This window comes from Artibeus jamaicensis, unplaced genomic scaffold (genome assembly GCF_021234435.1).
Source record: "Artibeus jamaicensis isolate MK-2021 breed Jamaican fruit bat unplaced genomic scaffold, CSHL_Jam_final scaffold_3272, whole genome shotgun sequence".
In the NCBI taxonomy this organism is placed as follows: Eukaryota; Metazoa; Chordata; class Mammalia; order Chiroptera; family Phyllostomidae; genus Artibeus; species Artibeus jamaicensis.
This window is the reverse complement of record NW_026522039.1, coordinates 913,328-983,882: the sequence shown is the minus strand read 5'-3', so window position 1 is coordinate 983,882 and position 70,555 is coordinate 913,328. Positions and strand designations below refer to the sequence as shown.

Sequence of the window (70,555 nt, the reverse complement as noted above, 5' to 3'; positions counted from 1 at the left end):
GGTTTGGGGGAATCTGAAGGAGAACGGTTGGGGTGATGTACAGAGCTTACCTGCTGTCAATAATCACTAAACCAAGTAACAGGTAGGGAAAGCAGAAAACCCAACCTTGGACGCACAACCACTGCCCACTACTGCTTGTTTCATGGCCTCTAGGGATCACAGGAAATGACGGTGGCATCCTCCAGTTCTCTAGGTAATAGCGGCTGTTGTAATCATTTGACCCATTGATCTTCGCCACACTCCAGGGAGTAGGCGCTGATACTGTTGCCACTTTGCAAATGAGAAAACCAGGGTACAGAAGGTTATGCACTGTCCAAGGCTCCTCAGCTAGAGTATATTAATAATGCTGGGGATCCCTGAGTCATGTCCCCATCTTCACTGTAGAAGAAGTTCAAGGCACAGAAAGGGCAGGGCCCACCCCCACACTCAGCCAGAGCCCTCAGGGCAGGTCTGGGTGCTGAGGAGGGCCCACCCAGGGCTCTTGAGTCAAAGGCATACTAGGAGGGAGTAGACTTAGCAGCAATTTAACTATGGAAAGTGGGATTTTGGAAGGGGAAGCCCATGTGATATAATGAGGCAGGATGTGAACCAGGGTCACATAAGAAGAGAACTATATCTCAGAAGTACTCGGAGAGTCAAGGCTGAAAAACACGCTACCCTTAAGAATGTTGCAGGTTAAGAGTGCATGTGTATATCCAACGCAGATGTTGGAGAAAACTGTATAATATATGACTGGGTGATCTGTTACTAAAAAGTAGGCCATCTGGATGATGATATACTTCGATATGGGTAGGGAGGAAGATAATCATGCCCACCACAAGGTGGTGTCCTGTCCCCTGCAGACAGCACATTCATAGTTAGGGAACTGGGCTCTGCAAGTGGAGGTGATGGCAAGGAGAGGAGATCATACAAATCAAGAGTATAGTAGGATGAGGGCATTTTGTGGTCAAGATGGGGTTGGGTGGAGATAATGACGTGTAGATGATAGGACCTGGTGGTGATAGTTTGGGGCAGACAGAGGAGCCTGCCTGCTGGGTCAGCTCTAGGGTCTCCCTGAGGAGAGCACCCCCTTCCTTCCGTAGCACCACAAGAAGTACCAGCACATCCATCAGAAGTCCTTCTCCTGCCCAGAGCCAGCCTGCGGAAAGTCCTTCAACTTCAAGAAACACCTGAAGGAACATGTGAAGCTGCACAGTGGTCAGTGGAGGGAATGCCTCCTTGCTTCCCGCTGTGGGTCCCTTCACTTCCCCCGTGGGGCTGGTCAACTATCTGCAGTTCCCATCACATCCTCTCTAGGTGACTTTCATACACTTCCCAGTGTGTTGGGCATATGCCTGCCTGAGACTGTAGGTGCTGGGACACTCCAGTGAACAAAGCAGGCAGTCCTCACCTCGTAAGATGTCCACTCAAGTAGAGTGTGGAAGATGTGGGAAAGCAGGGAAGCAAGGAGAACATGGAGGAGGAGTTGCTCTTGCAGAAAGGGAGGTTCTTTGAGCAAAGACCTCAATGAAGAGAGAAATGGAGATTTGTCCACCTCTATGGGCAGCATGTGAGAAGGGAGAGAGGACAGCTAGGTGGTGGGGGTCCCAAGACTACCGTTAGGATGGCTTGTCTCCTGGCTAAATGAGATGGGCCTTATCTCAGGATCTGGAGCAGTGAAAGAACACAACTGACTTTGAAAGGAGAGCTGTGGCTGTCGTGTGGAGGAGAGCACTTCAAGGACATGCAGTGTACAGTGATGTTGGTCTGGAGGCTGTTGAGAGCATGACAGTAGAACCAGAAGGGCTACCATGGGAAGGACAAATTAGCCACCAGAGGGATGAGCATGGAGGAGTTGAGGGTGATTTGGATGACTCCAGTCTGAACAACTGGATAGAAGGTTATGTGGTTTCTTGAGACAGAGACGTGCACTTCAGGAAGGAGACATTTTGTTTGGGGCATGCTAATTAGGTATTCCAGAAGATGTGAATCTGGAGTTTAGGGGAAATGAGCAGGGGGAAAAAAGTGTTTGTCCTGAGCACATGGATGGTGTTTGGAGCTGTGGGTGGCATGCCTGAAGGGAAGGAGTGAATCTGGGTGAAGAGGTTTGGGATGGCAGGTGGGAAAGGCAGCTGCAGAGGTTCCAGAAGGCAGGTGAGGAAACTGGTATCTAAGGACCAAGTGGACTCAGTGCTGGAAAGGGGAAGGGAGTTATGCCTGTGCCACAGGGCTAAATAAGAGGCTGAGGACAGGCTAACAAACATGGTAGTGGAAAACCGTCACTGACCAGATGGTGCATGACGAGAGATGGCTGCCATAATGGAGTGGGTTCCAGGCAGGATGTAGCTAAGGAAGTGGAGACAGTGAGAATGGATACCTCTTTGGGTTTTGCTGGGAAAACAAGCAGAGAGTTGGGGCCTTAGTTAGGAGGGCTATGAGCTTGGGGCACAGAGGCGGGACTGATCCCCCAGAGAGGAGAGACTTGCTGACTCAGGTGGGCAACCTCTGGTTGGTGAGGGAGTGTCTTGGTCTCAGTTGGAGGGCAGCTGCAGAGGAGTGGGCAGTAGTCACATACGAGGTGGATTTGGGGGCAGGATATGAGCTTCTCTGGGGTAAGTCACTCTTGGTGACCTTAAAAAATGAGTTCAGTGCTAAATGGGGCTGTTGGAGAGGAAGTGGACTCCAGAGAGGAGAGCTTAAGCTGACTGGGGAAGTGCATAGGGACACATAGGCCCTTGAGTCTTCTGGTGGATAAAAGGAGAAGCTGGGGGAGAATTGTTTCTGCCCCTCCTGTGCAAGCCCGGAGCAGGCCAATGGTAGTGTTTATACTCCATTGGTTTTAACCTAACAGGTATAGCCGAGGAAGAAAGGGACTACTGAGTTGGTATGAATGAAGGAAGGCTACACAGCTGCCCTAGAAACACATTGGGCAAGAAGGGGCAGGAGGCAGTGGGAAAGCATTGGGCTCTGGACTTCAGCCTGGAGTCATGGGATTATCACAGTGGGATAAGATAATGTAGCCAGTTCTCTGGCTGGAACTCAAATGGTTGAAATTGTGATGGGGCATGTCTTTGGAGTGCTGGTTAAGCAGGGTTGAGGGCCAGGTCAGTGAAGGTCAGGAAACAGAGATGTGAGCACTGGCCAAGCAGGAAGCAAACTGACTGCAGAAGTGGCTGGCGAGAAGACCTAGAGCCAGTATTACATGGAGCACAGGAGAGTGATGGGGGCTGGTTCCGTGCGTGCGTGCGTGCGTGTGTGTGTGTGATCTGATGGCACTGTATACAGAGGTCTAAGGGCTACCTTCAGCAGCTTGAAGGTGGTAGGGAGGGCAGATTCTAGAAAAAAAAGGGAGGGGATTGCTGCCAACAGTCACAAGGCACTGTTGACGGCCAGGGTGGATGTGATGTGCAGGCTAAAAGGGACAGTACTCCTGTGGGGGCTGGTGCGTGGGCCAAAAAGGGGCCACAACCTGGGGATGGATGCTGGGGTGTCCCCATGCCCCCACAGACACTCGGGACTACATCTGTGAATTCTGCGCCCAGTCTTTCCGCACCAGCAGCAACCTGGTCATCCATCAGCGTATCCACACTGGAGAGAAACCCCTGCAGTGAGTGTGGTGGGTTGGGTGTTGGAGGAGGGGGCTGGCAGGAGGACACTTAGGCAACTGGGCTGAGGCCCCTAACTTCTCTCTGCTGGCCCTGGCTCAGGTGTGAAATCTGCGGGTTCACTTGCCGCCAGAAGGCCTCCCTGAACTGGCACCGGCGCAAACACGCAGAGACAGCAGCCACCCTGCGCTTCCCCTGTGAGGTCTGCGGCAAGCGCTTTGAGAAACCAGACAGCGTTGCAGCTCACTGCAGTAAAAGCCACCCGGCTGTGCTCCTGGCCACATCAGAGCAACTTGGCCAGGTGGAGCCCTGTCCTAGCATCTCTGTCCCTACACTCCTGGGGTCCAGGGATGAGTGCAGCCCCCCTCAGGTTCTGCAGGCTCTGACCCTGATTCCTAAGCAGTGACCACAGGGACTGAAGAGAAGAAAGGCCAGACACCTGGTCCCTGGGAACTAGGGAAGAAGGGCAGGACTGGATTCCAGCACAGCCAGACTGTGCTGGAATAGGACAGAATAAACCCAGTGTTTTTACATGGACATGTTTGGGCAGAGTGTTTTCACACCTGAGGCACAGGTATGAGCCCTGTTCTTCTCTGCAGGCTTATACCTCAAGGACCCAGCTGTCCCAATTTGCTTGGGCACTGCTGCCCTTTCCGGTGGAGCATCACACCCTCTCTTGCACTGGAGCAGGGCAGGCCCTGAGAGTAAGGGGAGCACTGGGTCATGCCAGAGGTATGGATGACCAGGTACACAGGTATGTGACCCTGGTGTACATTTTGTCCATTAACCTGGAGAAGCAAATGTGCAGGCCCAAAAATTCTCTCTCTCCAGCACAAAATCAGGGCTGTATGCAGCATTGCTGAGCTGCCTTGGAAACTTGGTTTGGGCCTGGTTCTCCAGTCACTCGAGTCTGCAGACAGTGGCTCCAGGTTTGATAATAGGGGGCTCTTGGCATCCAGAACTAAGACACTATTTCACCAGTCGTGACAGTAAACTGCTGGCTCAGGAAGTTTCCACCCTGCCCCGTTGCTTCTGTGGAGCTCTGAGCTTATTTCATGTGTCCTAACTTGGCGGTTTCAGGCTTTAGGGACCCAGGTACCCATAGCTAACGTTCCCCACCTGGCTGGAGAATATTGTCTTAACAGTCACTGGACACCATTAAGTCTGTCCCCTGGGACAGGTGAGTAGCCATGCTGAAGGCTCCTACCTACCTTCACAAGTTTGGGCCATTTCTCCAAGGCAGCAGGCTGGGTGCTTCTGATGTACAGACATCCTTCAGTGAAGCAAGCTTCTCCACCATTTCTGCCTGCAAATTTCCAGTCTCTCAGAAGCTCAGGGAGGAAACAATGAAAGGCTAACAGCCGAGTGGAACCATGAAGCAGAGATGGGCAGGTAGGATGAGACCATAGCCACATCTGTGATCATTACCAGTAGAGGCCGGACATAAAAAGTACCTGGGGAGGGACCTGGTCAGGTAGCTCAGTTGGTTAGAGCTTTGTCCCAATACACCAAGGTTAGGGATTCAGTATGTAGTCAGGGGCATACAAGAATCAACCAATGAATGCATAAGTGGAACAACAAATCAATGTTTTTGTCTCTCCCTTTCTAATACAAAGTTTTTTAAGTACCCAGGCAGGAGAGGTAAAGGGAACTTAGGCTGGAAAAAGATGGGACAAAGAAAACAACCCTAGTGGAAAGACTGCAAAAAAAAAACACTGGAAGCACAGGGACTGCAGGACACCCATCCCTAACCTCTCCCAAGCATGTGGGTCTGGGAGCTTGTCCTGACTACACCAATTTCCCCTCCCTACCCGGCCCCACCCCCCACCCTCCACCCCACCAGAGGAACAGGACTGAGTACAAGAAAAGGTCTGACAAGAAAGTAGGTGTAGGGTCATGGCAGGGGGCCAGGGACAGGGCTACTGCTGAGATGAGTAAAGGTGACAGTGCTGTCTGTGCAGAGCCCATGTGTGAGTTGGCTTTCCATCCCTGTGATAGATACAGTTTGTCACTTAGCACAGTCCAGGGAAGCCTCTCAGCGCAAGCCTCCTTCAGCTGGAAAGCAAAAAGTCCATTATGTTGGTGTTCTACCTGGGCAGCAAAGATGAGGGCCACAGCTATGGTATCTTGGTAGGTGACAGAAGCAACAACTGTGGCTGAAACATTCGCCACACTCAACACATTGTGCTTTTGGGTGGTCCAGGTGCCTCCTGCAATGCAGCACCAGCTTGGAGCCCATGCTGAAGGCTTTGCCACACTGGGGGTACTTGTGGGGTTTGTGGCCCATATGGTTACGCTGGTGCACAGTGAGGTTGAACATGTTTGTGAAGTGTTTGCTGCACAACTCACAGTGGTAGGGCTTCTCACCCATGTGCATGCACTGGTGCTTGGTGAGGTCCCAGTGGTCACTGAAGCTGCAGCCACACTTGAGGCATGGAAGGGGCCTTTCGACTGCATGCGCTGGTGCACCAGCAGGTCAGAGTGGTGGCCAAAGCCCTTGCAGCACATGGCACAGGTGTGTTGCACACCCTAGTGGCTGTGCCCATGTGGAGCTCTTGCTGAAGCAGTGTGCAGTCACTGAATATGTGGAGTTTCTTCCTGTTGTGCATGTGCTTCAGGTGCACCAATGTGGCACTCTCCAAGAAGCCCTTGTCACATGCGCAGCACCTGCAGGGCTTCTCACCCAAATGCCTTTGTAGGTGTCTCATTAGCATGAAGCTGTTGCAGAAGCTCTTTCATAACACAAGGGTGTGTCTGGACAGCATGACTTCTGGGGGGTGGGGTCACAAACTTCAGGCCTCATGGATGCCCTGTGTGGCTCTGCAGCCCTGTGTTGCTGCAGAGGGTGCCTCCCCACTCCTGCACTATGCTCAGTGGTAGGGAGCACCTGTGGGCACATCTCACAGGTACACTCACACCTGGTGGAAATGCAGCGAGCTCTAGTGGAAGACCTGCTCAGGCATATGCCCGAATCAAAGGTGCAACAGCAGAGCCAGAGCAGCCAGTGTGGAAGGGGGCAGCCAGAGGTACCACAGGGACAACAAAGGCAGGCTGCTGCTACGATGCACATGCTGGTGCACATCGAGGAAGCTGCTGTCGTGGAAGTTCTGGCTGCCTTCATTGTAGATGTAGAGTGGCCAGCATGGATGCATGGATACACCTGAAGTTCTGCAGCCCTGGCACAGTGCTGGCCACAGTGCAGGTAGCAGCATGGCACCAAACTATAGCAGAAGCTCCTGCCACACTCACTGCCTGTGTACAGCCTGCCCACCACTTCTGATGCAGCGAACCTGCAGAGGGCTGGGTGGGCAGGGAAGCTAGGCATTCAAGCTGCAGGGTCCACGTCGTCAGGCGGTGAGTTATTTTCAGTGTTCTTAAGGCCTGATTAACCAGCCTGTGGATTTCAGGGTTCCTTCTCTCCTGGGAAGGTGCTGTGGCTGGTTTGGAGGTGGGCTGCAGCCCGGTTCGCCCCATAGAGAGTAGGTCACTGTGAGCCCCACCAACAACTGCAGCAGCACTAACCTGGTGGGTAGAGTGAGCAGATTCCCGATTGCCTGTATTGTCCTCAGCAACATCATCCCCCAATTTCATTCTCTAAGACAAGGCAAAGCCATTGGGAGTCCTTGAAATGTGGGGAGAGGGAATCCTTGTGCCACCAGGAAGGGCTTAGAGGGTTGGGGGAGTGCCCAGCCTGAGCTCTAGCCTAGACCAGGGGTCTTGGCCTGGAGATGTTTTTGGAAACAATAGGGACAATGAGAAGGGCCCTGGGCCTGGACCACAGTACCTTTCTGAGACCCAGGTTTTCTGAGTCACCGATATGACTCCAACCAGGCCTAGGCTGGAAGTATAAACACACCCAACAGCAGCAGCCTGAGCTAAGCCTCAGAAGAGCTGGGGGCCAGGTAAGGTAGTATCTTCCTTTCTGACAGGCCCCTAAGTATTGCTCCATGGCTCTGCACAGTGACTGATCACACCAGTACACAACCTGAAGTTCCCTGGCCTAGCCTTGAGAAAGCAACTCCAGGAAAGGGGTGAAAGCAGAGCATGAAAAATACACAATATTATCAAAAGTTGATGGCATTACCCATGGGGTGCTTTTTGCACTTTTAGGGAAGGCTGGGGAAAAGGAAGGACCATCCTTTCTAATTCTCAGGGTTTCTCAGAATTTCCAGTTTGTGAACTTTCTGCAGACTTTCCTCACTGCCCCAGCTCCAGAGGTCTGAGAATCTGGGATAATAGAGAAGCTCCTTTATGGGGACAAAAATCTGCTCTGCTATCCTTTATCTCAAATGGTATCCCCAAACCCTAATAAGTTAGTCCAGGCAGCTACTTGGGAGCAGGGTCAGCCTTTGTGCACAGCAGCTTCTGTGCCCTCCAGGCTGTGTCCTCACCTGGCTGGCCTAACCAATGACTGCCTCCCTCAAGGCTCCCAAATCTGTACCCAGTTCAGTTCAGGGGGACACTGGAAATTAGATACAGTCCCTATCAGTTATAGGCCATGTCACCCAAAAGATTAGGGAGAGAAAACAAAATAGAACTCATTTTCTTATTAGCAGATGTAAACTCAAATACCCAGAGCTCTGGTTAAAACACCCTATACATAGAGTCTAACTCTTCCAGATGGAAATGAGGTCAATTGAAAAAGCTTCAAAAGCCACAAACCTGAAGGAGTGGGCTCTGGAGCTTCTGCTCCTCTCTGCACTGTGCCTGAAAGGTCTATGGAGTTCTCTTCTGGAGTCTGGAGCAGGACGTGCTGTGCCCTGCAGAGTGGAAGTAAGGGGGACAACGGTTTTAAACTGAGCAGAGGGAAGAGAAGCAGGGAGGGGAAGAAGTGGGCAATATTTCCTGGAGGAGGGAGTTTTTTAGTGGACTTTTTTAATAAAACAAGAATAGTATCACCAATCACTCAACCACCTTCAGCATATATCAACATTCTACTATGCTGTTTCATATATGACACTCGCTACCCTGACCCACTCTTTGTGAGATGTGGGAGGGCGGTCTGGAGTATTTTAAATCCCAGACATCTTATTCAAAGAGGATGAGTTTTAACTAAACTTTACAAACTGGGACAGGAGCCCCTCTGCAGACGCCAGAGTACACTGGGGAAGGAGTCACTCAGCTCTTCCAGAAGGAACTTCCAGCCCAGACATGTGGGCTGCTGATTCTAGCTCGTTGCCAAATCAGAAATGTTTGCCCTCACTGAATGAAACCTTTCCTCAGGAGTCAGTGCTTGATCCCAAATGCCAAATAGAGCAATATATATGCCCAAGAAAGGTAAGACAATCACACAAACACAAACATGCACACACAAATGGCCCATAAGCAAGAACACCACCCCCCCACACACACACACATTACTGAAGTGAAGTAAGAAAGACCCTCCTGGTCAAGAGTGCAGACCTTGGGGTTGAGTGTAAGGTACACCCTTCAAGTTTCTCTTCTGTACCTCACCCCCATGCTGGAGCTTGCTCTGGACGCAAAGGAAGGGTCTGTACTTAAGAGGAAATACAAAAAAAAAAAAAAAAAGTAAAATATTACTGTGCCAAAAAAAGAACAACTTCTAGCCACTGTTTTCCTGAGTTTTGATGTTATACCACCAAATTTCTTTGAATAAAAATAAGTACAAGATAAGGTTAGAAAAGGGGAAAGGGATAGTCATATGTAAATTGATGAAAAGTCCTAAATGTTCAAAACTTTAAAGTATCATAGTTCCTTTCAAGCATTTACTACTTAGCAATACTTACAGTAAACATATAACTAATAAAATAGAGGTACTAAGGAGTAAGATAAACTAATGGAGAAAGTTAACATTCAGAGATTGAAGGTAAACTCTGGATTTTAGATAACACTTTATTTTTGTTTCTTGATAGATGTGCAGGCGTCTCACAACATACTTAAGTGATCACACATTACCAATCCAGAGTGTAGGAATTAGGAGTCAGTTCATGTATTAACAATCTTCTGTGAAACAGCTTAGTCCTCCTTCTGAGACAATATGAAGATTTCTTCCCCAATTATCTGTTGTGCCTGGCCCACACTTCTGGGTGGGGTGAAAAGAAAAAAAGGTCACTTTGCAATTCCTCCATTAGACCCCAGACTTGGGGAGCTGGGGCTGAGGGCTGCCCCAGCTGTGTTGTCCATTGCTGCAACCAGGAGCCACCTGTGGCAACTGAGCACTTGAAAGGTCCAAACTAAGATATGCTGTAAGGCTCAAGCACACTCCTGATTTCAAAGACTTAGTACAGAAATAGAATGCAAAATATCTCAGTAAAATGTTTAATGTTAATTATTTGTTGAAATAATGTTTGTGACACACTAGGTTAAATGAAATATTACATTTCACACATTTTTAAGAAAAATGATGGTGATTGCTGGGGGGAGGAGGGTACAAGGGGACTAAATGGTAATGGAAAAATACAATAAATATTAAAAATAAATAAAATTTTAAAAATAGAAAAATGAAAGTTACAAATGTGGCTCACATTTTTTTTTATTGGATAATTCTTGCCGAAATGGCCTCTTCAAATTCTGGGACAATATATATAAAGGGAGGTTGGCCCAGCTACAGTCCCTGGGAGGTTTGGCCAGGAAGATGTCACTGACTGCCCTAACCCTTACAGCCTCAGTTACTAGAGAAGTGGGTCATTCCTCTAATTTCTGAAGACTCTGGGCCCTGGCTACCCCTCCAGAAGGTCCACCTGCAAAAGCAGACATCTGTAGTGCCATTTAGGAGACCAGGTTGTGACCCACGCAGTGTCCCTCACTGCTAATCTCCCAGCTGTTAATATAACATCACCAGTACACGAGGTCTGTTTGGAAAAATTCCAGCCATTGTTAATATAATGAGAACAGTTTGCGCAAAACTGAAGTAACCTGGCAGCCAAGGAGAGTGGTCTAGAATGCATGTGCGTAAACGATGATTTCATTGTACTAGTCAGTGGGGGCGTGGTAGACACTGTTGAGTAAGTATGTGTATTGTGTGGCTGTTGCATTCAAAATGAGTGATTAGAACAACAAATCTGCATAAAATTTTGCATTAAGCTTGAATATTACCCCAAGGAAACTATTTGGATGATTCAGAAGGCCACAGCTATAAGCAACTGGTGATTGGCAGCTCATGACAATGCATCCACTCATGCATCACATCTTGTGCAGTTTTTTGGCAAAACATCAAGTCACCCAGGTGACGCAGCCCAACCATAGCTCTGATTTGGTTGCCCTGAGAATTCTGGCTTTTCCCAAAACTAAAATCACCTTTGTAAGGAAAGAGATTTAAGATCATTAATGAGATTCAGGAAAATATGATGGGGCAGCTGATGACAATTAGGAGAACGGTATCAGGTCTCAAGGTGCCCACTCTGAAGGGGACTGAGGCATCATTGTCCTATGTATAATGTTCCTTGTATCATCTTTAATAAATGCCTTTATTTTTCATAGTACCTGGCTGGATACTTTCTGGACATACCTAAGTGACTCTGACAAGCAGAAAATTCTGAGACATTCTAAATTAAATTACAGCAAAGAGGCAGAACTGCTAGTTTATTCTGGAAAGAGGCATGGCTAACAGGGAACAGAGGGACACTTAGGTCGAACTTGCCTCCATATCCAAGGCCCTGTCTACTTTCCAGGCTTAACCAATCCCTGCTGCTCCTTTGTCCACCTGAGAGGACACTGCACTGAGCCAAGTGCGCCCCCTGGTTCTCCCCTTATTCACCACCCCCAACCCCTGGGCCACAGACATGTGTTCCCACAGGTGCTGACACCTACCCAAGACATCTCCGTAGTGAGACTTTAATTAGAGTGAGGCCAGAGGGAACCTGTTACCTCATGTAATCCTCAGCTCAGCCCTGCCAGCAAGGCTCCCCACAAGTTAATGACCAAATAGAGTTTTTGTTCTCCAAGCATTCCAGTCTCAGTCCTGTATTCCAGCGATTTTCAACCTTTTTCTTCTTACAGCCAACATAAACTAACCACTCAAGTTCTACAGCACACCAAAAAGTATATTCTTTGCTGAGCTGAGAAAAAAATTAGGTATGATTTTGGTTCATTCACACCAGATGGCTATTGTGTTGGCTGTTGTCTTTTTTTTATTTGACAATCTAAGGGAAAAGAGGTCAGTGTCCCTGATAAAATGTTTTAAAAACTCTTGCAGTGCACCGGTTGAAATCACTGACATATACAATAAAAATGGTAGTTCCAGTGCTTCTCCAAATGAGTCTACAGGTGCAATCGGATACAATTTCCCAAGTGCAGAAAAGTCATATCTAACAATCTGGAATAATAACAGGAAAAGAGACATAAACCTAGTGAAATCCTGAATTGTAGATTTTACCTTTTTTAAGCAATAAGGATTTTTATTAATTTTAAGTTGCAAACATAAGTGCCATATCAAAATGGATTTCAGGAAATGAAAGAGGGCTGACTTACAAATTACATCAATAATACATTAATTTTAAGGATGTGATACAGGGATTAAATGTCCTTTAAATTAATCTAAACAAAACTCTTAAGAGAAAATTATTGGAGCCCAGACCTGGGTAGTTTAGTTGGTTAGGAGCACTTGGTCCCCTATACCAAGGCTGCAGGTTCAGTTCCCAGTCAGGGCACATACAAGAACCAATCAATAATGCATAACCAAGTGGAACAACAAATAGACGTTTCTCTCTCTCTAAAAATCAAAAAATTTTCAAAAAGAAAATTATTGGTTGTTGTGCTTACTGTGTGCTGCAAACTTCAAGGTCTCCGACACTGATTCTATCAGAGATTGCTACTTATTTTTACATTTATGCAGGTAAGCAATTGTGAAGAGCTGTAGTAAACTAGATATAGGTAAACTAAATAAACTTGGCATAGCACAAGAACAGAATATTTGTTGAGAGTATATTTAAAGATCCACTTTCACCTTGGCTGGTGTGGCCCAGTGGACTGAGTGCCAGCCTGTGAACCAAAGGGTTGCCGATTTGATTACCAGTCAGGGCACATGCCTGAGCTGCAGGCCAGGCTCCCTGTAGTGGCCACGTGAGAGGCAACCACATATCAATGTTTCTCTCCATATCTTTTTCATTTGCTTCCCCTCTTTCCAGAAGTAAATAAATAAAATCTTTTAAAATTTAAAAAAATCCAGTTTCCTCAAAATACAAGCTTTTTCTTCATCCTCAATGATGAAGTTTCTTAGTTCTTAATAACTTTAAAAAAGAGTTACATTAGATAAAAATTAAGTTCCAAATCACATCTAGAACTCAGTGGTTCACAAAACAAGATATATAAAATGAGCTTAAAATTATGAAACAGGAGGTTTGGGCCAAGATGGAGACATAGGTAGAAACACTTCACTTTCCTGAAAAACCAAAAGGAGGATAACAACCAATTTAAAAATGAAAAACAAACAGAACTGCCATCAAACTGCACGGAAGTCTGATAATAAAGGAGTTAAAGAGGAAACATTCATCCAGACTGGTAGGAGGGGCAGAGCTGGTAAGCTGGGGTGGGGAGGACACGAAGCAAGGCAGCAGCTAGCAAACCAGGTGGTCCTACATGCAGATAAGCCACAAAGAACAACTGCTCATCAAGACAAGTTGTGCAACCCAGGGTTCCAGCAGCGGGATATAAAGCCTCAAAACCTCTCACTGTAAAAACCTGTGGGGCGTTGCAGTGGCAGGAGAAACTCCCAGTTTCACAGGAAAGTCTGTTGGAGAGGCCCACAGGGTCCTAGAACATACACAACCCCACCTAAAATGGCATAATTCGCTCGTGGGAAGTCAGGGAAGGGATGGAAAGTGGTGTGAGAGCTGAGCAAGCTAGCAAGCAGCATTGTTCCCTCTCTGACCCCTCTCCCACAGATAGTGCCACAACCACAGTGAAGTGGATTACCCCACCCTGGCGAATACCTAAGGTTCTGCCCCTTTCAACATAATAGGTGCACTGAGACAAAGAAATATAGCCCAAACAAAAGAACAGATCAAAACTCCAGTAAAAGAACTAAGCAACAAGGAGATAGACAACCTATCAAATGCAGAATTCAAAACACTGGTAATCAGGATGCTCATGGAAATGACTGACTTTGGTCACAGAATGAAGGAAGAAATGAAGGCTACACAAACTGAAATAATGGAAAATATACAGGAAACCAACAGTGAAGGGAAGGAAACCAGGAGGCAAATCAATGATTTGGAACAAAAGGAAGAAATAAACACCCAACTGGAACAGAATGAAGAAAAAAGAATGTAAAAAAATAAGGAGAGGCTTAGGAACCTCTGGGACAACTTTAAACGTTCCAACATCCAAAACATAGGGTGCCAGCAAGAGAAGAGGGCAAGCAAGAAACTAAAACTTATTTGAACAAATAATAAAGGAAAACTTCCCCAATCTGGTGAAGAAAATAGACTTCCAGGAAATCCAGGAAGCCCAGAGGATCCCAGAGAAATTGGAACCAATGAGGAGCACACTAGGCACATCAAAATTAAGTTATGAAAGATTAAAGATAAGGAGAGAGTATTAAAAGCAGCAAGAGTAAAGGAGAGAGTTGCCTATAAAGGAATTCCCATAAGCCTATCAGCTGATTTCTCAAAAGAAACCTTACAGGCAAGAAGGGGCTGGAAAGAAGTATTCAAAGTCATGAAAGGCAAGAATCCATATCCCAGATTACTCTATCCAGCAAAACTATCATTTAGAATAGAGGGGCAGATAAAGTGCTTCCCAGATAAGGTCAAGGTAAAGGAGTTCATCACCACCAACCCCTTATTATATGAAATGTTCAATGGATTTATCTAAGAAAAAGATAAAAAAATATGAACAGTAAAATTACAACAAATTCACAACTATCAACAACTAAACCTAAAAAACAAAACTAAGCAAGCAACTAGAACAGGAACATAATCACAGAAATGGAGATCACATGGAAGGTTATCAATGGGGAGAGGGAGGCAGAAGAATGGGGGAAAAGGTACAGGGAATGAGAAGCATAATAGGTAGACACAAAATAGGGGGAGGTTAAAAATATTATAAAAAATGGAGAAGCTAAATAACTTATATGTACAACCCATGGACATGCACTAAGGAGAGGGGGAATGCTGGAGGGAGGGACAGTGCAGGGTGGAGGAGGAGAAAGGAGAGAAAAAATGGAACAACAGTAATAGCATAATCAATAAATACACTTTAAAATTATGAAACAAAACCTTCAAAGGAAAATCAATATCAAAGTAAAATACAACGTAAGGAAATAAATATTTATAATTGAAACCAAAGGCTAAGAGCAGTAATATAAGTAATACTAGGGTTAGATAGGATAGATAGTAAGCCAAGGCAGGGAGGAGGAGGAGACATTTCTCACTCACTAACTCAGCAATCTGGTTCAGTAATAATGCCACGTGTTCCAACATCATAAGAAACCCCATGCTAGCACAGGAAGAGAGAAGCCCTTGAAATTCTATGTGTTTCCACCATCCAGGAAAAAAAGCTTTTGAAACTATGTATTCATCTCAAGGTCTAACAGGGTAGGGAGTCCACAGTGACCAAAAGAAAAGCCCATAAAACAACTGTGGTTAATGTCCTACCTCTGGTCACTCTATTTTCCCAACAGGTCCCAAGTGCTTACAGAAAGAGCCCATAGATCGCTTTGGGTAATGGCCCCAATTTTAATTATTGCCTCCTGTCATGTGTCTGTTTTACAACAGGATGAACAAATGTGGCCTGGAGCAAGATAAGGATTCAGGCTAACAGAAACTCACACATACCTGTGTTTGGTACTACCTGTGGGGGTCTCTTGGGTAGTTACTTCCCCCCAGGGAAAGCAGGCAACACCTTTACCCATCAACCAGTATGTAACTCCCTCACCCCCATCGCGCCAGCTATAGAAGTCTCAGAAGAAAGGATTTGATACTCTTGCCACTCTTGCTCTTGCCCTGCCCAGAACCTACACCTTTCACTCCACCGTGGCAAGGCCCATTCTATTCCATGAGAACATATCACTCATAAACCCTGCTTGCATGTTAATAGACTTGCTATCTATAATTCTTTACTGTGTCAGCAAGAAGAACTGAGTTTCTCCCATAACACTAGTATCACATGCAAACTTGTAGCATCTTTAGAAAATATTTTGATTTTGGTTATTTTCATAGATTGGAGCATTTACAATTTAAGTAAATACATTCGAACTTAACATATAATGCATTCTTTAAAAGATTTTAAATAACCTTAAATACTTTTCTTCATAAAGATTGAGAGAATATATTACTATGCCTAAGGGCATAGATTGAGTTCAAAGACTAGTGCCACCACTTACCAGCCGTATGACCTTGGGAAGTTATTTAATCTTTAGTTTCTCCATTTTCTCAACTGTAAAGTGGAGGTACAATATACCTTGGTTGATTGCCCTGAGAATCAAATGAGTAGATATAAAACACTGCTCCTGGCGCAGGTAATCACTGCATGGAGTGTTTGCTGTTATTATTAAATGAGATGAGCAACTTATAAAAATAATTTACTTCTGGAAAACCCAGAAGATTTAACAAGGGCAGAAATAATTCAGGATTTTAGTAATATAAGCCCTCTCTTTGATTAACATTTATTAGCAGATTTGATATTATATATTTCTGAGAGCAAATTTTTGAACAGGTTTTTTATTAAAAAATAGCTTTGTTGAGGAATAATACAGACCCTCACACACTCAAATGTATAATTTCAAAAGGTCTGAGTTATGTATATACAAGTAAAATCTTCACTACAATCAAGATAGAGAACACATCCATTGCCCATAAGTTTCTGTGTGCCACTTTGAAATCCCTCCCACCTTTCCCCTAAGCAACCACTGATCTACTTTCTGTCACCATACATTAATCAACTAATATGTTTAATTAGCATCTGATGGTGACATTTACCAAATATTTGAGAAATGGTAGGAAAAGTGAAAGAATATAATAAGGTAGTTCCTATTGGTTGAAAAAACCAAACTAATGGAAGTAGTTTGTTTTTAAAGATGAAGGAAATTTAAAATATTTGGGTGAAGAAATTAAAAAATAAAAATTTATGAGAATATTTTATTTCACTGATATTCAACTTGTGATACTACCTAATAATTAATGGCATTACTAACGTCTTTATATGGCTTTCATATTTTTACATTTCATTCATTAGCTTAGTTAATAGGGGTTGATTTGTTGTCTATTTGTGCCAGGGACTGGAAGTGATAGGGCAGGGGTGTCAAACTCATTTTCACCAGGGGCCAAATCAGCCTTGTGGGTTGCTTTTAAAGGGCTGAGTATAATTTTAGGGCTGTATAAATGTAACTACTCCTTAATAGTTAAGTGAGAGCTTGATGCTGCCAGGTAAGAACAAGGTGCCTGGCTGGATAAAACAAGGATGAGGGCTGGATTTGGCCTCTGCACTTGTGTTTGCCACCTGTGTGATAGGGGAATTCAATAGTCAAAGATTTTAGCTTTACTTATAGTTAATAGGCTTAAGTGACTAATGCACATGGAAAACTGTTGTTTCAGGAACTAGAATACGAGACCTCTGTGGCTCTGGGAGGTCCAGAAGCAAGTCAAACTTTGTGTCCCAGTGGGTCTGAAAGTCTGCAAGTGGTTGAGATGATATCTGAGCCATTGTGTTCCAGGGAAATAAGTCAGTGACACAGATAAAGAACTGTTGATCAGTAAGTAAAGAAATACTAGGAAAATTCACCACTGGACTGCAACTCTTACCTGATTTACTTTTTCCCAAACCCCTTACCCATGCCTTTCTTCTACTTATCAAAAGGTTGACTTGAGATGAGATTTGAGATGGCTTAGGGTGCATAACCTGCCATCTTCTCAGATCACTGGCTTCTGAATAAAGTGCCCATAATTATTCAACCCTTTTTCTACTTTATTGGTTCTGGTGATGTCAGGCGATATGAATGCCTACTTTTTCAGTTTAAGAAGAGGGTAAACTTGTGGTGGAGAGATCAGGTGCTGTCCAATACATTTATCATTAGACACATGTGGCTATTTACACCTCAACTAAAATTTTAGCTCTACAGTTGCACTAGCCACATTTTAAGGTCTTGACGGTGCATGTAAATTCCCATCATTGCTGAAAGTTCTATTGGACGAACAGATTCAGAAGACTCTTAAGGTACATTATCTACAGTGGAGACGAGGAGGGTCTAAGCTGAGGCTGTGGCAATGAGACAACAGGGAGGGATCTCTCTGAGGTACTTGATGTGATGCAGAGTGAAGATGGGGACTCATTTAGGATGTCTTTTAGGTTTCTCCCCATAGTAAACAGGTGGATGGTAGAATCATTAATCAACAAAGTAAATATAGAAGAAGCAGGGTTTGGACAGGGGATATAATCAGATTTGCACCCAGTGAGTAAAAGGCAAGCCTGGGACAGTGGTCTGAGAAGCTGCTGAATCTCCAAATATGATCTGTGGGGAGTCTAGGTGGAAACAGAGTTCCAAGAAAGGGACAGTATCCTTGAGTAGGGGTGGAGCCCTGTAGTTAAGCAAGGGCCAGAGAAAGTAGGCTGCAGAAGATTTGCCAGAGGCTGGTGCCATGGCCTGGGAAGCACTGGCATTTAGGACAGAGTTTTCAAAATGTTAATGAGTAGCAAGTGGGGTCCCACTGCCCACTGCCCACTGCCCACTGCCACCCTCTAGACAAAATTCTGGAGGCCAGTGTTTGGTGATAAAGGAAAAGGAGTCTTTACGCAAAAGCTACAGTTTTTGAATAACAGCTTTCCAAACGAGTTAGTCACTTAAACCAATCAAGGCTAAAATCTTTAACTGTTCAGTTACAGCTTTAATCACTTAAGCCCTTCAATTAGGTGAAATTTTTTTTTATTTTTATTTTATTGATTATGCCATTACAATTGTTCTATTCCCCCCTTCATTCCCCTCCACCCTGCACCTCCCCACCCCCACCATTCCCCCCCTTTAGTTTATGACCATGTGTCTCAAATTCTTTAGACTTTATATTTCCCATACTATTCTTGCCCTCCCCCTATTTTCTACCTACCATCTATGCTACTTATTTTCTGTACCTTCTCCCCCCTTCTCCTCCTCCCACTCCCTGTTGCTAACCCTCCATGAGATCTTCATTTCTATGTTTCCACTCCTGACCTAGCTGTCCTTTTAGTTTGCTTTTGTTTTAGATGTAGTTGTTAATAACTGTGAGTTTGCTGTCCTTTCACTGTTCATATTTTTTATCTTCTTTTTCTTAGATAACTTTCTTTAACATTTCATATAATAAGGTGATGATGGTGATGATGAACTCTTTGAATTTGATCTTATCTGAGAAGCACTTTATCTGTCCTTCCATTCTAAATGAAAGTTTTGCTGGATAGAGTAATCTTGGATGTAGGTCTTTGGATTTCATGACTTGGAATAACTCTTTCCAGCCCCTTCTTGCCTATAAGGTCTCTTTTGAGAAATCCACTGACAGTCTGATGGGAACTCCTTTGCAGGTGACTGTCCCCTTATCTCTTGCTGCTTCTAGGATTCTCTCCTTCATTTTAATCTTGGCTAATGTAATTATGATGTGCCTTGGTGTGTTCCTTCTTGGGTCCAACTTCTTTGGTACTCTCTGAGCTTCCTGGATTTCCTGGAAGTCTATTGCCTTTGCCAGATTGGGGAAATTCTCATTTATTATTTGTTCAAATTAGTTTTCCACTGGTGGCTGTTCCTTTCCCCCTTCTGGTACCCCTATAATTTGGATGTTGGAGTGTTTAAAGATGTCCTGGAGGTTCCTTAAGTCTTTCCTCATGTTTTTGAATTCTTGTTTCTTTATATTTTCCTGTTTGGTCATTTTTTCCTTCCTTCTGGTTCGCTCCCTTGATTTGAGCCCCAGTTTCCTTTTCATCACTATTAGTTTTCTGTGCAATTCCCTTCATTTCAATTAGTTTAGCCTTCATATGTTCCTCTAATTTGTGACTAAAATCAACCAGTTCTGTGAGCATCCTGATCACCAGTGTTTTGAACTGTGCATCTGAAAGTTTTCCTATTTCTTGTTCACTTAGAGTTATGGGCTCTGGGGCTTTGAGATCTTCTTGAGCCATTTTTGGTCTTTTCGTGCCCATTAAGTATGAGGAGCAGAGCCTTAGGGGAGGAGCAGAGCCTTAGGGGCGGGGCGGGGCCACCAGGGTGGGGTTGCTGGGTTGTGACGCTGTATGTGGGAGCAGGGTCAGAGTGGGGAAATGGCGTTCCCCTCTCCTGCTTCCCGCTGCTGGGTGAGGAGCGGAACCTTAGGTGTTCACCAGGGCAGGGCCGCTCAGGTCTCTCAGTTGTGATGCTATATGTGGGGGCGAGGTCAGAGTGGGGAAATAGTGGCCCCACTCTGCTACCTCCCGCCACTGGGGCCTGCTTGGTCCCATCTCACTGCCCACTCCCTTGCCGGTCTATCTGCGCAGGAATGCACCACCACAGTCAACCCACTGCCCTGCGCCCTCACTGGCTCTGCCGGTCGCTCCCTGGGTCGCTCACTGGGTCCGCCCTTTGCAACCCCACACCTGGGTTCCGTGTGCGCCTGAGTCCGTCTGACCGAGTTTTCCTGTGCAACCCTGCTCCGCCAGCTGCTGGCTTCGCCCCTCTTACCGGTCAGGTTGAAGAATTCGTGGTTATCAGACTTCCTAAAAGTTCAATTTTCTGTGTGCTGGCTGTGTTTTCTGTTGCTAATATTTTGTTGTCTCTAAACTTGGTTGTGTGAGAAAGCACGGCATCTCCACCTATGCCTCCATCTTGGTGGAAGTCTAGGTGAAACTTTTTAACCCCTGAGTTCTCCTACCATTTCCCCCAGTTGTTTTTTAATGACCTTATTTCTGTAGGATTAGTTTACAAGCTAAAATGACATAAGATACAAAAACTACACAATTTTGGAAGAATGGCCAGCTTTGGCCTCAGAGCTTGTCCCCTCTAAAACACCCAAAGAATAATAAACTTGCCACCCTCTGCCAGGCTGGCTGGATCCAAGGTTGTGCCCAGAGTTCCTTACCATCCAAAATACTGCCTGTTGGGAAATACAGGCAGCAGCAGCGTGATCATCCAGACATCCTCAAGAAAAGAGAGCCTGAGAGAACCAACCCCTCCAAGAGTCCAAGTCCTTCTTTTACTTCAAATCTTCTCACCCATAATTCCATGTGCTCTGGAGGCATGCAGCTTCTCAACCAATCCCATCCTAGACTGTTTATCATTGCCTCAGGTAACCTTCTCCTATGGCCCCTCCCTACTTTCCCCAGTGATCTGATCAAATCTCTCTGTATCAAAACTGTTGAGTGGGTCAAGAAATCAATAGACTAGATCTCTAGCAACATTCAAAATGTAGTACAGAAAATATTAATATGATTTGCATATAATCTGATTTAAGATATTTTCCTGAAACATTCATGCATATATTTATAAACATATATGTATACTGGGTTGCAAGGTAAAACATATTTCTGGGTTGTGGTCCAATTAGCCTGAATAGCACTGATTTCAAAAATGAGCAGCACAGACTATAAGCTACATGCGAATGTCCTTTTTCTCATTACCTTAAATCCTGGCACATAGTAGTCTCTCAGTGAAGACATACTGCATGAAGGAATGAATCAATACCCCAGAGAAGTAAGAGAAAACCCAGAAAAAGGGTGACTTAGGACCTAAACATGCAGGAGAAACAAGAAACCATCCAGGGTCAGATGTCAGTGATTTGGCAATGTTCAGAGCACAGATGAGCTTGTTTGTACAATTGCTGTGTATTGGCACGAGTGGAAGCCAGACTGCAGATGTAAATGGGAGGCAAGGAAGTAGAGCTGAGACAAATGACAATGGAGATTGAGAGAAATCTGTTTTGTACTGAAGATGTGAAAGTTCAACATGTGTTGGGAAGAGATTATAGGAAAGGCATGCCCTAGAACTGTGCTGTCAAATGATGGAATCACTAGCTACCTGTGGCTGTTTAGATTAGAATTACATTAAAAGACAGTTCCTTAACAATACCACCTCCATTTCAAGTGCTCAATGGCTACACACCGCCAGTGACAACCACATTGTACAGATCTGACACCAAACATTTCCATCATTCCAGAAAGGTCCACTGGGGAGTGAGGCCTAGAAAAGAGCTTTCATTCACCACCTCTATGCAGGCCTCAAACAAGCAGTGCACAGCGGCCAACCTCCTCTTACTCGAAATTTCCAAACCTAGACATGATGGCTGGGCACTTGGTCTCCATGAGGGAAGGTCAATCCTGGGAGAGGCCAGTGCACACATCAAGGACGCTACTACTTCAGGACATGATTATGGCAGTCGGGGCATTACAGGTCTTCAGCACGTTTCCAACAAATGTAGCAAAGACCTATGACAACTAAAAGTCACGATTGCACAAGGAAAAGAGCTGTAGGACAAGAAACAAATGTGATGAATGTTGGGACAGTGGGGGGGATTTGGGCCAGGGAACACAGGTGGGTAAAATGCAGTCACTACAGTTTTACAAAATTAAAGTGATTGCTAGAAAAGAAATAAAAAAACTATTTGATTTGTATATGTAACTCTCATGGTTTTTGTAGGCACCTGAATAATAAAAAGGAGAATGACAGAACACTGAAGCGTTTATTATGAACGTCTGTCCACTTGAGACAGTCCCGCTGACCCACAGCGGTGAGCAGCATCACTCTTGGAAGTTAAAAAATAAAGTTTATAATTTTGTGGGAAAATCTCTTTGCACTCACTTTCAAAGGAATATTTGGCTCTGATTGTTAAAACATTTTTTTTTTCACGTGGAGACTAAGAAGTGAGGGAAGACGGAGGGGTCCTTGGTAACGCAGCCTTCAACACCGAGGGCGAACCTTGGCCCCATCTCAAGAATTCAGGCCTTTGGCAGAAACACCACGTTCTCTCAGCCTCGCCTGGCGACACCTGCCAGTGGCGACTAGGTCGCAGTGCTCAGGTCCTTTACCTGACTCACAGGTCTTACAACAAACTCCTGGTGGCGGGCTTTTGAGCGCCGAGAGCGCGGAGTCCCACCGGGCAGATTTCTGGTTAGTGGTCGCGGGTAGCCGCGACCCCAGCGACACGACGTTCCGGGTAACAGGGACAGGGTTCCGGGCTGGGCCACTAGCGCTCGAAGGCGAGATTTAACCCTTGGAACCGTGTGTCAGACAATGTTATGTTAGGGCACCGCTGACTTTACTGAAGTGAGGACAAACACTTGTGGAGAACTATACTCAACCCCAACAGCAGAGCCCGCGAGTCGAAGGACGCGAGTGACGAAAGCCCACCAGCTCACTTCCGGGGCCGCTCCTGACTTCAGGGTCGAGGCCGGAAGTTTCTTCCTCCTCCCAGAGCTCGGGGCCGTAAAGCAAGATGGCAACACTCTCTCAGAAGGAGTCGTTCAGCCTTTGTCCTATGTATAGCACTTCTGTACCCACCAGGCTCTCTATATTTCCATCTCCCTTCCTGGATTCCTCAGAAAAGCTCACTCATATTACAACCTCACTCAGCTGTAGTGGAGTACGGCTTACAACGTAAGGTGGCGACCTGAGCCCTGCCGGACACCATTTTGTGGGGAAACTGAAGGCTGGGCGGGGCGAGCGTCAAGGAATCCAGGAGAAGCCGGCTGGAAGGAGGGCGTGGGCGGGGGTGGCGGAGGGCGTCGTAACTACGTGGTGTATTTCCGCTTCCTCTGGTTCCGTCGTTTGGGGTTGGACAGGGTTGTTGCGGAGGGCGGAGAAAGGTTGTTTGGAACTCCGTGCACGGTAAGGTAAACTGAGGCGAGCTGTGTGCGGGGATCTCTTCACCTGGCTGTACAGGAGAGCTGGAGACAGCATTTCTGGACTCGAGAAGGCGTGTAGGGTTGGAGATAAGAAGCTCGGAGATTTCTCAAGTTGGCGAGACTAGGAGGTGGGGCAGGGCTGGTGAATGGGAGGTGAATCGTGGGTGCTGCGAGTTGCCGACGGGTGTGCGGGAGAGTGAGCCCGGGCCCGCTGGAGGGCGGGCGGGAGCGGCTGGGACGCGGACTCGGACCTCGGGTCTTCGAGGACTGAGGAGTTAAGGTGGGCGCCAGTCGTACTACGGGGGTGTGGGAGAACGAGAGTGGGTCCTTAATGCCCGACGTTCTGAGGTTGAGTATAGCCTTGACCTTTGTTTCCCTTGCAGTTCCCCAGACACCTATCCGCGGCCTCTGCTCGGGCCCAGCACTGTGTCCACCTGCCACCTCTGCCCCGAGGCGCCTGCCTCCGGCCTCCCGAATGGTGCGCCTCCTCGCAGGCCTCGGCCCAGGATCCAGGCCTCCTCTGCCCCTGGCCTCGGAGCAGCAGCTCCCCGTGCCTGGGAGAAAACAACTTTTGCACAGACTAGGCTATAGCGCTAGGCACCCTGCTGACGACAGGAATCTCCACCTTTAACTCAGTTGCGAGTTCTTCCTGTGCCCCCTTTACAAACAGTCTTTGAGAAGAGAAACCTTTCTTGCCACCCAGAGCCCAGGAAACCCCAAGCTGGGGCCCTGGCCCCAGCATGTTAGTCCTCTCTTGTGCATAGGGCTGTGCCCTCTCCCCATTGGCATGGCTGAACTCAGGCAGATTCCAGGGGGCCGGGAGACCCCTCAGGGGGAGTTGCGGCCAGAGGTTGTGGAGGATGAAATCCCTCGGAGCCCAGTCGCGGAGGAGCCCCGAGGAGAGGGAAGCAACAGCAGTGAGTCCAAGTTTTCCCCCGGGGAGGAGGAAGAGCTGGATCCTCGAATACAGGTGAGACTGAAGGGGGAGAGAGAAGGGTGCCACCTTTCCTAGAGAGCTGGCAGATGGGTGCACTGGGGCAGGAAAGGAAAACAGTCTTGTCAACAAATCATGGCAGTGCAGTGTGACAAGTACTAAAAGATCAGTCTGTGTTGGGTATGCTAAGACATGCCAGTTCAAGTGCCTGCTGTAGTTACTGAAGCCTCACTGGAGAAAGGGAAGGGACAAATTGGTGGCAGATATAGGAGGCACGCTTCAGGTCAATGCAGAGGAGAACCATTGTTTCCAAATAAGCAGAGGGCCAGTCAGCTCATATGTGGTGTGACTGGAATGTGAGAGGAGGTAACTTTGAGGTTGGGAGAGGATCTCACCTTATCACTGCCTCCCAGGGGTATTCACATCTGTAGAGGGTGAGACCTTTCATGTGTTGTAGAGGTGGCATGAGGTTTAGGCCTGTGAAAAAATCCTGTGTGTGTCAGCTGTGTCAGTCCTCAGTGACACAGATGCCCAGCTTTAAGGATGCTGCTGCTGTCCAGTGCCTTGGAGCACTTGCAGGCTATTTGGTTGGTCAGGTCTTTGGGAAGGAAACCTGTAGTAATGGGTAAGGATGGAGAAGGGTGGGCACCAGGTGGAGGAGATGCTTGGCCAATGGAGGCTGGATTGGAGTGATTCCAGGCAGTGGCTGGGAAGGACTAGCCTGGGAAGCTGCTTGGGCAGGTGAAGGCCAGCATGTTTCTGTGTTTGGGCCTGACCCTGCCCTTAACTTCATAGCAGCTTCACAATTTCTGATGTGCTGGTAACTCACACCTGTAGGTGAGTAACACATTCGGAGGCTTGCAGTCCTAGGCTTCTCTGTCCAGAACCTTTAGTAGATTACTTTCGTGTATTTAGAAGAAATCAGAGCTGGTCCTACAATCCTTCCTGCCATCTTGGTGGGGTTCCTGGGATGCATGTGAAGCAGCGGAGAGTTGGTGACATTCCTGTTGTGTCCCACAGGCATTGCATTGAACTCAGCTCAATTTCTCCTGCTCGTTCCACAGATTATCCTCCACTGAGGAAACAAGTTGTAGTGAAAAAAGCCTTAGGCTGAGACTGAAGCAAACTCCTGCCCGATGATTTGTGATTTTCATGCAAGTTACATAACCTCTGTGAGCCTCAGTTTCTTTATCTGTAAAGTAAGGGGTGTTCTCACTGATTTGTACAACTCCTTCCCACCCTGCTCTGACACTCCTATGAATCTTATGGTTTCATAAATTCTTTAGTTTGTCTCTTGATGACAGTTTGCAGGTAGCTCTGGGAAAGAGACCCCTGTACACATTGGGGAGGAGGGCCATATGGTGTGCTGCATGCTCCTTGCGGTGTTCCTGGCACTGCTCCCAAGGAGAATCCAGCAGCTTCTTCCCTCAGTCCTTCCTGCTCCTGTAATGCTCAGTGTCCACACAGAGTCACTCCGATGCTTCAGTCTTCAATCACATAGCCACTAAATGCAAGTGGTTACTTAAGTAAAATCAATTAAAATGAAATAAAAATTAAAGATGCTGTTCCCCAGATGCTGTTGGCAAAGTAGAATTAGGCCATTCTGTCATGGGTAGTTCCATTGGATGAGCTTTGTGAGGTTTGGAGTACACTGGGCATACTGATATCCTCAAGCCTCCAGTGAGCCCACTGTGACTTGCTGAAGTGGGGTGTGTGTTGTGGAGTATGTAGGAAGGAAGGGTGTCCTTGCACAGGCCTCCCTCATTGGTGCCCTCAGCCCAACCAGTGTTCTGGCCTCAGTGAGAATTCAGCTCTTGTTGCCATGTGGGAGAGGCAGGCTGCTGTGAGGGCACCCTTCATGGAGTAGGTAGCTGGCATTCAGCCCTTCTGGAGTTGGGCTCTTCCGGATATAGATGACAGTGGGGCATGTGTCTTTTCAGGTCCTTTTTCTGCTGATAGTGCACAGGCTGTGTTCTCCTGATAATGTGTTTTAGTGCATTAAGTGGATTCTTGGTGCATTCAGTGGGTCTTTACCCACAGATCCATCAAAACCCACCAGGGAGCTCTAAGAGCACCCGTTTGAGCTGTGACGGGACGTGTGCATCCTCTTGGCCTGGGTGGGCGCGAAGTGATTCTAACATGCAGCCTGGGCAAGGCCACTGGGCCAGGAGCGTCTGAAGACAGAGATCCTGTTCAGATGTTTTCTGGAACTTCAGGTGAGGCTCTTTCTGATGTGGGGACTGGGGTTTCTTGGAAGGCAGGCAGCCCGCCCATGGCCCAGTTGTCTGATAGGATCTTCTGCAAGTCAAAGGTAGCCAGCTGGAGTCCACTGGCTCTATCTTCCCCAGGTCTTGACCTCAGCCTAGTTCTCTGAGGCCTCCAAGCTCGTCTTGTGCTCTGTGAGACAAGGAGGGTTCCAGAGGAGGAGGGTGGTGCCGGGAATCTCCTCCTCAGTAACTTTCTTAGCCTCTTTGTGATAAGTGCACTCGTTTCTATGGTGAGTGAGTACATTCACTCAGATGCTGCTTCCCAGACTATTAAGGGTGACTTTGCAGCCTCTGCCTCTTCATCTGAAATGTTGATTTGGCTCACAGACAGCTTTATTTCTCTTATTTCCAAGATATGGGCCCAGTGTCAACCCTGCCCCACCCTCTGACCATGGCTTAGTGTGTTAATGGCAGCAGAAGCATGTTGGCAGTTTGAGTGGCCTGGCATCCTGGAAATGCACCATGTGTCCTTCAGTAAGGTCACCCTTCCTGCTGGCTACAGGCTCATTGATGGGCAATATTTGCTGACTTAGACCTCATTTTCCTGGAGTTCTGTGTCAGCAGCTGTCAGGAGTCCCTAGCAGGGCAGACCATACAAAACAGGTTACCAGCTGCCCAAATGGTGCAGCCTGGCAGCCTCCACCTCTCTGTAGCCCTCTAGAAAGAGCTTTGTGACTGACTGAAGGGCAGGCCTCATTCAACATAGGACTTTTAATTTCTGGAGCTGCTGTGCCAGTGCTAATTCCCACCCTTCACCACTAGCTAAAGCCTTGTGCATCCTTTCTTTATCTCCATTGGGGATGGCTTCCATAGGGCCATCCTCTCTGATGATCTTGTCAGGGACTGGGAGCACATTGGGCCAGGGAACCGAGTGAGAGGTAGAGGTAGTCTGGACCTTGGTCTGCCTATGGGAACAGTGCAGAGTGGCCTGCACCCCACTCCTCTTATTCTGCCCCCAAATCAATGCTTGTTGTTCTCCTGAGGCTTGTCCTTTACTATCAGCCATGGCTTTCTGAGGTTATGATGTTCCTGTTTTCTCTGAGGTGTCCATCCAGGAACATCCTAGGAGGGTAGTCACAGTAGCAGGAAAGCTTGGTCAAAGGGTAAGTTCAGGGTCCAGCCCCAGCTCTGTCACTGATGGCTGGATGCTCACCTCATTGTTTCTTGTCTGTCAAGAGAATGAGCTGAGAAAGGGAAGATGCTGGTGGGACTGCTGGCAGGGTGGCACCTCTTGTCCTAGATTCCAAAACTGCTGTGAGCTGGGCCCACGGGGAGAGGAGACCTCTCACCCTAATAGGAATTGCCTCCTCTGAGGGCCTACTAGGGTGCTTCCATCAGCGCTGGGTTGGTGTCTTTATAGGGAAGGCAGTGAAACTGGGAGCTGTGTGGTGGCTGGGTGCTCCCTCTGTTCCAGACTGCCATGTTTTCTTGTGGATACTAGATTGTATGATTGAGCAGGTGGCCATGTGCACCGCTTTCTAGATCAGATTGCCCAGTATGGAAGCCAAGTGCCACTGGCCGGGCTGAGATGTGTGCCGAGGGTCAAAATGCCTGTGGATATTTCAAAGGCATAGCCTAAAAAAGAACGTAAAATGTGTTAATAATTTATTTTGGCAACATAATTGAAATTACAATTTCTTGGGCATATATGGTTAAATGAAAAGTGTTACAGTTTCATCTGTTTGGTTTCCTTTTTTTTCTTTTAATGTACACATGAGGCTGCCATTTTATTTTCGTTGGGCAGCTCTGTTCCATCCAGTGTGAAACAATCTTGGAGGCAGGCTGAGAGTGCTTTCATATCTTTGTTTTTGGTTCTGTTGTTTGTCTGTCTTTGTGTTCTTCCTTTACTATAATTAGGACATGTGACTTGATTTCCTAGATTCTTACTTATAGACTCAAATCTCAGGGTTTGAGGAGGGGTATAGAAATAAAAAGACTAAGGGGTATCATACACTGGGTTGCTGGAAGAGCCAAATGAGGCATATGGGAGCTGGTGGTGGCATTGTGACTCCTGGCCAGATGCAGGCCATGGCTGGGCATGGGCAGCAGGCAGACACAGATGAGTCGGGCTGGCTGCTGCAGGGCTCCTGCAGGGACTCAGCTGAGCACCAGACATCACCTGGGACACTGCTCCTCCTCAGAAATGTCCTTGGCTTTTTGGGCTCCAGGAAACTGGCTGAGAAAGGTCAGGGTGGAAACTTGGGGCCAACACTTGTACCTGCTCTTTGTTCTAGCTTGTCCTGGGTCCATTATGTCTGGTGATGTCTTCCTGAGGCTCTTCTTTTCTCCCCCAGGATCTACTGGATGGGAACCTGGGGTTATTGTCACCCTACTCTTGAGCAGGCCTCAAGGCCTCTTGAATCATGCATTCTTCCCTAATCTGATCTCAGTTGTCCATCAGGCCCTTATAATTCTGCATCCTGCATTTCCCTGGACCTGTCTTTTCTTCCTCCAGCTGGAGTACTGCTGACAGTTGCTACCATTGTCTCCCTGGGCTCTCCACTCATTTCTCATATGCTCAGATAAGCCAGGTCACACGGGGCTCTGAGAGGTGCCCCTCCCCTGTGCCCCAGCCTTGCTGGCTTCTCACCTGAGCACCTGCCTCCTGGCACCTGCCCGTCACTGGTATTTCCTGTACATCCATCAAGGTCCAGTCTGGGGGCAAGTACTCTGGGTATTCTGCCCTGGCGTTGTGCTGCCCAGGTAGGTGACTCTGCTGTCCCCACCACCTAACAGGCCCACTCCTCCATGGCTCCTCATGCCATGAGGGTTTCTTGCTTACTTGCTGGGTCACGAGCCGTCACCTTCTGAGCCCTGTATTCTCAAATCTTATGTGCTGAGGTGTGTAAGTGTACAGTAAATGCATGTTGAGTGAGTGGCTCAGGGAAGAGAGTGTGAGCACTGAGGAGACTTCTGGCTGGAGGTCAAGGAAGAGGTGGTGTGGTCTCAGGGAGAGCTAACAGGCTGCCGCCAGATTGCTGTGTGCATGAGTATTTCATTCTCCAAACCTTGATTTCCTCACCTTTAAAGTGGGGGTTTTACTGCATGACACAGGTAACTCGCGAGATGACTGGAGACTGTGTGTTAGTGTCGGACACAGAGGAGCAGTGCTCTTCTGCATTCTACCTTTCCTTACTTGGGTGGACTCTTCCTCTATGCATGCACCTATCCCCCGAACCTGGCCCACTGGAGTCTCTAACTCTGCCCTTGTCTGTGGCAGGAAGAGCTGGAGCACCTGAACCAGGCCAGCGAGGAGATCAACCAGGTGGAGCTGCAGCTGGATGTGAGTGTTCTGCCCCAGGTTTCTTCATGGGTCTCCCTCCCTTTTCAGCACAGTGGCAGGAAAAGGGGAGATATGGGAAATGAGGGATTGGGATCTGCACACAATGTGCCCTCTGCCCACACATTTGTCCCTTTGCCAGGAGGCCAGGACCACCTATCGGAGGATCCTTCAGGAGTCAGCGAGGAAGCTCAACACTCAGGGCTCCCACTTAGGGAGCTGCATTGAGAAGGCTCGACCCTATTATGAGGCTCGGCGGCTGGCTAAGGAGGTATAGACCCCTGACCCTTGCTTTGGAAGTGCTGTGTGCTGAGCCTGGGCAAGGATTCTTCTTCTGTACAGAGTGGGAGACAGATCACCTTTTCTCTTTGCTTTTCTCTTCCTTCTCTTCCCTTTGGTTCATATCTCTTTTTTTTCTTACCCTCCCCTTCTTTACCCTTCCTCCTCCCTTTTCTTTATACAAATAATGTGGATTCACCATTAGAAAACTGTAATAGTAAAACAAGAGAAAGAGAAGAAAACAAAAATTACCCCAGATTCTATTGTGTACATATTTTATGATCTTTGTGCCTGGAATTTGTTTTGGTCATGTATGGTGAGATGACAGAGACAATGGCAGTTCCTGAGAGCAGGGGTCCTGCGACATCATGCACAGCCACATGAAGAAGCACCTGGGTTGGTCAGGAGTCTGAAAGCATAAGGAGAAAGCTTGGCCCAGGCCCTTTTATGTGATTTTCATGGGAAGAAATGGGTAAGGCAGGGTAGGCCACTCTAGCCAAACTTAGGGTGGGATGGTTTGAGTCATGGGGTTGGGCTCTGAGTTGTGGGAGTGGGCCCTAGCTGTTTTGTACATGGCTCTGGGTGATTCAGAACAGGCAGTATTGGCTGGTATGTGAGAATCAGATACAGGAAGTGGTGGGTGTTGGGTTGGCTGGTTTGAATGTGAAAGGTGTGCTCACAGGGTAGTTTATCTCAGGAATTAGTTAGCACTGGGAGGGCCAGCACAGCCCCTGCCGAGTCAAAGCATTATAAAATACAGAAAGTACAAGACATGATTAATATAGTACAGATAACCCATTGAAATTATTGTATAAACTATGTCAAAGTGGTATTACACAATATATGCTACATTTTTTAGTTTATTATTATTTTAATCTTTACCTGAGGACATGCTTATTTATTTTCGAGAGAGAAGAGAGGGGGAGAGAAACATCTTTTGGTTGCCTGTCACATGTGCCCTGACTAAGGACTAAACCTGTGACCTAGCCATGTACTCTGACCAGGAATCAAACCCCTGTTCAGCATTTCAGTTTATGGAACAGTCCTCCAACCAGTTGATGCTGCCAGGGCTGTATGCTGCCTTTTAAAAAAATATATTTTCTTTAAAATTTTTTAAGTTTTAGACAAGAGGGGAAGGGAAAGAGAAAGAGAGGGAGAGAAGTATCAATGTGTGGTTGCCTCTCATGCTCCCCCTACTGGGGACCTGGCCTGCAATCCAGGCATGTGCCCTCACTGGGAATTGAAACAGCGACCCTTTGGTTCTCAGACTGTTGCTCAATCCACTGAGCCACACCAGCAAGGGTTGTATGCTGTTTTTGTTTTCTCTTTTACTTATTGACATAGTCCCATGTCAGTAAATACTCATTCATTGATGCCTTTTTAAGGGCTACTGAATATTTCCTTTCATAAGATGTACTATATTTATATAACCAGTTCCTTGGAACTGAACTTAGGTTTGTGTCCAGTATTTTGTGTGGTAAGCGAAGCTGGGATGACTGCCTCTGACTGCTAGTCTGATTATTTCTCTTACCTTACGTGCTTGACTAGAGTTGATGGTTTGAGGCATACTTTCTTTCTGTGAGACTTGGTCCACATTACTAATCCCATTGCAACTAACATGGGGTGAACATTTTTTTGTTCTCCGTCCAGCAGAAGGCCATCAGCCCCTGAGACTGCTGGGTCTCACTTGCTCATGCTCCACTGGCAGCATCATGATTTCCCATCTTCTCTCAGGCCATACCCTTAAACATACTCTTTGTAGAATGTTGCTTCCTTCGTTAACATTTATTCTCATCCTAGAGTGAAAAGTGAAGCCGACATTGCAGCGGGCCTTCCTCCTCTTGTCCTCACCCAGGATAGGTCTCCATGGTCCATGGGGAGGCCCTCCAGGGCTCCCTATTCTGACGACCCTCTCCCCCCAGGCCCAGCAGGAGACACAGAAGGCAGCCTTGCGGTACGAGCGGGCTGTGAGCATGCACAACGCTGCCCGGGAGATGGTATTTGTGGCTGAGCAGGGAGTCATGGCTGACAAGAACCGTCTGGACCCTACGTGGCAGGAGATGCTCAACCACGCCACCTGCAAGGTGAGCCAGGCTGTCGAAACAAGTCCCTTCCCCTATTTTCCTTGCTTCTTTTGCTGCCTCTTTATCTCACACCCACTCTACTCCTTTTTCTCTATTTTCCACTCTAGCCTTTCCTCAGCTTTAACTCTGATTCTGGCACATCTGTTCCTTGCTCTGTCCTGCTTGGCTTCCAGTGCTTTTCATGTACATGTCCTCTGGACTCAGACTCTCTGGCATCTTCTGAACATTTCCCTCCAGGTTTGGGACTAACCCAAACAGTCCAACCCTGCTGGATGCTCTGCAGTCAGCATGCACATTTTATTATGTTCTGCCATGATTCCTTCTGTCTTCAGAATATTCTCCCTTTCTTGCTTTTAAGCTCTGCCACTGTAACTTGATATTTGAAGTGTAATTTGTGTATCATTTCCAAGTCACTTGAGGGGCCTGGGGAGTAGGAGGATTCCTGGCATCAGCTTTAGTCTGCCACTTTCACTGTGTAAAGAGCAAGTGTCTCAGTCCATTCAAGCTAAGAAAACAAAATAATATATAGCAAATGTCTTAAACATTTGTTTTAAACAGGAAGTGTTTATTTCTCATAGCTGTGGAGGCTAGGAAGTACAACATCAAAACACAGGCAAATTTGATGCCTGGTGAGTGTCCCCTTTCTGGTTTCTAGACAGCTGGCCATTTTTTCATTGTATCCTCACATGTTGGAAGGGGTGAGGGAGCTCTCCAGAGCCTTTTTATCAGGGCACTAATCCCACCCATGAGCTAATCACCTCTCAGAGGGCTGCCTACAACAATGTCAACATGGCAGTTAGGATTCCAACATGTGAGCTTTGAGGGGGGCACATTTAGTCTAGAGAGCAAATGTGAGCTTCTGAGGGGTGGTCATGTCTCAGGTTCTCTGAGGCTCCTTAGTCCAGGCCCCCACATTGCATAGAGCAGGAGCTCACACAGAGGAGTGCAGCACTGGGGAGGGCCTTTTGAGCTGTGAGTGGCAGGGCTTGATAGGACTCTAGTGTGTGTCTGCCCAGGGTGTGGCTGGGTTGGCCCCCGATCCTGGTGGACAAGGTGGCAGGAACCCTTACCTGCTCCCTGTTGGGTCATGAAAACCCAGAGAACCCAGTGAACTGTGGATCCCCTCACTGGGGCTCCTCTGGTTTCCCCCAGCTCCCACCCCTGGTACTGAGGGCTCCCTGAGGATGATGACTGTGGCAGATGTGCCCAGACAGACATTCCCAATAGGTTCACAAGTTGTCCAGAGGGCCCACCACCCTCCTGGGAGCAGAAAAACCAAGTGGCAGTAGTGCTGGTAACAATGGCAGGTGCAAGGACCCACTATTCTGTGGGTTTCAGGATCCATGCCCTTTCAGCCTCTGCAGACAGTGGGGGTTTCCCCCGAGGAAATGTTTGGAGTGGCAGCCTAGTGGAGGGCTGATGACACGGTCAGGAGCATGTCCCCCAGCTCAGTGACGTTTGTCATCTGCCCTGCCTGGGCCAGGTGAACGAGGCGGAGGAGGAGCGGCTTCGTGGAGAGCGGGAGCACCAGCGGGTGACACAGCTGTGCCAGCAGGCTGAGGCTCGGGTGCAAGCCCTGCAGAAGACCCTCCGGCGGGCCATTGGCAAGAGCCGCCCCTACTTTGAGCTCAAGGCCCAGTTCAGCCAGATCCTGGAGGTAGCTGTGGGGAGGGAGGGACAGGCAGGGGGATGCAGACATAGAAAGTGAGGGCAGCAGGGCAGTGTGTGGTCTGCCTCTGCGCCATTGCCAGGCCAGCTAGATGAGACAGGTGGTGGCTGGGGAGTCCGTTAAGGAGCATGGGTTGGGGTTGGGGACAGATGCTGGCTGAGAATGGAGTTGTAGGGAGGTAAGGGAGAAAAAGTGAGAATTGGGAAACCAGGAAGGATGAGGAAGAGGAGCTGGCTAGATAGAGAAAGAGGACCATAAGAAGAGAAGAGTGGTGGGTGGGGATGAGGGCCTGGGTGGAAGATGCTGTTGGGCTTACGTTCCAGCAGGGCCTGGTTTGGATGGGTGTGGCGGGGGGGGGAGCAGGAGCAGATGGGGAGGGGCTGCCCAGTGGGGCTGAGAGAAGTGGCAGCTCCCATCTGTGGAGCATTGCCTACTGAGTTATGTCACTCAGCTCCTCCTTCCCTTCCTCCTTAGGAGCACAAAGCTAAGGTGACAGAGCTGGAGCAGCAGGTTGCTCAGGCCAAGACCCGCTACTCTGTGGCCCTGCGCAACTTGGAGCAGATCAGTGAACAGATTCATGCACGACGCAGGGGCCTGCCCCCACACCCACCAGGTCCCCGGCGGTCTTCCCCTGTGGGCGCTGAGGCTAGGCCAGAGGAGGATGGAGACAGCGGGATCATTGAGGGGGCTGAGGGTGGAGCCCCAGAAGAGGGCTGCAGCCTGGGGCCTGCTCCTGCCCGGGATTCGGACACGCTGAGCCTGCTGAGTCTGCGTACAGTGGCCTCGGACCTACAAAAGTGTGACTCCGTGGAACACCTTCGGGGCCTCTCGGACCACGCCAGTCTAGATGGCCAGGGGCTGGGTCCCCAGAGCAGGGGCCATGGGGGCCGCCACCAGCGCAGCATCAGTCTGTAGCCAATGCTCAGGGTGGCTGTGTCCCTTACCACTGCTGGCCTGTGCAGGGCCACATGGGCTCCCAACTCCTGTGCTGGGGGTCTTGCTTCCCCTGGAGAGGCTGGGTTGGCTGTGACTGAGTCCTCTTGTCATTTGTACCCCGCCTCCTCCCCGCCCTCCCAGGTGTTGCCTTACTCATCATCAGAAGGCTTATCTCTGGTCCTCACAGTCTGTCCATGCCCTTTGCTGGCCTCTGACATTTATTCTCCTGCCTGGCTTTTTCCTTCAGGTAATTTGGTCTGGGAAGCACAGGGAAGCCCATCACAGAAGGTAGGACCTGAATCCAGCATCTCAAAGCCCCCCAGCTTGAGTGGATGGACAGGCATTCCTCCTACCTTTCTGTCTCCTGAGGGGCCCTAGGGATGTGGCAGAGCCCTCCTGGCAGCCCTGCCCCTATGTTCTGTCTCAGTTGACCTGTGTGTGATTTGTAAGATGCATTGTGAGGCTGTGTGCCTTTGGAAGACACAACCTCTGTCCCTTCAGTGCTCCATTCTCATGACCTGATCCACTTTGTTCTGGGTGCCCCAGAGCAAGACTTGAAGGGTGCTGCTGTCAGGAAAGGTGAAACCTGACCCCAGTGTCAACATGGGACCATGGGCTCCCATGTGCTTTGCTTTCCCAGCAGGACTGGACCCTCAACATTGCTAAGGTGCTAGTGGGTCTCTGCTAGGGTCCCTGTTGGGAGTAGAGAGGTAATGAGGTCCTGATGTGGAGTGAGGTTTACTTTAAAGGATGCTGAGCTGGATCTTGGCCTCCTGCAGGATGGAGTTAGGAATTTGGTGCTCTTCCCCCAACCAAACCATACTACTTGAAGGTCCCTGGGGAATGCCCAAGAGTGGCAGCTGCCCTTGGTGTTGAGAGAGGACTCACCCTTCACAGGGAACAACTCCAGGTGTCTGGTAGTGCTCTCAGCCTGTGTGGGGGCAGGGCGGGGAAGCTGCACTGAGCCTGGGGGCCTTGGAGGGACTGGTGGTTCCTGTCCCAGGCTAGGAGGGCTGGGCTGGCGTGCTGCTGTGAGCAGAGCAGTTGGCCTGCACATGGACACTGTCTCCCTGTTCCAGGGTCCATGCAGGATGGTCACGATGACAACCTCTGGGTTCGAGGTAGTCATAGCTGTGTATGTGTGTGCATGTGCCAGTATGGGGGGAAATGTCCCTGATTTTATTTAAATAAAATAGTTTATGTAACAGTAATGTTTACCTCTCCTACCACAGAAAGGAGCATAGAGAGAGGGGAATAGCAGGGTGATGAGGGTCTCTTTTAGTGGAGTGGTCAGGGAAGGCCCCAGGGAGATAGAGAAGAGTTGGATCTTTGATCTAGCCAGGCCAAGGGGAGAAGGGAAGGCTTCTGGCTTCTGGAGTGAGCCCACAGGGGAGGCTTCAGAAGGGGAGGCTTCTGGCTGGAGTAAGCCCACAGGGGAAGCTTCCCACCCTGCCTGCTGGGTGGGGACAGGTATGTAGGGTGGAGTGGTGTGGACTTGCTGGCTGCTTATTATCCACATGAGTGCTACTCCTAGATGTGAGTGAGTATGAAGAAAGGGTTACAGGATTTAGTAAATACACAGGTTGTCTGGCTAGCTCTGAATTTCATATAGTGAATGATTTCTTGTCCACTGAACTGTTAGGTCATACTTAGTTATTTTTGTTCTATCTGAAATCACATTCTAACATATAAAGGGTGACTCCAAAGTGCAGGCTTGCTCTGTTGTGGGGCAAGAAGCGTTTGAGTGCCTTCTGACCCCAGCCTGTGAATTATCCAGTGGCATCAAGTGGAGAAGGACGGAGAACTTCAGGAGCATGAGGTACATGAAGGCTTCTGGCTGAGCCCCATCAGGGCTGCACCTGCATACTCAGGTAGCTGAGGGTTGGGGTTGGCCAAAGGAATGGAGAAGGTGCTGCTGGGAGAGTGGGAGACCCACTGGAAACTTGGTGGGAAATGAGGTCTGAAGACCCTGTAGGGGATGGCAAAGGACAGGAGGGCAGAGCAGTGACTGGTGACCTCGATGGGACGTTAGTAGCCAATGTTTATGGAACGTATACTTGCACCCTTTGACAGGTACTGTCCAGGTGTGAGGCTGCCTTTACTGAGAAGGGAAGTGTGGTAAGGTGGATGGGTGCCGTGGTGTTCCATTTATCCCTAGAAAAGCTCTATGAATGCATGGCCTGTGTCCTTGGGCAGCTGAGCTTTCTAAGATGATACCCAGCTCATCCTTTTCTCCCTAGTCCCTGGCAGCGCACACCTGTAAGGCTCCTGGTGTAAAGGGACCCAGGAAAGAAGGACTGGCTGTGGCTGCCTGTTTCTTGCAAAATCACCTGCCACATGAGACCAGGAAAGTTAAAGCTGATGACGCTTCCTAGTGGAATAAAATGACCACAGTGCAAGTGCCCCCATAGGATCCTGACAGCAGAGGCCAGCACCAGCCCAGGGCATGTCCTGTGCCAGGTATGTACATTGACTCATTGTACCCCCACTGTGGGGTGGGTGGCACGACAGCTGCCTTTGCCAGACGAGAAACAGGCACAGCGGGAGTGCCCAGTCTATCCCAACTTGTAGAAGGAGATGGAGGCAGTTGGGTTCTTAAGAATCCAAACTAGAGCCCTTGAGTTAAGGACTTCACAATACCCAGAGGTGACACAACAGAGGCAGTGGGTGGAGTCACCTCTTAGGAAGTTTGGCTGGAAATCCTGGAATGGTCAAGGAATTTTGTTAAAGAGAGTGAAGCAGTCAGGTTGTGGGCGATGTGGAGCCTCGTGTACCCCATTCCTATACCATGTCCCATGTCTCAAGGAGTGGTAACAGTGCTTCTGAACCATGCCTTCAAGTGAGCAGCTGGGCCTCAGTCTCTCCACCACCTAGCAGTACACACCTGGTACCTAATAGATGCCCAGTGACTATGCTTTTGTGCCCCCCACATGCTCCCAGTCTGATGTACACCAGGTCACCTGCAGTTAGGTGGGGGTTTTCCAATGTCTCTTTGCTTAAGGGTCATCACTTGTACAATGAGAAGGTCCAGTGTATGAGCCTGATACAGGCCAGTGAGTGCCTGCCACTCCTGTGGCAGGTTTCCAAACACACTTCAAGGTGTGTTTGGAAAGGGTGGGCTCCTGGCATGTCACACCCCTCACTGTCTGCAGGGGGCAGCAGCAGCAGCATGTGTCTGGATCTGTCCTGCAAGGTTCCTTCTGAGAAGTACTGGGTGTGTGGTGGGCAAGCGCTGGGTGGTGTGCCAGTTTAGCCCATCTGGCCCCACTCAGGCCTCCTGCAGTTCTGCCTGTCCTTATTCTGCACAGGGCAAAAGTGAGCTGGGCCGGTTGTACAGGGCAGTGTCATTTAGGACCAGATGTTCTGTGGCTCTTGCCCCTATCCTCTTCCTCAACCCACCTTTCTCATCTGCCTTAGGGTTCTTGTCCTTGCCCCTTTCTCAGCCTCCCTCCACATTGGCCTCCTACACAATCATTCTCCACCTGGCCCCCTTCCTGAACTGCAGCCTCCACACTGCTCCCTCCCAGAACTGTCAGAACCAGGGATCATTTCACTGGCTGGCAAATGGATGAGTGCAGTTTATTAAGAGATAACCTGGATCCTTCTTAATACAAAACACTGGTAGGGCTTGTTAGGGGCACTAATAAGTGTGTGGGGTGTCCAGGTGAGGGGTGAGGGACACAGATGTATGCAGGTAGCAGGTGCATGCAAGGCAGTACAGATTGACTAGAGACGGCTGCAGTGAAGGAAGGCTTTAAGCAGGGTACTCACCACTTTAAAGCTTTGACCCAGCCACTGGGTATAGGCTGGACAGGTTCTGGCAGGAGGTCCTTTGCCCCTAAGTCTTCCTGACTGTAGGTCTCGCTCTTCTGATGGATGTCCTGAGCACCTCCAGGCAGGGCCTGTGACTTGCTGGCTTTGGTGTTCTCAGGGTCGGGCACATGACACTGACCCTCAATCATCTGTCCACTAACTTGCTCATTCCTATGTTACTCAACGCAAGTTTCCCCTGCTTAACTTATTAGACTTCTGCCTGTGATTTGAGGTCTGGCATGTCTGGCTCTTTAGCTAAGGGAGGGAGAAAGGGAGAGAAACAATGTGTGGTTGCCTATCACATACCCCCCTACTGGGGACCTGTCCCACAACCCAGACATGAGCCCTGACTGGGAACTCAACCAGCAACCCTTTAGTTCACTAGCACTCAATCCACTGAACCACACCAGCCAGGGCTCATGTAGACTTTTGACCAAAGGCCTTGCTTCTGGTTCCCCAGTTCTCCAGCCAGGTCTGCATTAATGTGTCCACCATCCCCAAGTTCCCTAAGGCCCTTTGCCTTACTACAGGATTGGTCCAATGCTACTGTGGTATCATCCCTGACTCTGTACTTGCTCAACCCTTACATGTTACAAGAGACATAATAATGAGGCCATATGTCATATTTGGTCTAAACTGGGACACTTCAGTGTGCAAGGGGCAGATGTAACTCAGGAGTGAAAAGCACTGACCACATTTTCCAGAGAGGGCTATCATTGGTCAGCCTGTACCACTAGGGGCTGTGTACCCATGAGTGACCTATTCAGCCCTCTGGCCTTGGTGTTCCAGTCTGCAAAAAGGTGGCCGCACCGGGCAGATGGCCTCTCAGGTTTTCCAAAGCACTAAGAGGACATGGGCAGTGGAGAGTGTTTGCCTTTGAGGAGTTTGGTGGCAATATGAACTGGTGGATGTGTTTTTAGAGTGGTCTTGGGAACAGAGCATGAGAACTCCAAGTCCAGGGTTGGTTGGGACTCAGCCAGAGGCAGTGGACACCTGCTTTGGGTGTGAGCTGATGACCATCTGTCCCATCAAGGGTCCTGCAGTGCCAGGGGTTTGCTTCTTCCTATAGAAGGCAGGTGGTGGTCACCATGCCTGGCATAAATCAGCTGATTTGTCCATCAACATAATTGGTGTGGGGGGGTAGTCAACATGAGTTTCTTTCCCATTTAGAGCAGAGGAACATTTGGATCTAGGATTAAATGTAGATCAGGGTGGTGGAGTATGGCAAGAAAAGACAAACTTCTTTCTCAGCTGCTTCCTCTCTGGGTCCTCTCCACTCCACACACAGCAGAACAGCATATCAACCACATAGGGTCCTTGTCCAGAGGGGAGGCAGGGATTCTTACAGGGGACTGGGGGAGGAGTGGGGGAATAATAGAAGCTTCTGGCAGGGGGCTCCTGGAGCTGTGCAGGCTCTCAAGGGCTGCCACTGTTCAGGGGAGAACAAGAGGCCCTCGCTTTATGTCACCTCTCTCTTTTCTTCTGACTTCAGTGTTGCTGCTGTGGTTTAAGCCCCCCATTCTCCTTGGAGAGAGGCCAGGGACCCAGCTGCCCCTGTTCTCCTATTAGGCTTCCTTTCAGCTGCCTGTTACCCAAACTCCACTTCCATGTTGGACAGGCTTCCCAAAGCTTCTTATCCCCAAATTTTCTTCTCCCTCAGACAGTTATATTTAGCAGAAGGGACTGTGGCAACTCAGCTGGAAAGGACTTGTCAATGATAAGAAAGGGTGCAGTGCCTTAGGGTGGTCTTCCTTGCAGGGAAGCTATGTCTCTATGGCACCAACAAAAACAAATTTAAGATTTAGAAAATAATTGCAACCAGGTATTTAGCTCTCCTGCTACCTTGAATATGCTGTTTACTTTTTCTGAATTTAATTAGTTAAAAAATATGTTAAACTAAATCAATATAATTATACACACATACATACATACATACATACCTTTAAAGACATCCAGAGAATGAAAGGCAAATCCATCTGGAACCATAAATGGAGAGGGATGAGAGGAAACAATGCAACTAGAGAAACCATAAGAACTGAAGAAAGTAAAAGAACTGGAGAAGAGAGGTGAAGCTAGTGCACTCACATGCCGGGAGGAGCCTCAGAGTCAAGTGAAAGCACACCTAGGTGACTAAGGCAGCAGTAGAATGGTGCTCCTGTTACCATACAGGGGTCTGGCCCAGAGTGGGGCTGCCTAGGGCCAGCAATAATGTGTGGGTTCTTGACTTTGTATAGGAAAGACTTCACAATATGGGTCCAGGTGACTATGAGGATATGTTTAATAAAGTTGGGGACAATAAGACAAGGAAGGGCTTAGCATAGAGGAAGCAACAGTAGAGACTTGGCTGCCTTAGCCCACTGGGAACTCAGAGGAAAGGGGGTCTTGGGACAGATTCAGGGGATTGGTCTAGGCCAAGCTGTTCTGCCCATTGCTCCCCTGATTGCAAGTCTTGGGGTTCTTTAGAATTTAGGAGAGGCATGCCTGTGGGGAAGCAAGCAGGGAAGAAGGGAAAGGGAACTGTTTCCCAGAGGAGTGTGTGTGTTCTCGGCCCTTTGTCTTGAGGCTCTATCTCGCTCTTGCAGGCGGGAATCTCAGGAGAGGGTGTCTGCAGGATATTCATCAGTTCTGCAGTTGTGCCCTGTCAGGAAGAGTACTGGCCTCCACTTATGAGTCAGTGACAGGACGGGCCATTAGTTATTGCAGTTGGTTCTGGCATTACCCACCTGGTTTTGCTGCTTTTCTGCTCCTGGAGCTAAAATACAACTGAGGCCTAGATTTACTCCAGGGCAGTGAATCTTTGTACATGAATGTATATTCCTCGGCCATTGTGTTCAGCCATCTGTCTGTTTTCCTACTCAACTTGCCAAGGAATTTTCCTAGCTTGTTACTATCCTGTTTCACTTAGAGGTAGGTGCCCAGACACTCACTGAGCCCAGGTCAGATTTATAGTCCTTATCTTATCTTATCTCAAGGTTCCTAGGTATGGGCTCTTCCTGAATCTGCCTACAGTCTGCACCCATCTGCTAGCCTAAAGTTCATGGCTCAGATATCAGGAAAATCACTGATAAATTTGTTTCAGACATGCTCCACCTTCCACTGGCTCCAACAGTGTTTGATATCTCATAATCAGAAACCAGATGTTATGAGTGAACTAGAGACATAGGCAGGACCCATGAGAGACACAGGGAACAGTTGAACTTCTTCCTGAAAGTAATCATTCTATGGCCTGAGGTAGCAGAGGACCCAGGGAGCTGTGCCAAGGCCCTCTGTACAGCTCTGCACCATTAATTCCATGAGGATTTGTCTGCCTGGAACCCAGCTGAACCCGAACCAGGCCAGTTTAATCAAAACAGTACTATTTTCTTGAGGACTTGTGGGTTCTGAGAATTTTGTTTCTTTGTGGGATATGATCTTTCAGTTATGAACATGAACATCTCACAGTGAAATGAGAACACATGAATGTCTGTCTCTCACCTGCCCTTCATCATTCTGTTACTCTGACCTAGATATAAATATCACTGCAACTTATTTGAAAAGCACATTCTCAGGTCCCACCCACTCCAGAGGTACTGGGTCAGGAACTTACCGTGCAGCTGGGGGGTGGCACCTAGTCTGTTCATGGGCTGTCTAGACGATCCTTGGTGGTCACTGGAGTTTGTGAACAGCCATAATCGGGAATATGGCAAACACATAGCTGCATTGGATGCCTAAGACTGATCACTTCATTTATCTTTTCTAAAATATATTGAGTTAATATATTTTAGATCAATCTAAAATCAATAAAATATATTAATTGATTATGCTGTTATAATTGTTTCAATTTTCCTTCTTTGCCCCACTTTGCCAAGTATTTCCCTTCCCTCCAGCCGTCTCCCCCTTAGTTCATGTCCATGGGTCATGCATATAAAGTTGTTTGGCTTCTCCATTTCCTTTACTATTCTTAACCTCCCCCTGTCTATTTTGTACATACCATATATGTTTCTTAATCTTTGCATATTTCCCCCAATTCACCCCCTTTCCCCTCCAAGCTGATAACCCTTCAAGTGATACCCATATCTATGATTGATTCTGTTTCTGTTCTAGTTGTTTCCTTAGCTTGTTTTTTCAGATTCAGTGGTTGATACTTGTGAATTTGTTGCCATTTTAGTGTTCATAGTTTTGATCTTTTCCTTAAATAAGTCCCTCCCTTTAACATTTCATGTAATGAAATGTTACATGGATGTAACATTTGGTGATGATGAACTCCTCTAACTTGACCTTATCTGAGAAGCATTTTATCTGCCCTTCCATTCTAAATGATAGCTTTGTTGGATAGAGTAATCTTAGTTGTAGTTTCTTGCTTTTCATCACTTTGGATATATTTTTCCAGTCCCTTCTTGCTGCAAGTTTTCTTTTGAGAAATCAGCTGATAGTCTTATGGGAACTCCTTTGCAGGTACCTCTCTGATTTTCTCTTTTTGCTTTTAAGATTTTTCTCTTTCTCTTTAACGTTTGGTATTTTAATTATGGTGTGTGGTGGTGTGGTCCTCTTTGGGTCCAACTTTTTTGGGACTCTCTGTGCTTCCTGGACTTGTATGTCTATTTCCTTCACCAAATGAGGGAAGTATTCTCCCATTATTAAATAAGTTTTCAATTTTCTTTTTATTTTTGATAGTATAAAAGTTTATATTTATTTTTTAAAAGATTTTATTTATTTATCTTTAGAGGGGAAGGGAAGGAGAGAGAGAGAGAGAAATATCAATGTATGGTTGCCTCTCACACGTCCCCTGCTGGGAACTGGCCTGCAACCCAGGCATGTGCCCTGACTGGGAATCGAACCGTGATTCCTTAGTTCACAGGCCCACATTCAATCCGCTGAGCTACACCAGCCAGGGCTAAAAGTTTATTTTTAACAAGGGCCTCAATGATTCCAAGGTTTGATGAAAAGTGTGGCTTGGGGAAGCACCTTTACCCTTCATCATACTGGGTGACATAAACAATAAAATTAAATTACAAGCAGTGGAACAAAAAATAATTTTCTTACATAAAAATACTTTCCTTACATAAACTATTAACAGATACCTAAATACAATATGTGCTTTAAAGTGAAATCATATGTATATAGTTGTATTCCTAAAGATAATTTATGAGTTATACATTACCTATACATTAACAACAAATCCAAATGCAGAGATGTTTCTGTGAATTTCCTCTTTCATTGAGCATCAAAACCCACCAATCTTTTGGTCCTTTTCTTGTACATTATTCTGTATCCACATTCTCTGCATCTTGATTGTATCTCTGGATTTTATTTCATTTTCTGTGTGACATTCTCCACAAATACGTATCATTGGCTACTGCTTAGGAGGTTCGACGTCCTTCTGGGTGTCCATTGTTAGTCCCCACATAGTTTCCAGAAACTCCTCATTCTGAATTTCCAAACAGATTGCAGCTCAGTTTTCAATTTCTTGCTCTTCCTCTTCTGGCATCCCTATGATTCAGATGTTGGCATGTTTGGAGATGTCCCAGAGTTTACTTACACTGTCCTTGCTTTTTTTTTTTTAAATTCTTGTTTCTCCTTTCTGTCATGGTTGAATGTTCATTTCTTCCTTGTGTTCTAAATAGTTAATTTGAATCCCAGCTTTCTTCCCTTAACATTGGTTTCCTGTAGATTTTTCTTTATTTTAGTTAGTGTATCCTTCTTGTCTTCCTTTACGTTGTTGCCATACTCAATGAGTTCTTTGAACATCCTGATCATCAGTTTTTAAACTCTGCATCTAACAGGTTGGTTAGTTTTTTTTACTGGGGTTTTGTTCTGCTCTTTCATTTGGGCCATATTTTTTTGCTTCCTCAATTTGGCAGCCTCCCTGTGTTTGTTTCTGTGTATTAGGCAGAACTGTGTTGACTCCTGTGTTAGTAGCATGGTCTGTTGTAGAAAAGGCACCTGTAAATTATGTGGGGTGGAGCCAGTAATCACCAGGACAGGGCATCCTGCTTCACCACTTTGTGGCTTTATGTGGGGAAGGGCTCAAAGAAGGGACAGTGCTACTGCCTGGCTTTTGAAGGTTTGCTCAGCATTCACCCTGTGTGACTGGTACCCTTCCAGCTGTTGCCATGGTGCTAATTAAGACCTTTCAGGCCCTTTAAGTGGAGTCTCCTGAAAATTCAGCAGTTTTTCTGCCACCCCCACCCTCATTGGTTTATATAGCCAAAAGTTATGGGGATTTATCTTCCTGGTGCTGGAACCCTGGGCTGTGCTGTCTGGCCTTGGGCTGGGATTGCTCTTTCCCAAGGTATTCCTCCCAATTTTTATCTACCACGTGAATGTGGGACCACCTATTTTGGCATGGCCTCTTCTCTGTGCCACACTGTGTCTCCTTTCTTCTCCAACCCTCTCCTACCCATGTAGTTGAATGTGGTTTCTTTAAATTTTTGATTGTTGGACTTTAATACAGCTCAATTTTCTGATGGTTCTGAGTGTTACTTGTAATGAGGTCTAGTTGTAATTCTGTGGTTGTGCAAGGAGGCAAAGCCTTTTTACTTATACCTCCAACTTGACAGGAAGTCTCTTTCATCTCATTCACTTTTTATTGGCCCAGGCAGGTCACCTGGACTAACTTAAAAGGAGTAATAAGTATGGCCTTAACATTTACCTTGGAGGAGGGCATCTGGGGTATTTTAGAGCATAGATAGAAAAAAACATGACTGTGAACATTATAAGGTAAGTGGCAGAAGCTAGGATTTGCTGTTTGTTTTTGAAATGCAATTTTTCTGTCTGAAAAATAAGGTCTTTGGAACATAAGCTGAGTCCCTTTGCCACCCAAGACTAAATTAACAGTAATTTCTTAGTGTCATCTATTAAACTAAAGGAACATTTCTCCGATTGCCTCATAACTGTCCCTTAACAGTGGGCAATCTTCAGGCTCCAAACAAGCCCCATATGTTGCATTTGGAGTGTTAGGTGGCTTCATTTCAGGATGTGTTTCTGAGGGTGTGGTTGCCACTGTAAAGAAAAATTAATTTTATACTGTAATCAAGAATAATGAACATTTATTTGAGCAGAAGGAGCTGTATCCCAGGAGACACACATTCAGATAGCAACATAAATTGTGTTCAGTGCAACAAAGGGAGACTGCCTTTTGTAGTAAAAGTACCCACCCCCATTCCCAATTAGGTCCATTTTATGTAAATGAGGGTACAATTTGTGCAATTCTGATTGGACAGGGCAGGTCTCAGTACCTTGGTAGAAGACCAGGGCTTCCCTCATAGTGGTTGACTCAGACCAAAAACAAACAGTATAGTGCAAGAAGCCAAGTTGAGGATTCACATCAAATGAATGTTTCTTCTGTGGGTCCACACCACAAATTGGGTGGGGACATGGTTAACATTCAGATTTTGATTTAACTGGTCTTTGGTGGGGCCTAAGTCCCTGAAATGTGAACCACTGGACACGACCATACCAGTGAGGCTGTAAGTCCTCTCCAGAACCCCACTGCAGTGTATGCACCAATAACCCTGCTTTCCAGGAGCTTCCACCTGGCTGAATACCACACTGCCTTGCTTGCTGTTACAAAGACCCAAGCATGGGGAATAAATTGATTTTGGCTTTTGTCGATATTGTGGTTTATAGTAATATATATATGTATATATATGTATATATCTTATTTATAATGAGATTAAGATTATGTCTATCTATATCTATAAGTATATATTTCTGGATTCTTAGGGTATATTCCTAGCAATGCAATCATTGGGTCAAAAGGAAGTTCCAGTGTTAGTTTTTTGAGGAAATTCCATACTGTTTTCCTGAGCGCTGCACCAGTCTGCATTACAACCAACAGTGTATGAGGATTCTCTTTTCTCCAGTCCTCACCAGCACTTGTTGTTAATTTATTAATGATAACCATTCCCTCAACTGTGAGGTAATATTTCATTGTGGTTTTAATTTGCATCTTGCTGATGGCTAGTGATGCAGAGCACTTTTTTCTGTCTCTGCGCCCTCTGTATGTCCTCCTTGGAGAAGTATCTGTTCAGGTCCTTTGCCCATTTTTTAATTGGATTGTTTGTCTTCCTGATGTGGAGTCATATGAGTTCTTATATATTTTGAAGATTAAACTGTTGTCTGATGTATCGTTGGCAAATATGTTATGTTCTCTTATACCATCAGTTCCCTTTTCATTTTGGTGATGGTTTCTTTAGCCCTGAAGAAGCTTTGTAATTTGATGTGGTTCCATTTGTTTTTTTTTCTTTATTTTTCTTGCCCTAGGAGATATATTGGCAAACATACCACTACATGGGATATCTGAAATTTTACGCCTGTGTTTTCCACTAGGACTTTAATGATATCATGACTTATAGTTAAGTCTTTTATCCATTTTGAGTTTATTTTGGTGTATGGGTATAAGTTGGTGGACTAGTTTCATTTATTTGCATGTACCATTCCAGGTGTCCCAACTCCATTTATTGAAGAGACTTACACCATTGAATGCTCATGCCCCCTTTGTCAAATAATAATTGACCATAGAGACATGGGTTTATTTCTGACCTCTCTATTCTGTTTTATTGATTGATGTGTCTGTTCTTATGCCAGTACCAGACTGCTTTGATTACAGTGGCTTTGTACTATTCTTTGGTATCAGGTATTGTGATCCCTCCAACTTTGTTCGTCTTTCTCAAGATTACTGAGGCTACTCAGGGTCTTTTTTGGTTCCATATAAATTTTTGAAATACTTGTTATATATGTGTGAAACATGCCATTGGTATTTTAATAGGGATTGCGTTGACTCTACAGATTGCTTTGGGTGGTATAGACATTTTAATTATGTTAATTCTTGTTGCTGTAGTAAATGGGATTTCCTCCCTGATTTCTATTTCTGCTATTTCATTGTTGGTGTGCAAAATGTCATTGATTTCTTTTTTAAGTATATTTTATTGATTATGATATTACAGTTTCCCAGTTTTTCCCTCTTTATCTTTCCTCTGCCCTGTACCCCCCCAACCCTCCAGCATTCCCCACCCCTTATAGTTCGTGTCCATGGGTTGTACATATAAATTCTTTGAGTTATGTTTTCTGTACCATTTTTACCTCTCCCTGTCTATCTTATGCCTACCAATTATGCTTCTTCTTCCTTTCCCCCTCTATTCCTCCCCTTCCCCTCCCCACTGAAAACCTTCTATGCGATGTTCATTTCTCTGATTCTGTTCCTGGTCTAGTTGTTTGTTCAGTATTTTTCTTTTTCTTAGGTTTATCTCTTGATAGATGTGTTGTCATTTTACTGTTCATATTTTTTTATCTTCTTTTTTTTAGATAAGTCCCTTTAACATTTCATATAATAAGGGCTTGGTGATGATGAACTCCTTTAACTTGACCTTATGTGGGAAGCACTTTATCTGCTCTTCCATTCTAAGTGAAAGCTTTGCTGGATAGAGTAATTTTGGATATAGGCCCTTGCCTTTCATGACTTCAAATACTTCTTTCCAGCCCCTTCTTGCCTGCAAGATTTCTTTTAAGAAATCAGTTGATAGTCTTACAGACACTCCTTTGTAGGTAACTCTCTCCTTTTCTCTTGCTGCTTTTAAGATCCTTTCGTCTTTAATCTTGGGTAATTTTTTTTAAAAAAAATATTTTATTTATTTACTTTTAGAGAGAGGAAGGCAGGGAGAAAGAGGGAGAGAAACATCAATGTGTGGTTGCCTCTCACGCTCTCCCTACTGGGGACCTGGCCTGTAACCCAGGCATGTCCCCCGACCGGAAATCGAACCCGCAACCCTTTGGTCCACAGGGCAGCACTCAGTCCACTGAACCATACTAACCAGGGCTAATTTTGGGTGACTTAATGATGATGTGCCTTGGTTTGTTCCTCTTTGGGTCCAAATTCTTTAGGACTCTCTGGGCTTCCTGGATTTCCTGGAAGTCTATTTCCTTTGCTAGGTTGGGGAAGTTTCCTTCATTATTTGTTCAAATAAGTTTTCAATTTCTAGCTATTATTCTTCTCCTTCTGGCATCCCTATGAGATTCAGATGTTGGAGCATTTAAAGTTGTCCCAGAGCTTTCTCACCCTCTCCTCATTTTTTTTCAATTATATTTTTTCTTCATTTTGTTCCAGTTGGATGTTTATTTCTTCCTTTTGTTCCAAATTGTTGCTTTGAGTCCTGGTCTTCTTCCTGTCATCCTTGGTTCCTGAATATTTTGCTTTATTTCATTTTTGGTATCTTTCATGTGTTCTTTCATTTTGTGACCAAGCTCAAGCATTTTGATTACCAAGGCTTTAAATTCTCCATCAGATAGGTTGGCTATCTCCTCCTGGCTTAGTTCTCTTTCTGAAGTTTTGCTCTGTTCTTTCATTTGGGCCCTATTTCTCTGTCTTGGGGCACCTGTTAAGTTGCAAAGGGGTGGGGCCTTAGGTATTCACTGGGGCAGAACAACCCTCCTGTGGCGTCCTGTGGTGCTACCTGTGGGGGAGGGGCCAGAGCAGGAACAATGCAGCTCATCTGCTTGGCCTTAGCCCCATTGTCCAATGAACCCTCATGTGAGATTGGGAGATTTTTCCTCCACGGCACCCCTGCCGTAGCTCTGAGTCTCAGTTTCCCATTCAGCCAGCTCTGCTGGGACAGTCCACCGCCTCGCTGTGGTTTCTCTCAGCCAACCCCAGCCACACAGTCCACCTCCTTACCGAGGGTTCTCTCCATCTGACAACTTACTTACCTGTCTGGTTGTTCTCGTTAACTATTTAATTCCTTGGTGGTCAGAATTCCATGCAGTTTGATTTTCTGGTGCTTCTAGTTGCTTATTGATTTTAGATTTGTTGTTATCCTCCTTTTGGTTATGCAAGGAAATAAAGGGTTTCTACCTATGCCTCCATCTTGGCCAGAACTCTGACTTCTGAATATTAACTTTGTATCCTGCTGTGTGGGGGAGCTTTGTCCAGCAGAGCTCCCCTGGCCTTCATGGATGGGAATAAGTCTACCAAGAAAGACAGGCTCTGCCTGGGGAGGAGAGGTGACCAATCTCTCAGAAGAGAAGGGCCGTGAGCCTGTTCCTCAATGGGCTTTTATTGAGTTCAGTTTACACAGGAACACAGGTAAAGCTCATCAATCATTGTCAGGTAGTAATGACCAAACAATAGATAACATGAAAAGAACTATGAGGGCTTATTCTGAGTCAGGGTCAATTAGCTAAAGGGCCATAAAACTTTGGAAAACAAATTCATTTTATGTTTGGACTCTTATCAGAAATTGAGGCCATTTTTAGCAAATCAGGTTTCACAGGATTTTATGCATTCTTTCTTAGGCCTGATTGCCCAAGGGAACCGCCTGTTCCTGCCCAGGGCTGTACCACCCTCTGGCATTGTTTCAGGCTTAAGTCAGGCAAGGGAAGTAAGGCAGCCCAGAGATTAGGAGACTTCTTACAGAAAGAATGAAGACTCAGGCTATGTCAAAGCTGAGGGGTGAGGGTCCATCAGTCCTTTTTTCTGTAGCACCCCAAGTTCTTCCCCAAGGGCCTCTTCATGACTGTGCCTGCCTTAGGTCATCCCTGCCTTGAAGAATCTTACCTGTCATTGGCTAAGCAGTCATCCACCCAGGGCCAAGCAGGGTAAAGGGGGCAGAGGAGGTGCCCCTGCCAGGAAAATAAGCATTGTCTCTTTAGTGGCTTATCATCCCAAGGTCCTTTACTCAGCCTTAGCCACAGCGGGCATGGGGGGTGGTTACAGCTTCTGAAAGTAGGCATGGCAGTTCCCAACACTGCTATTTTGCCAAAATCACTTCTTAGGTTAAGTAGTTTTGGTGCATACTATAGGGTTTTTTAATGTATACTGTCATGTCATCTGCAGATAATGACATTTTTACTTCCTCCTTTCCAATTTGTGTCCTTTTTACTTCTTTTCCTTATCTGATCACTGTGGCTAGAACTTCCAGTACTGTGTTAAATAAGAGTGGTGAAAGCAGACACCTTTGTCTTGCTCATGATCTTAAATTAGGAAAAGCTTTTAGTTTTTGCCCATTGAGTATGCTTTGGCAGTAGATTTCTCATATATGGCCTTTATTATGTTGAGGTATGCTCCCCATACTCCCACTTTGCTGAGTGTTTTGATCACAAATGGGTGCTGGATTTTATCAAATGCTTTATCAGCATCTTGATATGATCATGTAATTTTCTTCATTTTTGTTTGTGTGGTATGTAACATTTAATAATTTGGGAATATTATACCATCCTTGCATCCCTGGGATGAATCCCACTTGATCATGGTATACGATCTTTTTAATGTATTAGTGGATGTGATTGTTAATATTTTGTTGAGAGTGTTATCATCTATGTTCACCAGAGATATTGGCCTATAGTTCTTTCTTTTTTGTGTCTTTGTCTGGTTTGGGGATTAAGATGATGATGACCTCAGAAAAAGATTTTGGGAGTCTTTCCTCTTCTTGGATTTTTTGGAATAGTTCTTTTTTGAATGTATGGTAAAATTTACCTGTGAAGCCATCCAAGTCAAGAGGTTTTGTTTGCTGAGAGTTTTTTGATTACTGCTTCAATTTCACTGATTGTTTCCAGTCTTTCAGAATTGCGGCTTCTTACTGATACTGTTTTGGGAGATTGTGTATTTCCAGAAATGTATGCATTTCATTTACATTGTCCAATTTCTTGGTATATAGTTGTTCATAGTAATTTCTTATAATCATTTACATTTCTGTGGTATCAATTGTTAATTCTCCTTATTTCTGATTTTATTTGGATCTTCTGTCTTTTTTCTTGATAAGTCTGATTAAAAGTTTGTCAATTTTGTTTGTTTTCAAAGAACCAGCTCCCACATTCACTGATCCTTTGAAGTGTTATTTTTAATCTGTCATTTAATTGTGCTCTGATCTTAATTATTCCCTTCCTTCAACTCACTCTAGGCTTTTTTGTTTGTTTCTTTCTCCCCTTTAGTTCTTTTCGATGTAGGCTTAGGTTGCTTTTTATTATAGATTTCCCTATCTTCTTCAAATATGCCTTTTTTGCTCTGAATGCCCTATCAAGACTCTCTTCATTAGTACCATATGTTTTGCATTGTTGTGTGATCATTTTCACTTGTTTTCAGATACTTTTTAATTTCATCCTTGATCTCATTTTTTAAAAATATATTTTATTGATTATGCTATGACAGTTGTCCCATTTTTTTCTCTTTTTTACCCCTCTCCCACCATCATTCCCCCAGCTTATTTCATGCCTGCGAGTCATACATATAAGTTGTTTGGTTTCTCCATTTCCTATACTATTCATAACCTACCCCTGTCTATTTTGTACCTAACTTTTATGCTTCTTATTTCCAGTAGCTTTTCCCCCATTCTCCCACTCCATGTTGATAACCCTCCATGTGATCTGTGTTTCTGTGAATCTCTTCCTGTTGTAGTTGTTCACTTTGTTTTTGTAGACTTAGTTGTTGATAGTTGTAAATTTGTTCATTTTACTGTTCATATTATTTTATCTTCTTTTTCTTAAATAAGTCCCTTTAACATTTCATGTAATAAGGGCTTAGTGATGATGAACTTATTTAACCTGACCATATTGAGGAAGCACTTTATTTGGTGTCCCATTCTAAATGATAAATAGCTTTGCCGAAAAGAATAATCTTGGATATAGGTCCTTGCCTCTCATGATTTCAAACACTACTTTCAAGCCCCTTATTCCCTGCAAGTCTTCTTTTGAGAAATCAGCTAATAGTCTGCTGACTATCAGCAGGGGAACTCCTTTGTAGGTAACTGTCTTCTTTTCTCTTGCTGCTTTTAAGATACTCTCCTTCTCTTTAATATTGGGTAATGTAATTATGATGTGCCTTTGTGTGTGCTTCCTTGGGTTCAACTTCCTTGGGACTCTCTGAGCTTCCTGGGCTTCCTGGAAGTCTATTTCCTTTGCCAGATTAGGTACATTCTCCTTCATTATATTTGCAAATAAGTTTTCAATTTCTTGCTCTTCCTCTTCTTCTTCTGGCATCCCTACGTCCATATGTTGGAACATTTCAAGTTGTCCCAGAAGTTCCCACATGTCTCTTCATTTTTTAAAATTCTTCTTTCTTCATTCTATTCTGATTAAATGTTTATTTCTTCCTTCTGCTCCAAACCACTGGTTTGCTTCCCTTCACTGTTGGTTCCCTATACACGTTCCTTTATTTCACTTTTCTTTTTTTTTTAACTTTATTTTTTTATTGTTGTTCAAGTACAATGATCTGCCTTTCCCACCCACTCCTCCCCTCCACCTCAGCCCATCCCACCACCCCAAACTTCCCACCTCCTACCCCTGTTTCCAACCCCCTTATATTGTCCATGTGTCCTTCATAATTGTACCTGTAAACCCTTCACCTGTTTCCCCTACTATCTCCTCCCTTCTCCTCTCTGGTCACTATCTGCCTGTTCTCAATTTCAATGTGTCTGGTTATATTTTGCTTGCTTGCTTGTTTTGTTAATTAGGTTCCAGGTAAAGGTGAGATCATATGGCATTTGTCTTTCACCGCCTGGCTTATTTCACTCAGCATAATGCTCTCCAGTTCCATCCATGCTGTTGCAAAGGGTAGGAGCTCCTTCTTTCTTTCTGCTGTATAGAATTCCATTGTGTAAATGTACCATAGTTTTTGGGTCCATTCATTTACTGATGGGCACTTAGGTTAATTCCAGCACTTGGCTATTGTAAATTGTGCTGCTATGAATATTGGGGTGCATACATTCTTTTGGTGTTTCAGGGTTCTTAGCATATAATCCTAGCAGTGGAATGGCCAGGTCAAAAGGCAATTCCATTTTTAGTTTTCTGAGGAAATTCCATATTGTTTTCCACAGTGGCTGCACCAGTCTGCAATCCCACCAACAGTGCACTAGGGTCCCCTTTTCTCACAACCTCTCCAATACTTGTTGTTTGTTGTCTTCTTTATGATGGCCATTCTGACCAGTGTGAAGTGGTATCTCATTGTGGTTTTAATTTGTATCTCTCTGATAGCTAGTGATGCTGAGCATCTTTTCATGTGACTCTGGATCCTCTGTATGTCCTCCTTGGAGAAGTTTCTGTTCAAGTCCTTTGCCCACTTTTTTAATTGGGTTGCCTGTCTTCTTACAGTGCAGTCATGTGAGTTCTTTATATATTTTGGAGATCAAACCCTGTCTGAGGTATCATTGGCAAATATGTTTTCCCATATGATTGGTTCTCTTTTTATTTTAACACAGTTTTTTTTAGCTGTACAGAAGCTTTTTATTTTGATGAGATCCCATTTGTTTATTCTTTCCTTTATGTCCCTTGCTCTAGGGGACATATCAGTGAAAATATTGCTACATGTAATATCTGAGATTTTCCTGCCTATGTTCTCCTCTGGGACTTTTATGGTGTTGCTACTATATTTAAGTCTTTTTTTTTATCCACCTTGAATTTATTTTTCTGTATGGTATAAGTTGGTGCTCAGGTTCCATTTTTTTTTTCATGTAGCTTTCCAGCTGTCTCATCACCATCTGTTGAAGAGGCTATTTTTGCTCCATTTTATGCTGCTACCCCATTTGTCGAATATTAATTGGCCATAGAGACTTGGTTTATTTCTGGGCTCTCTATTCTGTTCCATTGAACCATGTGTCTGTTCTTATGCTAGTACTAGGATCTTTTGATTAGAGTGGCCGTTTAATACAGTTTGGTATCAGGTATTGTGATCCCTCCTGCTTTGTTCCTCTTTCTCGAAATTGCTACAGCTATTCGGTGTCATTTATGGTTCCATATAAATTTTTGAAGTGTTTGTTCTATATCTGTGAAATATGCCTTGGTACTTTAATAGGTATTGCATTGAATCTATAAATTGCTTTGGATAGTATGGACCTTTTGTTGATATTAATTCTCCTAATCTATGAACACGGTATATGTTTCCATTTGTTTGTTCCTATCTTAATTTCTTTCTTCAGTGTTGTGTACTTTTCTTAGTATACATCTTTTACCTCCTTGGTTAGGTTTATTCCTAGGTGTTTTATTTTACTTGTTGCTATAGCAAATGGAATTTTTCTCTTGATTTCTGCTTCTGATGTTTCATTGTCAGTATACAAAAATGCCTTTGATTTCTGAATATTGACTTTGTGTTCCGCTGTTTTGGCAAATTCATTTAATTAGGTTAGGCAGTTTTTTGGTGGAGTTTCTAGGATTTTCTGTGTACACTATCATGTCATCTGCAAACAATGACATTTTTGTTAGGTCTTTTCCAGGTTGGATGCCTTTTATTGTCTGATTGCTGTGGCTGGGACTTCAGTACTATGTTGAATAGAAGTAGTGAAAGTGGACAACCTTGTCTTGTTCCTGATCTTACTGGGAAAGCTTTTACTTTTTGCCCATGGAGTATGATGTTGGCTGTAGGTCTCTCATATATCACCTTTCTAATGTTGAGGAATGCTCCCTCTATTTGCACTTTCTGAGTGTTTTTATTATAAATGGGTGCTGTACATTATCAAATGCTTTTTTTCCCATCTATCGAGATGATCATTTGATTTTTGTCTTTGCTTTTGTTTATGTGATGTATTATGTTTATTGATTTGGGAATATTGTACCATCCTTTCATCCCTGGGATGAATCCCACGTGGTCATGGTGTATGATCTTTTTTGATGTATTGCTGGATGTGGTTTGCCAATATTTTGTTGAGGATTTTATCATCTGTGTTCATTAGCAGTATTGGCGTGAAGTTTTCCTTCTTTGTTGTTTCTTTATCTGGTTTTGGGATTAGGATGATGCTGGCTTCATAAAGAGTTTGGGAGTCTTCTGTTTTCTTGGATTTTTTTGGAATAGTCTGTGAAGAATAGGGGTTAGCTCTTCCTTAAATGCTTTGTAGAATTCTCCTGTGAAACTGTCCATTCCAGGGCTGTTGTGTGTGAGGAATTTTTGATTACTGCTCGATTTTGTCAGCTGTTACTGGCCTATTCAGGCTTTCTTCCTCTTCATTGAGTTTTGGAACATTATATTTATTTGTCGATTTCACCTAGGTTTTTAAATTTCTTGGCATTTCATTGTTCACAGTACTTCCTTACAATCCTTTGTATTTCTTTGCTATCAGTTGTAATCTCTCCTCTTTCACTTCTGATTGTGTTTTTTGAATTTTCTCATTTTTTCTTAATGAGTCTACTTAAAGGCTTGTCTATTTTGTTTATCTTTTCAAAGAACCAGCTCCTGGATTTATTGATCCTTAGAATTGGGCTTTTAGTCTCTATGTCATTTAATTCTGCTGTGATCTTGGTTATTTCCTTCCTTGTACTTGCTCTGGGCTGTCTTTGTTGTTGTTCTTTGAGTTCTCGTAGATGTAGTGTTAGATTATTTATTTTAAATGTTTCTATTTCTTTTAGGTAGGCCTGTATCTCTATGAACTTACCTCTTAGGACTGCCTTCTCTGTGTCCCATAAGTTTTAGACTGTTGTGATTTCATTTTCATTTTTTTCCCAAAACCTTTTGATTTCCTCCTTGATCTCATTCTTGACCAATTCATTGTTTAATAGCATGCTATTGAATCTCTGTGAGTTTGATTGTTTTGTAGTTTTTTCCTCAAGGTTGGTTTCTGGTTTCAGTCCCTTATGGTCAGAGAAAATGCTTGATATGATTTCAGTTTTCTTGGATTTGAAGAATGTTTATTTTGCTTCTTTGGGATGAAAGGCTATATATGTACCAATTAAGTTCATTTATCTAGGGCATTGTTCCATGCCACAATATCTTTGTCAATACTTGTTTGGAAGATGTAACAATTTTTCACAGTGGGGTGTTGAAATCCCCTACTCTAATTGTGTTTTTGTCAATATCTTTCTTGAAATCCTCCAAGATTTTCTTTATGTATTTGGGTGCTCCTATATTGGGTGCATATATATTTATAATGTTTATGTCTTCTTGATGGATTCTTCTGATGAATATTATGAAATGATCTTCTGGGTCTCTTTTTATGGCCTTTTTGGTTTTAAGTCTATTTTTCCTGATATGAGTACTGCTACCTCAGCTTTTTTTTCCCTGTGTAATTGCTTGGAATATTGGTTCCAGTTTGTCTAGGTCTTTTGATGTGAAGTGGGTCTCTTGTTTTTTTCATAGACAGCATATGTGTGGGTCATGCTTTCTTATCAATTCCGCTATTCTATGTTTTTTTATTGGAACATTTAATCTGTTTTTTTTCATTGCCATTTTTTTGTATCTGTTCCTCTTTCTCTAACTTGTTTTCTTCCTGTTCTTAAAGCAGTCCCTCTAGCATCTCTTGCAGAGCTGGTTTGGTGGAGGTGTATTTCCTTAGACTTCTTTTGTCTGGCAAGCTCCTTATTTGGCCTTCCATTTTAATTGAGAGCCTTGTTGGATAAAGCAGTCTTGGTTGCAGGCCTCTGGTTTTCATTACTTGGAATATTTCTTGCCATTCTCTTCTGGCTTGGAGCATCTCCATTGAAAAGTCAGCTGCTAGCTTTATCGGGGCTCCCTTGTGTTACTTCCTGTTTCTCCCTTGCTGCCTTTAAGATTCTCTCTTTGTCTTGGAATTTTGCCATTTTAATTGTGATGTGTCTTCTAGTGAGCCTCTTTGGGTTCTTCTTGACTGGGACTCTCTGTTTCCTGGATTGGTATCACATTTTCTCTCATCAAATTAGGGAACTTTTCCATCATTACTTTTCCAAACAGGTTTTCTATCCCTTTCTTTTCTTCCTCTCCTTCTGATATCCCTATTATATGGATTTTATTACATTTCCTGTTGTCTTACAGCTCCCTTACCACCTCTTTCTTCCTTCTGAGTCTCTTTTCCTTTTCTTGCTTTTTCTGAATGTTTTTTTCTACCTTGTCATCCGGCTCACTGATTTGATCCTCTGCTTCATCCAGCCTGATTGTAATTCCTTCCAGTGTGTTTTTTTATTTCCAGTATTTTATTGTCATTTCTTCCTGATTTTTTCTTGTAGTTTCTATTTCCTTTTTCATGCTTATTGTGTTCTCACTCAGTTTCTTGTAGTTGTGTGTGAGTCTCAGTTGGGGTGGGCAGGGCAGAAAAGAGTCTCCCTTTGGGGTGGTGCCAACGGAGTCCACAGGAGTGGGTCCAAGCACTTAGTTGTGGTCCCAGACAATAGCATCCATTGGAGACACAATCCAAATGTCTCAGCTTTGAGCAGCATACCCTTCCCCTACAGAGATGAGCTCAGTTGGGCAGAGCCACTGGGACTTGCAAGGGTAGATCCAAACAGTCTGATGTGTTGCCAACAAGTCTAGAGGAGGGAGGCAAGCACTTATTCTCCTTCCTGGGATAATGTAGGCTGAGCTGGCAGAGGAGACTGGTGTGTCACCCTGCAATATAGCTACACAGTGCAGCATCTGCCTGATTCCCAAACAAAAGCCTCATCTAGATATATTCTGAAAGTCCCAGCTCTGCCCAGAATTCTGATCCTTGTGCCTGACTGAACTGAGCAGGGTGGACCCACAGAGTGGCAGAACTGGCCCAGTAATTCAACAGATAGGTGTGTGATGGGGTGTCATGCCAGCTGTTCACTCCATTGGGAAAGAATCGTCCCATTTCCCAAGCTATATAATTTAATCAGTGTCTGAGTTTCCACCAAGAGCTTCATAAAAATAGTCCCCCCCTCCAAAATACCCAAAGAGTATAGCCAGCTGACCCCTCTCCAGGACCCAAATATGGCAGTGCTGTCACTATCAGGTGGAAGACCGCATTTGCAGTCCCCAAGCTGGTGCTGTAACACAGGAGTGCTTGACCCTTGGAAGGTGGCATGTGGGTCTCTAACAAACTTCCTTTTATCCCAGGTAGACTGAATCCACACTGATTTTCATATCCAGGTGCTATTTGGGCTCCTCTTCCCATCTCCATTGCTCTAAGTTGGAGATCACTACATGGAGTTGTGACCCTGCTCTCCTGGGGGGAGGGAGTTTTGCAGCTGAGATCCCTCCAGCAGAACCCTCAGCCACCACATGTGGTTGTGGGAGCCAGGCCTTTCTGCCTCTCTGCTCTTCTCACCAGTCTCTATGGGACTTCTGTAAATTCTGGTTATAATATTTCAGTTCAGACTGCTGCTTCACCCTGAGTCTTGGCTTCTCACTTTCCTCCCTGAACATGAGCTTCAGCACATGCTTCAGCTTCTCTGCAAACTACCAGATCCTGGGCTCCTTGCAGTCACCCAGCCACTGGGTCTGTGGCCAGCATCTGTGCAGGTGCTGGGGGCTCAGTCTCCCAGATCTCAGTGTCCCATTAGCATATGGGGCAGCTAGGGATCTGGGGGCCTGGTTACAGGAATGGCTGTAGGCCTGGCAGGCATAAGGGGTATCCAGAATAAGAAGGAGACTGTATAGTGCCTGAATGACCACCTTGCTTCCTACTTGGAGAGGGTGAGAAGCCTGGAGGCTGATAATTTGAGACTGGAAGGCAAAATCTGGGAACACCTGGAGTAGAAGGGACCCCAAGTCAGAGAGTTGGGAGCATTATTTCAAGACCATCGACCTGAGGGCTCAGATCTTTGCAAATACTGTGGCCAATGCCTGCACCATGCTGCAAATTGACAAAGCCCATCTTGCTGCTGATAACCTAAGAGTCAAGCATGAGATGGAGCTGGCCATGTGCTGAATCTGTGGAGAATGACATCAGTGGACTCCAAAAGGTCATTGATGACACCAATATCACTTGACTGCAGCTGGGTACCAAGATTGAGGATCTCAAGGTGGAGCTGCTCTTCATGAAGAGGGACTAGGAGGAAGTAAAGGGTCTACAAAACCATACTGCCAACTCTGGGTTGACCATGGAGTTGGATGCCCCCCCAATCTTGGGATCTCAGCAAGATCATGGTGGACATCTGGGCTCAGTATGATGAACTGGCTCAGAAGAACTGAGAGGAGTAGACAAGTACTGGTCCCATCAGATTGAGAAGAGTACCACAGTGGTCACCTCACAGACCACTGAGATAAGAGCTGCGACATACGTTACAGTCCTTGGAGACTGACCTGGACTCATTGAGAAATCCGAAAGCCAATTTGGAGAACAGCCTAAGGGAGGTGGAGATATGCTATGCCATGCAGATGGAACAATTCAGTAGGATCCTACCTCACCTGGAGTCAAAGATGGTCAAGACCCAGACAGAGAGGTAGTGCCAGGCCCAGGAGTATGAGGCCCTGCTCAACATCAAGTTCAAGCTAGAGGCTAAAATTGCCACCTACCACCACCTATTGGAAGAAGGGGAGGACTTTGATGTTGTTGACACCTTGGTGGTCAACAACCATTCCTTACAAACCATTGAAAAGACTACCAACTGCAGGATCGTGGATGCCAAAGTAGTGTCTGAGGTCAATGACACCAAAGTATTGAGGTGTTAAAAACAGCAGAAGTGAGGCATCCCTTGGCAGGGCAGGAGCCCAATAAAAAGTTTAGAGTTCATTGAAAAAGAGTTCAGTTCAGCTAGCCTTCAGTTGGTTACTAAAGTTGACTGTTCTATGATTAGTTGTGAATCCAGTTTGGTGCCAGCAGCAGGTGAGTGTAGCTTCCACCTACTCTACAGCCATCTTGAAATCCTTTGTTCATTTGTTGCTTTCAGTTTTATATCCTACATATGAATGAAATCATATGTTTTTTTTCTCAGTCACAAAAGGCAAAATTTCATCTTTTCCTATAGCTGAGTAAGTATTGTATCGTATATAGTATGTACCACACCTTCTTTATCCAATCATCTATCAAAAGATACTTCAGCTGTGCTTATGTCTTGGCCACTGTGAATAATGTTGCATATATATTTTCTTTTAGTATTCTAAAATATATGTATTCTAACACAGCTATATAGTATTCTAAAAATATATTTAGAATATAAAATATTCTAAAATATGCACACAGGGTGCATATATATTTTCTTTTAGTATTCTCATTCACACTGAAAAATTGAATACTTTTTTTAGAAGAACTAATTTGACTTTGAAGTAAAAGCATATCAATTTCAAAAGTCAGCCCATATTAAGTAACTTCACTGACTCTTCTGTCTACTCAATATTATTAACATTATATTTTATGTCCTCCATAAATTAAAAGTAATTCTCGAATGCAGGACTTCCGCGAAGATGGAGATGTAGGTGGAACGACCTTGCCTCTGTGCACAACCAAATCTAAGAACAACTATTTTTAACAATAAACTCAACCAAGCCACACAGAAAATTGACAATACGGAGTCCAAAGACAACTAAATGCTCAGCTAAACTGGTAAGAGAAGCGAAGCCAGCAGCAGAACAGGTTGGCAAGAAAAAATCCCCAGGTGGTGCTCGGTGCGCAAGCGGCCCAAGGTGCGGATCGCGGGCTAGCTACGGGAGCACACAGGGAAGAAGCGCGGTGGGCTGTCTGCGGTCAGTCGGTCGCGCATCTGCGTGCGGATAAACCAGTGAGAAGGGAAGCCTGCGCGGGGCAGCAGGCTCGCACAATTCCGATCGGATAAACGGGCGAGTGGTGTGACTGGACGGACTGGGCTAGAGGAGAGGACCGCCATTGCTCCCTCTCTGACCACGCCCCCACACACAGTGTCACAAACCAGCGACCTGGGTCGCCTCGTCCTGGTAAACAACAAAGGCTTCGCTCCGCTTACTTAGTGGCAACGAATAGACCAAAAATGGCTCTAGGACAACTCAGAGCCCCAGAACCGATAGATTTAAGCGATAAAGAAATAGCCAGTCTTTCAGATGCACAGTTCAAAACACTGGTTATCAGGATCCTTACAGAACTGGTTGATTTTAGTCACAAATTAGAGAAACATATGGAAGCTAAACTAATTGAAATGAATGGTAATACAAAGGAAACCAATAGTAATGGAAAGGAAATTGGGACTCAAATCAAGGGAGTGGACCAGAAGGAAGAAAAAATCAAACAGAAAAGAATGAAGAAATAAGAATTCAGAAAAATGAGGAGAAGCTTAGGAACCTCCAGGACATCTTTAAACGCTCCAACATCCGAATTACAGGGGTACCAGAAGGGGAAAGGCACAGCCACCAGTGGAAAACTTATTTGAACAAATAATAAAGGAGAATTTCCCCAATCTGGCAAAGGAAATAGACTTCCAGGAAATCCAGGAAGCTCAGAGAGTCCCAAAGAAGTTGGACCCAAGAAGGAACACACCAAGGCACATTATCATTACATTAGCCAAGATTAAAATGAAGGAGAGAATCCTAGAAGCAGCAAGAGCTAAGGGGACAGTCACCTACAAAGGAGTCCCCATCAGACTGTCAGCTGATTTTTCAAAAGAGACCTTACAGGCAAGAAGGGGCTGGAAAGAGGTATTCCAAGTCATGAAAACCAAAGACCTACAACCAAGATTGCTCTACCCAGCAAAGTTTTCATTTAGAATGGAAGGACAGATAAAGTGCTTCTCAGATAAGACCAAATTCAAGGAGTTCATCATCACCGAGCCCTTATTATATGAAATGTTAAAGGGACTTCCCTAAGAAAAAGAAGAGAAAAAAGATGAACAGTGTAAGGACAGCAAACTCACAGTTAGTAACAACCACACCTAAAACAAAAGCAAACTAAGAGGACAGCTAGATCAGGAGCAGAACCATAGAAATGAGGATCAGGTGGAGGGTTAGCAACAGGGGAGTGGGGGGAGGGGAAGGGGGGAGAAGGTACAGAAAATAAGTAGCATAGTCAGTAGATAGAAAATAGGGGGGAGGGTAAGAATAGTAGGGGGAAATACAGAATCTAAAGAATTTGAGACAGTGTTCATGAACTAAAGGGGGAAATGGTGGGGGAGGGGTATGCAGGGTGGAGGGGAATGGAGGGGGGAATAGAACAAATGTAATGGCATAATCAATAAAAAAATTTTAAAAAATAATAAAAAAAATAAAAAACATAAAAAAGTAATTCTCAATTTATCAATATCAACAAAATATTCTTATTTTTCTTTTATTTTTATAGATATTTTACATAACCCTGTTGGTTACAATTAAAATCTCCTGTAGATTGATTCATGTAAAAATGTTTAGCAAGTTTATTATTGGTTATATTAACAATCTTTTTTCAACATAAATTTTCATATCTCTATAGCAAGATCACAAATTAGCCTTCCCTTTTATTGGATATTAAAATTTAGATCATAGATGTACACTGTATTATAATGAAAAATCATAAATTACAAGAACCTTTTCAGTCTTTGATTATTAAATATTTGGCAAATATATAAATATGTTTGTTTATTTCTAGGAAGTCTTCAATTGGATATAACAGTACAGTAAATTTTGAAAAACTCTCAGGATTCACCTGGCAAGTACTGGCAAAGAACACAAGATTATTAAATTTTCTGTACTGGATTTCATTTAATAGTCCCATAAACTGGTAACAGTTCATGGCATTTTCAAGTACACAGTGATTTTAAAGACTATCTGTGACACTTCACAGGACAGGGGCTTTTCAGAAAACTAAGGAAAAATACACTCAGTGGAATGAAGCAATAAGAAAAATACATGTCTCTTGTTTTAAAATACCAGTAAATACTCATATTCAACCTCTTGTTGGAGCCCCATTTATCATGGTAAAGCTGACTTGATTATATTTAGCTGAAATATTTCTGTGACAGATGAGTTGGATTTGGGAGGTTATGAATTGACATTTCTTCATATATTGGAAGTCTTATGATAAGACATTATCATAAAAGTGGGTCAGTGTTCTTATATTGCATGACTCATTTAAAGCTAAGGAAAAATACTTGCAATTTTCTAACTTTGAATTAATTTGAGGCAGGATAGGTAAGAAGCTATGAAAATTTGTGGACAAGGGGAATAGGGAAACTGAAACAAGAAAGTTAAACAAGACCAAACAGTTTGAGCAACTTAGAGCCAGCTGGTGAATTGTTTTATCTCTTTTTTTTTTATTGTTGTTCAAGTACAGTTATATCCATTTTGCCCCCACCAATCCCCCCAGTCCAGCCATGCTCAGCTCCCACCCTGAATCCTACCCACCTTTGGCTTTGGCCATGTGTCCTTTATACATGTTTCTTGATGGACCTTCCCCATTTTCCCCTATTATCCGCCCCCCACCTCCCCTTTGGTTATTGTCAGTTTTTAATTTCAATATCTCTGGTTATATTTTGCTTTCTTGTTTTTTTTGTTGATTAGGCTCCACTTATAGGTGAGGTCATATGGTATTTGTCTTTCACTGCCTGGCTTATTTTACTTAGCATAATGCTCTCCAGTTCACTCCATGTTGCCCTGAAGGTTAGGACCTCCTTTCTTTCTACTGCATAGTGTTCTATTTTGTAAATGTACCATAGTTTCTTTATCTACTCATTTACTGGTAGGCATTTAGGTTGCTTCCAGCACTTGGCTCTTATACATCGTACTGCTATGAACACTGGGCCGTGTAGATTCTTTTGAATTGCTGTTTCAGGATTCTTAGGGTATAGTGTCAGCTGTGGAATTGCCAGGTCAAAAGGTAGTTCCATTTTTAGTTTTCTGAGGAAATTCCACACTGTTTTACACAGTGGCTGTACCAGTCTGCTTTCCCACCAACTATGTGGGAGTGTTCCTGTTTCTCCACAACCTCTCTAACACTTGTTTGTTGATTTGTCAGTGTTGGCCATTCTGACTGGTGTGAAGTGGTATCTCATTGTGGTTTTGATTTTCATCTCTCTGATGGCTAGTGATGCTGAACATCCTTTCATACCTCTATGGGCCCCCTGTATGTCCTCCTTGGAGACATGTCTGTTCAGGTCCTTTGCTCACTTTTTAATTGGATTATTTCTTCCTGGGGTAGAGTCATGTGAGTTCTTTATATACTTTCAGAGATCAGACTCTCGTCTGAGGTATCATTTGCAAATATGTTTTCCGAGAAAGAAGGTTCCTTTTCATTTTGCTGATATTTTCTTTAGCCATGCAGAAAAGCCTTTTTACTTTAATGGAGTCCCATGTGTTTATTCTTTCATTTATGTCCTTTGCTCTAGGACATAAATATTTTCAGTGAAAATATTGCTCTGTGGAATATCTGAGATTTTCTCCCTATGTTCTCCTCTAGGACGTATGGTGTCATAATTCATTTTTAAGTCTTTTATCCATCTTCAGTTTATTTTTGTATATGGTATAAGTTGGTGGTCGTGTTTTTTTACATGTAGCTATCCAGATGTTCTAGCACCATTTATTGAAGAAGCTATTTTTACTCCATTTTAGACTTCTAACCCTTTTATCAAATATTAATTGACCACAGAGACTTGGGTTTATTTTGGGGATCTCTATTGAGTTCCATTGAACCATGTGTCTGTTCTTATGCCAGTACCAGACTGTTTTGATTACAGTGGCCTTGTAATATACTTTGATATCAGGTATTGTGATCCCTCCTTTGTTATTTCTTTTTGAAATTGTTGCATCTATTCAAGGTTGTTTATGGCTCTATATACATTTTTGAACTGTGCCCTCGCTCAGCTGATCAAGCACCGGCCTGCAAACCAAAGGGTCGATGGTTCGATTCCCAGTCAGGACATATGCCTAGGTTGCAACCCAAGTCCTCAGTAGGGGTCATGTGAGAGCAAACCACACATTGATGCTTCTCTCCCTCTCTTTCTCCCCACCCTTCCCCTCGCTCTAAAAACAAATAAATAAAATTTTTACAATTTTTGAAGTGTTCTATATATGTGAAATATGTCATTGATTTTTTAAAGGACTTTGTTTATTTTTAGAGGGGAAGGTAAGGAGAAAGAGAGGGAAAGAAACATTAATGTGTGGTTGCCTCTCACATGGCCCCTACTGGTGACCTGGCCTGCAACCCAAGCATGTGCCCTGACTGGGAATCAAACTAGTAACCATTTGGTTCACAGCCCATGCTGAATCCACTGAATTACACCAGCCAGGGCTGTCACTGATATTTTAATAGGGATTCTGTTGTATCTATAAATTACTTTGGGTAGTAGATGATGTTAATTCTTCCAATCCATGAACATGGTATATGCTTCCATTTGTTTGTGTCTCCCTTCAGTGTTGTGTAGTTTTCTGAGTACAGGTCTTTTGCATCCTTGGTTAGGTTTATTCCTAGGTTCTTTATTTTTCTTGTTGCTATAGCAAATGGGATTTTTCTCCTGATTTCTGTTTCTGATATTCATCACTGGTGTACAAAAATGCCTTTAACTTCTCAATATTGACTTTGTATCCCGTTGTTTTGCCAAATTCACTTATTATGTCTAGCAGTTTTTTTGATGGAGTATATAGTGTTTTCTATGTACAGTATCATGTCATCTGCAAACAATGACAGTTTTACTTTTTTTTTCCAATTTGGATGGCTTTTCTTCCTTTTTATTGTCTGATTCCTGTGGCTAGGATTCCCAATACTGTGTTGAATAGGAGTGATGAAAGCGGGCATCCTTGTCTTGGTCTTGATCTTGATCTTACTGGGAAGGTTTTTAGATTTTACCCATTGAGTATGATGTTGGCTGTAGGTTTCTTGTATATGGCCTTTATTATGTTGAGCAATGCTCCTTCTAATCCCACTTTGCTCAGTGTTTTAGTCATAAATGTGTGCTGTACCTTATCAAGTGCTTTTTCCACATCTATTGATATGATGATGTAATTTTTGTCTTTCCTTTTGTTTATGTGATGTATTACTTTTCTTGATATGTGAATATTGTATCATCCTTTCATCCCTGGGATGAATCCCACTTGGTCACGGTGTATGATCTTCATTTACTGCTGGATGTGGTTTATCTATCTTTTCTTGAGTATTTTAGGGTCTATGTTCATCCGCAATATTTGGCTATGGTTTTCTTTCTTTTGTCTCTGTCTGGTTTTGGTATTAGGATGATTTTGGTATTAGGATGATGCTGGCTTCATCAAAAGAGTTGGGCCCTGGCTGGTGTAACTCAGTGGATTGAGTGCGGGCCTGCGAACCAGACAATCGCAGTTCGATTCCCAGTCGGGGTACATGCCTGGGTTGCAAGCCAGTTCCCAGCAGGGGACCCATGAGAGGCAACCATACATTGATATTTCTCTCCCTCTCTCCTTCCCTTCCCCTCTAAAGATAAATAAATAAAATCTTTTAAAAAATAAAAATAAACTTTTATACTATCAAAAATAAAAAGAAAATTGAAAACTTATTTAAAAAAATAATGGGAGAATACTTCCCTCATTTGGTGAAGGAAATAGACATACAAGTCCAGGAAGCACAGAGAGTCCCAAAAAAGTTGGACCCAAAGAGGACCACACCACCATACACCATTATTAAAATGGTAGGCATCCGAACTGGTCCTTTCACTTTGAGATTCTTTTCCTTTGTGCCTCTGATCAAATCAGCACACACCTTCTCCAAAGACTTTAACGTTCTGGCTGGTTAGAGTAATTCTAATTCAGTGGATTGCCACCTCTGGTTCCACAGGTGTCTTTCCAGTGTCTTTAAAAGCCATTGCTGCGGCGTGGCTTCCCGAGCTACTTGTTCCTCAGCGAGAGTAAACAATGGTGAGCCAGGAGCAGGAGCGGGCTGAAGGGGAATAATCTGCAAGCGCAGCTGCGACTTCCTCAAAGAGCTGTTTGTTATATTTTTATGGATTCTTCCCTTGAGTATTATGAAGTATCCTTCCGTGTCTCTTTTTACGACCTTTGTTTTGAAGTCTATTTTGTTTGATGTAAGTATTGCTACCATAGTTCCTCCCCCCCCCCCCCCGCCTATTTGCTTGGAATATTTCTTTCCAACCCATAACTTTCAGTCTGTGTAGGTCTTTTTTTCTAAGGTGGGTCTCCTGTAGGCAGCATATTTGCAAGTCATGTTTTCTTATCCATTCAGCTACCCTTTGTCTTTTTAAAAAAGATTTTATTTATTTATTTTTAGAGAAAGGGGAAGGGAGGGAGAATGAAAGGAAGAGAAATATCAGTGTGTGGTTGCCTCTCACATGCCCCCACAGGGGACCTGGCTGGCAACCCAGGCATGTGCCCTGACTGGGAATGGAACCAGCAACCCTTTGGTTTGCAGCCCGTGCTCAATCCACTGATCTGTACCAGCCAGTACCCTTTGTCTTTTTATTGGAGCATTTAATCTATTTACATTTAAGATTATAACTTATAGGTACTTATTCATTGCCATTTTACTCCCTTAGTACCTGTGTTACTCGCTTTCTCACTCTTTTTCTTCCTTTTCTTATAGCAGTCCCCTTAGCATGTCTTTGCATTGTTGGTTTGGTGGAGGTGTAATCTTTCAGTTTTCTTTTGTCTGGGAAACTCTTATTTCACCTAACATTTTAATTGAGAGCCTTGCTGGATGGAGTAGGCCTTTGGTTGCAGGCCGTTGTTTTTCATTACTTGAAATATTTCTTGCCATTCCCTTCTCGCTTGGAGCATTTCCATTGAGAAGTCAGATGCTAATCTTACCGGAGCTTCCTTGCAGGTTACTTCCTGTTTCTTTCTCCCTTGCTGCCTTAAAATTCTGTCTTTGTCTTGGAATTTTGCCATTTTAATTATGATGTGTCTTGAAGGGCCTCTTTGGGTTCCTCTTGATTGGGACCCTATCTGCTTCCTGGATTTGTGTGACTTTTTCTCTCATCAAATTAGGGAAGTTTTCCATCATTACTATTTAAAATAGGTTTTCTCTCCCTTGCTTTTCTCCTTCTGGTATCCCTATTATGCGAATATTATTATGTTTCATGTTGTCCTGAATTTCCCTTAACACCTCTTCATTCTTTCTGAGTCTCCCTTTTCTTGCTCCTTCTGGGAGTGTTTTTTCTATCTGTCATTCAGCTCACTGATTCTATCCTCTCTCTGCTTTACTGAACATGCTTTTGATTTCTTTTACTGTGTTCTTCAATTCAGAAATCGTATTCTTCATTTCCTTTTGGCTCTTGTTTATAGTTTCTATGTCCCTTTTCATGCTGGTGTAATTTGCAGCAAGTTTCTTGTCGTTTCCCTCTAGTTTTTGGTAATTTTCAGTGAGCTCATTGAGCTTCCCTATAAACATTGTTTTGAACTCAATATCTGATAGTTGACTTGCCTCTATTTCATTCAGCATTATTTCTGAGGATTCTTCTTTTCCTTTTGTTTGGGGGTGGTTTCTTTGTCTTCCCATTATTTGTGAGGCTCTTCTAGTTTGTCTCTGCTTCTTAAATTGATCTGTTTTGACTCCCTGAGTTTGTGGTGTGAACTCCTATGGTAGGAGACCTGTAAGATTTAATGTTGCAGTCTACTTGATCTCCTGAACTGGATGCTCTTGGGATGCCCTTTATGCAGTTTATGTTGACTCTCTGGATGTCTTTCGGTTTTGATTGTTGTTGGGTCTTTGGTGGTCCTTCCATCCAGCTGGTTGACTGAGGGTCACTCTGCCCACCACATCTTGTGTGCTGTTGTGCAGGTACCTGCTGCCAGAACAAAACCATGGAAACAAACTCACATCTGCAAAAATATCTCCCCTGGATTTTGTACATCTCTTCTCCTTAACTGAATACACAGCTTAAATCTCCCTGGTCCTGGAGGCAGAGCAAAGACCCAACTAATGTTATTTGTGCCAGCCTAATCCAGTGAAGTCAAGGGAAGAAATAACAAAAATTCCATTAAAAGACAGATTCAAGGTAAAATAAAAAGGTAATGGACCAAAGAATATTCCCCAAATCCCCTATCGCTCATTTTGATGCATCAGCATTCCGAATGTAATTTCAACTCCTTAACAGTTAAAGAGTAGTTACATTTATACAGTCCTAAAATTATTTTGACCCTTTGAAAGCAACCATGAGGCTGATGTGGCCCCTGGCTGGTGTGGTGAAAATGAGTTTGACACCTGTGCTCTAGAGCATGCCCATGTCCCTTCCTGGGCATATTAGATTTTCACTTCCTCCTAAATCCTAAGGGTCCCCAGGAGACTTACAGCCAGGGGAGCAGTGGACAGCAGGAGTTTGACCCAGGCTGACCCACTGATCCCCCTTTTCTCTGACCTCCCGGTGAGCTAACAGCAGCTCCACCTTGGCTAACTCCTTCCCTATAACATTTCTAGGGAGCCAAAGCAGAGCCCTGCCTAAGTTCTCTCCTGCTTCTTGCTCAGGGACACCCTGAGGAGAGAGAGGCTCTGTGCCCCTCCTGTTTCTTCTTTTACCCTTTCCTTCCTTGTTTCATCATCCCCAGCTGTAATAAATTTATTCTCAAAATCACCTGGACTCATGTTGCGAAATCTTTCTTGCACGAAGTCATGAACCTGAGGTAGACCTGCTCCTGGCTGGTTGCCTGTCTGGTAACAAACTGACATTTGATATCCTTAGAAAGTTCTTGTGTTTATATGCACTTGTTGGTTGACTTAATTGAACATCTTCCACTTTGTGTAAATAAAGAGTTTTACTTTACTTTTTTCCCTCAGACCACAGTTTTTTGGTTTGTTTATTTAACAGTAGCTAAAAGTTAGAATCACTGGGAGGAGATAAAAACTAAACAGGCTGAGGACAAAAACTGTGCAGGGCTGGGAGGAGGCAGGGGCCAGGACTCCCTCAGATCACCTGAGTCCTGATCCCCAGTGTGGCCCAATGAGTGCTCTCCTTGAAAGCCACCAGTGATCCTAATGGGCATTCAGGGGTGAGAGCCACAAGGAGGCCCCTGATTTTAGACCATGTTTCCAGGAACCTGGGGACTGCTTTCCATCACCCAGAGCAGACTGTGCTCAGTGCAGTGAGTACACTGTGTTTGCCCACTGGTACCTCCAGCATTCACAGAGAGAGGCTTCCAGACATGCCAATATGTTTGTCTCAGTCCTTCTATTATTGACCTCAGCTATTACATGTTAGCCTCTGCCCACTTCCCATGCATCATGCACACTACCCCTGCTGTCAAATGATAGAGATAATATAAATTTTTCCAGAGGGAGGTGGGGAGCACGGGGTGGGGGTGGGGGGCTGGGATGGGAGAAATAGACAAAAAACTGTACTTGAAAAAGAACTAAATAAAAATTTTAAAAAGTAAAAACAAAGCATAAAAAGTAAATTTTTCCATTTTGTAAATTATATATAAATATAAATTATTTATATTATTTATATTATTTGTAATATAAACTTTATATTATACAAATATTTATAATTTATATATTAATACTTCATATTAATAAATATATATATATAT

The 70,555-nt window shown here is 44.7% G+C and overlaps 2 protein-coding genes and 1 pseudogene across 16 annotated transcripts in view; 2 read left to right on the top strand and 1 right to left on the bottom strand.

Moving 5' to 3' along the window:
• ZNF692 (zinc finger protein 692) overlaps positions 1-4,121 on the top strand; it is a 7,408-nt gene extending 3,287 nt beyond the window's left edge. For 10 of the 13 annotated variants that reach the window (XM_037166395.2, XM_037166372.2, XM_053657055.1 and 7 more), the window contains 3 exons: positions 1,083-1,197; positions 3,487-3,586; positions 3,687-4,121. In XM_037166395.2, coding sequence (XP_037022290.2) covers positions 1,083-1,197; positions 3,487-3,586; positions 3,687-3,990 — 519 coding nt within the window. In that variant the 3' untranslated portion in view covers positions 3,991-4,121. Of the gene's footprint in view, positions 1-1,082; positions 1,198-3,486; positions 3,596-3,686 lie in introns of all 13 variants that reach the window. The other 3 variants (XM_053657054.1, XM_053657053.1, XM_037166383.2) reach the window with 3 other exon arrangements.
• Positions 4,122-23,202: 19,081 nt separating this feature from the next.
• On the top strand, positions 23,203-42,369 carry SH3BP5L (SH3 binding domain protein 5 like). 3 transcript variants are annotated; one of them, XM_037166430.2, is made up of 7 exons: positions 23,203-23,437; positions 23,693-24,279; positions 29,731-29,793; positions 29,933-30,061; positions 31,992-32,153; positions 33,637-33,810; positions 34,297-42,369. In XM_037166430.2, exons 2-7 carry the CDS (start codon positions 24,097-24,099, stop codon positions 34,735-34,737), a joined length of 1,152 nt encoding a protein of 383 aa, XP_037022325.2. In that variant the 5' UTR covers positions 23,203-23,437; positions 23,693-24,096; the 3' UTR covers positions 34,738-42,369. The 3 variants fall into 3 exon arrangements, with proteins under 3 accessions (XP_037022325.2, XP_053513027.1, XP_037022334.2); XM_053657052.1 differs by having other exon boundaries at positions 23,235-23,292; XM_037166439.2 differs by lacking the exon at positions 23,203-23,437 and adding an exon at positions 23,444-23,589.
• A 1,395-nt stretch (positions 42,370-43,764) lies between these two features.
• On the bottom strand, positions 43,765-44,326 carry LOC119064201 (DNA-directed RNA polymerases I, II, and III subunit RPABC4-like; annotated as a pseudogene).
• Between the last annotated feature and the right edge of the window lie 26,229 nt (positions 44,327-70,555).

Excerpts from the sequence above, each read along its gene's own strand:
- SH3BP5L (XM_037166430.2), top strand. The coding sequence starts at position 24,097 with ATGGCTGAACTCAGGCAGATTCCAGGGGGCCGGGAGACCCCTCAGGGG. Across the intron at positions 29,794-29,932 it reads AGGTGGAGCTGCAGCTGGAT|GAGGCCAGGACCACCTATCG; the intron begins GTGAGTGTTCTG and ends TCCCTTTGCCAG. Across the intron at positions 30,062-31,991 it reads CTCGGCGGCTGGCTAAGGAG|GCCCAGCAGGAGACACAGAA; the intron begins GTATAGACCCCT and ends CTCTCCCCCCAG.